Here is a 70933-nt window from a genome sequence, read left to right on the forward strand (position 1 = left end):
AATAAAGCTTCCGCGCGACAGTGTTCAGAGAACACATATTTATATTTCAAACACGATCGAATGGATCCTGTTGAACACTACAAACGTTCGACCGAGTTTCGAAACGTCCGCCAAATTCCGATAAAGGGTTGTCGAGAACCACTGGCGCGTCGAGACAGAAACGTACAGGTCAAATCTATTTGCAATACGAAACGGGATCCCGCTAAACCGGCTGAAAATTGCGGAATCAGTCGCCTGATACTATAAAGGAAACGATCCATTTGTGCAGCGCGGGCTCGCTGAATATGCCGTCAAATCGAAATGAACGTCCAGTTGGAAACGCATACGGATCTCACCCCCTGACTACGGTAGCTACGTTTATCTTCTAGGATAGGAATTTACTATGCCCATTACCATTTACTTCGTCCAATCTGCATCGTATTCCTCGCGATGGTGCAATTTACAATTTTCATAGGTAAACACGGCGATTCGTGTTACGAGCACGATAACCCTGCACCCGTTTCTTTGAGGCGTCCATTTTCTTCGAGTTACACGGTTATGTTTATAGCATACGCTCGGAGATCCTTTTTCGATGGAATCTGCCTGCGTCGTTGCATAATAACTAACCCGTAGAAGCACGAGTTGGACCTTTGCGAAGAATTCGATTTACGATATAATACAAACTATAATTTTTATCGATGAAGCAATCGATGGACAGTTTCTCTTGGAATGAAAACGTCGATCATCCCTAGTCTTCGATGAAGCCTCATCGAATCGTTTCGAGGGACGACCGTCATGAATTAGAAACTCGCCCTCCAGCTCGATTCGTCATCGGCTGGAAAGAATCCTGATGGCGCGGCCCATGAATTGAAATAATCAAGTGCAGATTTGCATACAACACGAACGCGAGGATCGGGGGGTGCTCCTCTATCAGTCCATGTGAAAGGATTCTTGATTGCGCGTTCGGCGACCATTCACGGAAGGATTCGCGCAAAACTTTCCAATCAACCGACGAATCCTTACTTCTAATCGTTACACCGTTATGCGTGGAGACGGCAAGGGTTAGACGCCAGGGGAGGGTTGTATGCTATTTGAGTTTGTGAATGTTTCGCTACAAACCCCCGAGACCAAGTTGGTTTTAAATAAGTCGCGGCTCGGCAGCTAAACGTTCATGGTTTTGGACGTTTTGCAGTGTCTGGCGGCGAAATGGGTCGTCTGGATCGTTTACGAACCGTGTTGCAGTTTGACGAGATTGCGGAGACGAAAATCAACTGGTTATTTCGCCGTCCTGAGCCAAAAAGTTGTGTCTGGTATTTCTGGCGACTTTCGTAACGATCTACCATTGAATAACTGGAACAATTTGGACAAGATAAATATAATTAGATAACCAAATACATGTAAAACTCAGCTTGAATTCGAAACAAGACCTAACAGTATCATTGACCTGTTGAAGCTAACGTCTCCGATAATTCGACACGTGTTACGGCATACGAGGCGCTGGTAGCTAGTTTATGCAGCTTCATAAATCTCCGCCATCCGCGTCTATAAAACATGCTTCGTATAGCGGGAGCCAAATCGCAAGATTTTTAACCCTTCTCGCGTATCGCCCGCCGCCGCCGCCGTTCTCCCTCGACTCTTATCTCGCGATGATTTATTTTAATTCGTTTTCCGGACAGATGCTTCTCGGTACAGGTGCACAAAGTTCCTGATAACAGCGGGGTCAGTAAGCGGGATTATCCGTTGGAACGTATAAGCACACATGGCGCGGCGTTACGTATGTTCGATGTCATTGCAGTAAAAAATGAACGAGATAATTTAAAGAAAAAATACTCTTTTGAATTTTGCAAAGTTTGAGAATCGCCGAGACAATGAATGGTCCAATAGAAAACAGAGGCGGTAGTAGTGGGGGATGAAGAGAATTTGTTACAGAAAAGTCGGAGATATTTTCATTCAGACACTCGCATAACGATAGAGTATGTAAATAGGCCTCGACAAATACACTTGGCAGACTTGCTACTCTTTCCACGGAAGACCCCCTAAACCTGACGGCACGTAAATATTTGCCGTTACATTAGCCCGGCGAAGCTAAATGCGGTATCAACTGTAATTATGTCCGTCAGCCCTGGCAGTCGGTGTTCCGCGGCTTGGAGAGCGGAACCGAGTGGAAAAATCGCGGAAAGCTAAGTAAATTCGGCATTAGACCTTGTTCAACCACTTCGAACTTCCTTACTGCGCTGTACCGTAAAGTTGAAGAATTCATCGCACGGGAATTCGATAGCTTAACTGCCGTGTGCGTGGAAAACCTGCCGTGTAACTGTAACGAAATTAATTAGAATACAACGTACAAATAAAGTAGCAATTTATCTTTCGCGAAGGCTGAGAGTCTCCCTTTATTAAAAGAATATCTTCCGTAGTTTTTTTCGCGCTCGTTGACTCTGTAAATGAATTTCTACGTCAAGAATACCAATTACGTAGTGGGTTAAGGTACCCGGACGGTTCCCGCTGGAAAAATTCCAATTCTAGAAGAGGTCTGCCAAGTGCGTTAAAATCTATCGATTTGCAAATTGTAGCCAGAGCCCATATAATGTTCGTGGTGGCATTAGAATGGTATAAAAGAGCGTCGCGACGCTATTATCTTTTACCTAAGAGACGTTTGCACAATATAACGGAGCTAAGTCCCTCGAATTGCTCGCTAAACGTTCATAGAACTGATTGCGGTGCTTTAGAAATAGGGATGCGATCCTTAATCGATTTGGCAAATTTTTGCTTCCCCTAATCAGTGGTCACGGCGCATCAAGGGCGAATCAGAAACTTACTCAGACCAGAACTCTACAAAGAACAGGTTTCAGGAGTGGAAGCCTTTAAGCAAAATGGCAGAGAGCGTCCGGTATAAATGAAATTTCAAGCGGCTGAATGCGAATAAACGAAGGCTCTGCGCCGTGGTGGATGCTCGGAGGGAAAAATCGTCCAGAAAATTGACGGTATCACGGGATGCTGTGGAGTGCGTCCGCGTTGTCCCGCCACCGGAACCGCCGCGGCGTTTTCAGCTTTCCCACGCTGACCGAGCGAACTTTTCAATTCAATTTTCAGATGGGCTACACAAAGGCTTGTTTATGAAACGTTTTGTTGGAAGGGGTGGGGACTGGCGCACCCGAAACTCCACTGGGATACCGTGCCATCATCGATGGAAGATATCAAAGTAATTGAAAAACTTTAAATTGACTCGCACGGTATCCGCGTCTGGCTGTCCTTGCGGTTACACTGAACGCCTTTCTTTTGATCGTTAACCATTTGGATGGACGATCCGGAGGTACTTTTCTCATAATGAATCTTGTCATTCGATGTGACGCTACTGTCCAATCTAAAGGAGTCAACGAGCAATCGTCAACTGCCTAGGAACATTTTCGGATAAGGAATTTTCCTCTATTGTTTCGCATTTTAGCTAGATCGACGCGGCCGCTCAACTACCCGAGGAGAAAAGTGTCTCGACGTAAATATTAATTGCGCGTAAAATTGTGTAGATAAAGTGGATCAGATTTTCCCCAGCCGGTAGAACAAATCGCCCGAGCCGGACGATTTAACGTACCGTGTAAGTGACGATGAAGTTTAAAATGGGATCTTTACGTAAGCGAAGTTTACGCGGAGCGAACGTAATAGGAGGTGGAAGTAGAAAAGTTATTGAATTGTTCATCGTGTTCATCGTGGCTCGCCAAGTTATCGATTATCCCCGGCGGCCAGAGGCAGATAAAGTTTAAACAATTCTCGGACCCACGGTGCAACGACCAAAAGTATGATGCCGTTTGATTTATCGTTATATTTGACAACAGGCATCGGGCGATAAAATTTCATGTAATGAAACATTCATGTAATGAATACAGAGGAACGCTGAAAATGTTCATATAATATTCATTCTCGAGCTAGAATATATGTAAATGATAAAATGACGACTTTTCGGTCCCGGTCAAGCTATTATCTATTTTATACGTATACTCGATCACTCGTACTCTTAAAAGGTAGCGTGCATTAGTATAGAAATCGACTCTAAAGTAATAAAACCAAAAAGTATTCTAGCGTTCGTATAAAAATTCAGAAAAATGTTAGAATTAGTAACTCCGCGATTCAGTCGCTCCGCAAACGTTTCTTTCAGTCGTAACATCTCCAAAGAGATAAACGGAAACGTGGATTTCGAATCCGCTTAAGGTCACACGTTCACGGTTTCATTTTCATCCCAAACCGTGCACTGGGATTCAAATTCGCGTCGTTCTATTTCAGTTTCCCTTTTTCATCCGTAGTTCGAGCGTTATAAACTACGGCACAATTTCGATTCGAACGCGCATCAGACGAAAGCACAAGTATCCGTGGCGGTAGCGCTAAACGACTAACAAGAGTATTTCTGGGTCAACAGGATAAAGAAAGGTGTCGCGATACGCGCGCAAACATCTATAGAATAAGAAGAAGGTAAATGGAATCCTGACTTTTTAACATTTCACGTCTGCAACGAGGGTTTACCGGTGCAAAGTGCACAGTTATATTCGTATTTACTTCTTCGACGAGTTATTCATACATTAGACTTAAACAGTAACATGTTTACCTAGATAACGTAACGAAGAATCATGGAGAAATTTAGTTTGTCGTACTAAAAATTTAATCGTGTTTCTGAAATACGATGTGTGATAAGGTCAGTCTCTGGATATCACGGAAGAAGCAGCTTGAATTTTAGCCACTCCTCGTATTATATCGGTAGTCTATCGAACGCCCCAGACCCCCGATGCCTCGTATCCCCATCGAACAAACGGCGCTCGTTTCAAGTAAAGAACAACAGCGGCGTGGCAGGGAAACGCGGAGACTGGCTAATAACCCTCTGTGTAAACAATACGATTTACGAGAGCGAGGAGCGCAACATGCGCGCCATAGCGTTGTAACAGGAGTCGGGACAACGCGGTCGAGCGATGCCGCAGATATGTACGCGTCACAATTCTATAGGCAACACATGCATTCCGCGAACGGACGTAGGCATGCATTTTGCACGACGGCAAAGGGCTCGGCTAATTGTTGCCGCAATGTTCGTAGAATACGCGTGTTCGGTGGCTTCGTTTTGCTATGTGCATTCGAGCCGACGCGACGCGACGATCCGCCACGATGCAACGGCGTGGTATGGAGAAGGGTGGTGGCACACGTGTGCGTACGATGTTACACTGTCGTATATATTACCGTGGCTATACGTTCCTTGGCGCGAATATACGTGTTAATGAATCCTTGCACGGTGAGTTAGGTTCATCTGCCAAATGGACGTGTACGCTGCCAGCGAGGGAGCCCTAATTACAGGGACGCTCGATACACGTTTGCCGTCACGACAACGATACGATTTTCCAAACTAACCGAGACCCGAATTTCGACAATTGGCTGACTTCGATCCGCGGAACACGTGGCTGCGGCCGCAGGGGCGAGGCCGTCTTATCACTGATGGGACACGCTACCCGTTTGCGAAACACACCGATAATTGCCACGAACGAATTCGCTATGGAATCAAGTCCTGGCTTTACATATCGAACAATCGTCGCGATAAATTTCTGTGATGAAACACACAAACTCCGACTATTCCTGGTAATGGAGTGATAAATTTGCGTGCGACGAATCGAGACAAAAATGCCTGTCTAATTCGTAAAAAGGCGGACCTCCGGCGTAGAAACTCTAAATCAATGCAGAGAGAATTTCTAGTCCTGAAAAATACTTTTCATTGTCCCCCTTCGTTCCGCTTTCGAGATTAACGGGACTGAATCGGACAAAACGATTTGGCCAAAGAAAAAGGCAAAAGTAATCAGAGAGAAAGAAATTAGCAAAATTGCATAGGTTGCCTTTGAAAGAGCGGGGGACGCCAATCGTCGAACCGCGAATTCTTTCGGCCTCGGTCGCAAAAACTCTCCGAATGCAACGGTTATTTAATTACACATACATTTATCGCGTTTGCTTTGTCGCTGGACTGCGTATTCAGCTGAAAATTTGTTCAATTTATAATACGTATTAATCGGTTTAATAATCGACGCTCCTCTTTATCCCATACGAGATATCTATCGACCCGTTGGAGAACTTTACTCCGGTGAATACGCAATCATTTATCGGGAAATTATTAACAATCTTTGACTGCTTGGCTACTATATTGTTAAAGCCAGTTTATTCAAAATAATTACTTTCCTATTTTCAGTTCACCTTTTATTCCGTTAAGGTCGCAATACCCCGTATTGCGCTACCCATCTACCACGAAGTAAGTGTCTCGCTTCAAAAGAATGTTTACTAATAGCGTCGAAGGACGCGAGGAACGACGATGCGAATTTTAAAAAATTAACATAACTTGTATTTCTCGTGTACCGTTTCTTTTTACGGGCATATTTCACGGAAGGATTTATAACGGCACTCATCGACGTGGATTCCGTATTATTAATTTTCACGCAGCAAAGTCAGCGTTCGCCAAAGCGAGCAACATCCACGGAAGGAATGTTAACTTTGATAAGACCGTTCCGCTGGTAATAACGGCGAATTCAACAAACATGGATTAATGCGTGCGAATTCCATTTGAACTGGGGGAGGGGGATCCTTTAACAGAGGAGGACGACTGTTCCGTGCGAAACAATTTCGGAGGGAGCTTCGCTTAGATGGAACTGCGGCGATGCCTACACGCATGGTCACGATGATAACTTGTCGGGAGCAGAGAGGAGTGGAAGAGGGAGGGAAGTCTTTGCCCGAACTATTTCAATTCGACAAACAATTCCCGATATTAGTGGAATTACCGGAGATAGAAGCGCGTGTTCCACGAAATACAGGACGACCCGCTACATCGGAGTTAGAATTATGCAGATTAAGCTCGTTCATGGTGTGTCCAAGAGCACGGAACCCCGACAAACGTCAAGCGGGCATGTTCTTCGGTGGTTGGAGAAGACGAGAGCTCTTGCCGAGGACATCGATTCTCTAACTGAGATCTACAAAGCTCTCCAAGTTTCTCGACACTGAACATTGTGTTGCGTCGTATAATATTCGAGAATCGAAGATGGAAATTGTCAATGTGCGAAGCACGAGTGGAGAATTTTGTTATTTACGACAATTACGACCTGCGAGTGACCTTAGTACAATGAAACCACTACTAAGGATTATACGTTCTTTGACAGTGACACGGAAGGTTCGCGGAGATGACACCGCAGGATACCAACATTAGCGACACGGTTGTTTGGACTCCGTTCTGGTTAAAGAATGAAGATCAGGGCTGTGGCGCGAACAACCGTCTAACAACAAGATGGATTAGGATTCGACTAGTAGTGACTGTTTGTATGGTCCGCCTCTCAAAAACGATTCTGTGCCGATCTCAAAGCCGTAATGATTAATGGAGTTAGGGAGGTGCGCGCAGTTCCGCAATACCGCGGCAACTATCGAGTCGGAATTACAGTTGAGAAACTTCGGGGTGAGTTAGGGGGACCGACGTCGGCGTCGTCTTGGTCTGGGAGATTCCCGCCCATGCCCGTCTACTTGGCTCCGCAGCCATCCGACCACGTTCCAAACTCGATTTGATTTTGATTCGACGTACACTGGAAACGCATTTAATGCATGCGCTTACGTGCGAGCTACGCGTGTATCGACTGAGAATGAACGTCTACGTCGGATTACACCTTTCCGAGAGAAGCGGATGTCTTCCCGTGCCGGATTCGTTAGCATTTAGAACGTCTTTGCTTTTTTTCGCTGATGCGTTTCGTTTCACGACTTGTTACTGTCAACGATTTGACGTAATCCTTCGTAGCTGGGATCCGGGCCACGATTAGACGTGTTCGTGCATCCGATAGTGACGCTCTATCGGTCATGTGCTGGCAGGAATTGGGTCTTAGCACGAAAGTACACTCGAGCCCAGATGATACTGTGCGACGAGTTTTTCGAAAGGGGATATAGGATGTTGTTGACGAGTCTTCCTGAACACAACATTACGGAGTACCTTGAACAACGCACAATAGGAGCAATAATATTTCGAATTAATTACTACCTACCCCGTTTATGAGCGAATTCTCAAGAGTGGTATTATATCGAGTTTCTAATGGAAAATTGGCGCGCATAGAACTTTGAATGCGGATCATCAACAGGTACCGTCGCGTTTCGTCCAGAACGACGCCAGCGGGCTTTCAAGGTGACGTAAAATTTGATCATTCCGTTTCCGCATCTGTAACTACGCGACGGAGAACAAAGAACGACATAAAGGGAACTGCACAATGCAATGCGCGCTCGTTACCTCTAACATTTAGCAAAGGCGCTCAAGATTGAACGACGAAATCTTGTTTCACGCAGAGTACCGCCAACGCGCAACGTGGCGAGGGAATTCTGGTTTGATATTACCACGGTGGAAATGAGTTCGAAGGAAATCAAAGCGATGAAAAATCGGTCCGTTAACGGAAAGCTCTGCGGCGGGATTGCGGTTTTCCCCGGTGAAACGCCCGCGTCGAATTCTGGTGTCAATTTGATCCAGTCTCGGTGAGTCTTCGAGAGAATCGCCTTTCCGCTCGTGCAAGATGAAATTCGTTTTCCGTGGTGTTCGCTTTAATTGGTTCTCGTTTCATTTGGCAATCAAGATTGGGCCAAGTTTCTCAACAACTAGGGGAAAAGTAGCTTTGCGTTGAAAACAAGGAAAATCTGTTGGTCGAAGCATAGACAAAGGGACGAACCTACCCTAGAGCGTCGTTCCTTTTATCAAGTAGCAACAACATCGTCGTGTTTCTCGCCTTCGTTGAGTGGACTTCCATTTTGTCATTAGCAACGCGAAACGTGGTTGTCTTACGTCGAAAACGAGAACCTTTAGACAGACTGCGTTAAGACGGATTCACTGTGTCGAGCTGAGGCGCTTGCTTCGAACAAGGAAAACACTCAACTTGCTGAGGTCCGATTTTAATCTACTTTTGCAGGGTGGTTGATTAGGAAATTTGCAGTGTTTGGCAGAAAGGGGTTTCATGGTTGTTAGAAAGAGTGAAGAAATTTCGTGGGGAGTGTATTGTCTGGATAAGAATTCTGCTCACTTTTACGACGTATTAAACAGAAACGCCGCTAGCATCCCGCGCATCGATCAAAATAAATATTTCCACGGAATTCCCGGCCGGTTTAAGTATGATTTAACGATAACCTTGCCTCTTTACTCTCGTGTAATTTACGAGTCTCGCTCCACGTTGCGAACTACTACGCGAAGCGTGCACCTCACTCGAGCGAGTTTCAAGTTTATTAACATTGTTCTATTATGTCGTAACCTTTATTGCGCAATTTTCTCGCAATTCATTTACCGTATACCGTTGGCGGCCGTATGCGAAATCGGCCTTGTCACGTAAAACTGCCGCGCGAAGAAGCTGATAGCGGAGATTGCCCTAACTTTTGCAATTCCACCGAAACATATCATCGTTTATTGTCGAAGCTTTCCGAGCACACGCGTGCCAGTTACGCGATAAATTGATAGATTATCTTAATACCGGTTTTTTCGCCTATGGCTCACACGTCGGTGTCGGTTAATTAGCTCGTCGAACTCGCGTTTACTTACGATTAGGTGAAACAATGTATCTCGTTTCATAGAAAGAAACGATGGGCTTAACGATTAAACTAGCGCAAAATTGGAAAAAATAAAAATAAAATTCTGAAAGTGCATTTTACACTTTTCCACTTTACGCTTTTACACTGTACACTTTTGCACCTTACACTTTACATTTTTTACATCTAAAGATCTTATTACAAGTTCGCAGCCATTAGCTTTCGGTATTATTCGTGACGAACAATCCTTCGTCGCGAATAATACCGATTACCAGGTCTCACCACCACCAGGTCTCATAATTCTAGCAAGTTTACTTCGAGATACGGTATTTTATCGTTTGCGCAGAGTACGGACAAGTTTAACGATTGTTAAATATTACGCATTTTTCGTTCGACTGCGACAGTGAAGCCTGTCGCTCGCAGTTTCAGTTATTCTGCTACTTTGTTCAAGCTTTTCTTTAATTCTCTAGTGAGCCACGTTCTCGTTTCGCGAGAGATAAAAGGGCCTGTCTGTCGGGCACACGTTGAAAATACTCGAGGAATAAAGACCTCGGCTGCATATTGGCTTAAAGTCAGCTTGGAAGCCTGCGATGAACTTAATACTTAACGAGATGAGATCATAAATCATACCGTTGTCTCTTTGCTGTTGGTTAGTACGAATACGTATCCTCTCGCAAAGTTAAACCTGTTTCGAAGCTTAACCATTCGTAACCCTTGACTCAGAAGTCATATATGTACACGTTATCTATGTTTTTTATATCCGATAATCGATACGTATGTACAAACGAATCGCCGTATGGACCGCGTAAAATATTTATTACAACGCGTTAAAAAACTTCAAATGGTACATTTAAAGCTCGATTGTGTACTTAAACAAAATTCCAATAATCAACCAAATAATCCGCCTCCCTGGTGGAAATTCTTCCTCGACGTTGCAGCTCGCTTTAAATGAACGTATGCATCAATCACCATAGCGTGCTTTTTTTCAGACGAATCAAAGGCAATCCCATAAAATGACCGCGACCAGATAGCTAAAATATAGCAACTGACTGTGTTTGCAGCCACCGCTTCCGAATTCCGGCAATAACATGCCGGTAATGGACGATCACAGGCATCCGTCTGAAATTGTTTTACAAATGAGCCAACTCAGCCAGCAATAGATCAATTCGGTCGGCAATTTGCCGGCCACTTTCCAGCCTGTCGACGGTAAAAATACACGTAGCGCGATTTATGTGTCGCGAATCGGTTTTATTTCATCGTTGCGGCTTCGTTACAGAGGACAAATCATTGCGCCCGACAATTACTTTTCTGCATCATCCCACAAACGGGATATCGGGGAGGACTAAATTCATTTTTTTGGGAATTTATTTCAAAAAAAAGGTTTAATTTTCCGAGTGATTCGACTATCCAGCCCTCGAAAATTGACGGTCTGCGAGATATCGAAACTCTATTCTACGTGCCAAACTTAACAGACGAAATTTCTCTCGGAACCGAAACTCTCTCGTCATTTCTAATTCCGCTAGCCGCGAAAGTTAAACTTCGAAGCGTCGACGGGCGAGTCGAGTCGAACATACAAGTCAAATATCGGGAATTTAATTTGAACGTTGCTGCCCTTTATTCTCGTCGATCGGGGAACTTGGGCCTCTCGAGAAGCTGGCTTCGATGAATTCATCCAAGTACCACTTTTTTCGGTAGTGCAGGGATTGCATAATTTAATTTTAATCTCAATCGACGGAAATAGTAAAACTTTTCTAGATTAAAATGTCTGTAACTAAACATTATAGCACCCAAGCGAATGTTAAAAGTATTTAGTTTATTTTCGGTGGATACGTCACTTTGTTACACTTTTTGGTAGTTTTACAGTAGGGTTTACATGTTTTCAATTGGTCGACGAACACTTTGCACATAGTATGAGGCTCCTTAACGTGCTTAAAGACAACTTCACCGTCGTACACATACTGATCGAATGGGATGCTCCAGATCATTTGCCATCCATTTCGCTCGCATATTTTCGCACAGTAACTGCAAGCAAGAAACCATTCGAGACACGTTGATCCACTGTACACGATTCAACTCACCTGCTGTTGCAGTGTATGAGGAACAAGGGGTAGCTACAATCGCGCGCCAGGAACCAGCTCTCTCCTACGAGCCTCCTAGCGATTCCCAACCCTTGGAAAGCGGTGTGGACAGCCAAACTGCTCTGTTCGAAGACTTGCCAGCTGCAGTATCGTTCCCAAACGTTGAGTTTCTGCGCTATATAGCTGTAGAACTCGACGATACGTCTGATGGGAGTCGATTCGCATATCCTCGCGAACTCGCAGAGATTCTTTGGTTCCGATGGACCTATCACACTGTTCAGAGCTGCTCCTATGATGCAGTGGTCCCGATCCTCAGCGATGATCGACAGACCCGATCGAACTTGATCGTACATCATCCGTCGCCACGATTCCGGTGCCTCGGTGCCCTTCAAGCCGATATTGTGGATTATAGGCTCACCCTTGTAGTATACCTCGCACATGAAGTCTACCACGTTCTCGTAATCGGGAGGCAAGGCCAAACGGGTGGTGTAAAATGGACTATCCTGGAAGGATGTGGAAGATTTATAGGTGGCCAGCGGTTTCTAATGGAAGTTTGTTTGGGTTTGGCCAGTGTCCTGTTTTCGAGTCGAAAATCGGGATCAACTAATTACCCGAGCAGATGGCGGGCTGTGTAATTTAGCGCTGAAAGTTGAGTGTACAGATAAACACTATGATTCATGTTTTTAGCTGGTGAGCGTTTGTTCGACGCTATCTAATTGACGTTAGTCGCATTACGAAATCTATTGTTTCTGCTGCTGAACTTGAACGACGAGATTACGATAGGTGCTCAGTTTTTATCATGCAATCAGAGACCAGTGAAAACGAAACTTGCGAAACGGTTTAACACTTGGTCGCCGATCAAGTCACGTTCAAGACACGCTCCTCAGACCATACATACACAAGGTGACCCACCAGAAATTCCGATGTGTCGCCATTTCGAGCATCTTTTTATCAACGATTTCGTCAATGATTTAACAATCAACCTCGAAAAAGATCTTGGACTTTCAATAGACCTCGACGTTCAAATTATTAAGATGACAATTAGGTGTTCTGTTTCTGGCGTAGCCTATTATAATTGAATTAATTATGTACACATTCAGACTGAAATTCAATTACGATATCTTGAAAACTGATCTGTGTATCTTGAATATTACAACGAAATGAAATTACTATGCACGGCGCGATCGAAACACTGTCGATAATATGAACTTATTTTTCAAGTTGTCAATAACTCGAATTGGAGGATATTGGAATATTGAAATTTAATATTTACGGATATTTTTAGCCCGAAGTGGGGACATTGCGTGCTACGCGTTTTATTACAGAACGATATAGACACAATTGTCACCGGCATATTTGCAATTTCATTTAGGTTATTTAAACGAGTGACATACGTATATATTTTTTAAATGTTATTGCACGTATATATAACACGTGAACGTAAATATTAACTTACGACGCATTGTGTTTTTAAATTACTCCTCGTAACACGAAAATCAGCTTTTCTATTTCCTATTTTGTGGCAACTCGTGGCGTTCACGAGACATCCGACAGTAGTGGTTATGGTTGATCTCAATCGAATCGCAGACATTTCGTTTCGTTTCGTCCCTTATCAACGAAACAACATTTTTCTTCGCAGCATTACATTTCACGATTTATTTCCAGTTTGTTGGAAAACGGTTGAAACAGATATATGTACTCTGAGAACTCCTATTCGTATGAAACAAACGTTTTAATTCGTTTATTCTATAGCTGTCTCAAACATGCGGGAGAAGAATGATAGTAGGTAGTTTTTGGATGTCCGAGTGAATATATCTGCGAATTGTATTGACAATGATTTATTTTATTACGATATTCAATTGATGTACAATACCGCGTCGGTTAACAGGAAAGAACTCTGGGCATGTGTTTCACTTGCAGATTTTAATTAATGGATAAATCAAAATAGTAATAATAATTGTGAGAATGTTTGTTGCTCTGTTAACGCATGAAATTCGACATGAATTGAAATTGAAATAAAAGTTACAGATGACACCTCGCGCATCGCAGTATGATTGAAATTATTTACAACAGAAACTATTGAGGCACGCGAAGATCAAGGAACCTCGCTGCGTCGCGTCGCCGTCGGCGGGGCGATGGGAAACGGACAAGAATAACGAGAATGCGGAGGCGTGCGTGCATTAATTACGGTCTTTTATTCTCATTTCATTCGATACACCGAAAGATTGCAATTTATCGGCGCAACAATGCCCGGCATTATTAATATCCATTAATCAGTCGGACTCCGGTTGCTGACGCGCGGAAACCAGGCGAGCATGGACGGGAATCGTTGGTCCGTCGCGTGGGATAGGAACGAGGAAAGGGAACGGAACAATACGTCCTGATGAACTGCGGGGAAAATATGGAAGTATATTCTGGATCTCGGTTTCGCGTCGGATCGATGCCACTCGAAATGAAAAATTCCGTGCCGTCGATGGAAAAGTTGCCATAAAAAAACAAGTGGATACATACACACACACACACACACACACACACACACACACACACACACATAGACGGTGCAAAATAAAACTCGCAGGAGAATTGATTTCCCTTTGACACGTTCAAGTGCGTCTCGTAACGGAGAAAAAAAGATCGGTATCGTCGGAGTTGCTGTAATTCGATTGATAGTTATAACTGTAGTTATAACTGTGATAGTTATAAAGAATTGTTATAACTGTTTCGACTTGTACTTTCCATTTATTATACAATAAAATATATACTCTACAAAGAATCCTGTACATAATACGACACTTCTATCGAAGCAAGCTAACGTGCTTTTGCCTCGACGAAGCCAAACTTTTCACCCTCGTTTTTGCCGGCTTGTTTCGCGAATCCCTGGAAGTTTTTAAAGAATCCATCGTAACCGCGACCAGCCTCGCGACCTTTGGATTCCCTCACGGCTTGGGAGTTCTTCGCTGTTTCCTCCTTGCGGTGTTCGGCTTCATCGATGCTCGAGCCCTTTTTGCCACCCTTCTTAAACGAGCCCTCCGTGGCAACGTGTTTTTCATTGTACCGGCCGTGTTTCTTGGAATGTCCACCTTGATCATCGTTATCGTAGAAGTCGTGGTCTTTCTTGTGCTCGTCCTTGTGATAAACGTTATGAAATCCAAGGGCTTTGCGGTGCACGCCATCGCGTCTATTGTTCTCGTGGACTGTTCCTGCCTTCTCTTTAGCCTGATCTTCTTTGTGATTCGAATCGTTATCTTGTTCGGTGTGTGTCTTCCTTTTTCCTTCAGACTCGTTGTACTCGGTCTTCTTCTTGTACTTTTGATCGTCACCCTTCTGCCTCTTTTCGTAAGAAATCACTCTCTGGAGTATTTCTCGACCTTCCTCAACTGGTGATTCGTTCTTCGTGGATATCTGTTGGTAGCGATATGAAACAATGTAATAAATTGGGATCCCGATTGTCTAGATTCGAGTCTTATCTTACCTGTTGAGTAGCTCTTCTCTGATCAGACTCTTTTAACGGTTTAATGCTAGGTGCATTCTTCGGGACCTTCGACTCCGCGTATTTCAGTTCCATGTGATCGACTCCAGGCGGTTTGACGCCTGTGTAGTGAGCTGGTAGCATCTCCGCATCCGGTTCCAAGGGCAGCATGACGAACTGCGTCACGCGAGGCGCCTTTATAGGGATCAGCTTCCTCTGATAGTTGGACTCTGGGGAAAACTGTTCGGAGGATGTGGCCCTGAAAGCTTGTCTTGGGTCGTTGACTACCGGGACGTTGAATCCTGAATTGGTAACGTAGACGATGGTCTGACTCGCCGAGTGCACACAAATGCAGAGGACCGTGTAAACAGCGTGCCATCCTCTCTCAGAGATTCTCATTTTCCCGATCTAGTATTTCAATCCACTTTGTCCTAATCTCAGAATTCGAGAGAGCCTTCTATCTTATTGGATCAAAATAATATAATAACATTTTCGGATTAAAGGTTTGAAGTATCAAGTTGTTAAGCACTTGATTAATCTAACCTGTAGACATGCAGAGGTAAACAACGATGCGGAACTATCTTTCCTGGCTGACAGCTTCGCGAAAACGTGTTCAGATGTACTGTAATCACGGCGCCATAAGCCCACGACTTTTATATTGTCGCGCTGGCTGGTCCAGCGGTTCGACGCGATCACCTCTCGCCCAGGACTGCATTATGGATCTGGAAGGGTAGACAGCGAGATCTATCGCTTGAATTAATGGTGAAATTTTCACGTCAACTCGACATATTGTATTACATATTCGACCATAGACGAATTGGCTGTGAAAGAGTAATAATATATTTAGAGTTTATAAAAGGTAGTCTTCTTAAAACACGCTTGGATCGAGACTAATAAAAACGAACACGAGTCATTCCCAAAAATTTGTGTTAGTATTGACGGGTGTTCGGCTTTCTGGCGAGTTACGCAAATCCCCATTCGAAAGAACACCTGACAAGTAGAACAATGTCGTCAATAACACCGCGTACTTGAATTATGGAGCTCGACCGTGGAATGCCAGGTTCCACTCTATGATCCCTTATTCATTTCGACGAATCACGTCCTCGTGTGTATATATATAAAGCAACGCTGGCGATTAATAAACACGCCAGTGTAGATTCCAATCTAACAGCGAGAAATGACACGCCCAAGCTCTCCCACACGCGAGTTTCAAGGAATTCACGTCATGTTTTCGTGGTTTGTGGTGTGCGTATTGTTTTCTTTTGGACGAAACGATGCGGCGCCGACTAGGACGGAGACTATGACCAAGATGAGCGCTATGGACCTCGAGGGCTCGTCCAGTGGATACGTGTACAACCAGCAACAGGGTCTTCCGGTCTACTACGTGCAATACACCAATCATGGAAGCGGACGTTACTATCATGCACCAGAGTCCGTGCGGTACGTTGTCGATCCTGTTGTACCTGTTGCTCACGCTGCTTCTGCTGCTCCTGCATCGTTTCTGCGCCCCTATGAATCTGCGGAAGATGTTCCGCAAACTGGCAAGCAGGTTCATCAAGAAACAGCTAATTACGGCCGCCAGCGATCACCTCATCGCTTGGATGTGCCCGTCAAAGAGCCACGCGCCCCGTACTACGTTTCCGAAAAGACTCCAGAAGAAGCGAAGGAAGCCTTTCGTCTTCGATTCCACGAAGAGGATGGTATACATAACGGTGTCGAGGTCGAGCAAGATGACGAAAATGACAGCGAGGATGAAGAGGAAGATCAAGTTGACGAGTACAACGAGGACAGCAACGACGAGGAGATTTATGATGACAACGATCGTTCAGTGGGGACGAATTTTGGTGGTGGTTACGGTGCCAAGAGTGTAGGTGGAAGTTCTTCCTCTGAAGCTAGTGGTAGTCGGAAGCATAGCGGTGAAGAGTACTCTCAGCGTGGCGAGAAAGGGCGTGAGAGTTACGAGAAGAATAAAGAGGTTAGCAAAGGCGAACACGGTGCTCATGATAGCGAAAATCAGAAGGGTAGGTTTATAATTTATTAAATTTTGTATACTCAATAATTATAATTGAATAACCGATGGGAAATTTGTAGGGTACTACAGCAGCAAAGGTGAGCGTGACAAGGGACACGTCGACGAAGCAGAGAACCATGGTTCCCACGAAGAAGCAGAGAAAGCTGAAGACGGTAGTGACTACGGACATTTCTCGTACAACAAGAAGGGGCACAAAACCAACGGTTTTCACAATGTATATCGCAAAGATGAGTACAAGAAGGAGACAGATTTCTACGATGATGACCACAAGAAAGGTCACTTTGATAAATACGAGAATTTCCACGAAGGTTACGAAGCAGTCCAAGGTGGCTTCAAGAAAGGCGGCCATCGCTCTTCGGAGAACGAGCATCAGGATCGCGGTAAGAAAGGATACTTCAACAAAGGACATCAACGGTATCAAGATCAAGGTCACGAGGCTGAAAAAGGCGAGAGATCGTACCACGCGAATCATGCGAATTATAGTGCCGAAGAAGGTTCGAAATCTGCTAAAGTACAAAAGTCTCGAAAAGATTCTGGTCGTTAATTAGTGTTACAAGTGATTGCAGTTTGATCTGTTGTTGTTTTATATTTATTGTATTCTATGCCACGGAATAAAAAAGTTTTAATAATTATATCTTTCAAATAAAATTACAATACCTTGTACTTCTGTATAGCTGAAAATTTCTTCACGAGAAGTAACAGGTTTGTTAGGAAACAAAGATACGCTTCTTTTGTTTTCTATTATTATGTAAATTAGAAGAACGTGTCACGGTAGAGTAATCGTGTTATTGCGTAAAGGCAAGTTGTAGCCGGATGCTGTTTTTTTAATCCTAACCTCAATTTCTTTTACTAAATCCATCCATCTACTACTTAACATATCGGTATTGCAATAACAATACTCCTGCGACACCATCGAGTGAGATAACTGTCCTGGAAAGCGTTACTGGCCTAATTTTTTTGTATATTCAAGTGCAACGTAGCATGTCCAGCGTAAAAACGTGAGGGTATTGAACTATTACAAGAATCACGGCTTAGAAGTCAACGACTTATCAAACGCCAGAGATATATTGCCAAATTGAAGTTTCATAATAGCGTACGAATCATATTTTCTGTCGATTCAAACTGCAAGCAAAGTCACGAAGGAAGGACAACTACACATATCCTTATCGGTAAAAATGAGTCTCAAAAATACGTTTATTTCGATTGAATACAAAGATCAACGTAGCACAACGTTCAACAGACATAACAATGAGCGTCAACAATCCTAATGCCCCTTTTTGAATCCCCACGACTTGTGGTCCTCGTGTCCGCCTTTCTTGCCGTGTTTGGAATGATGATGATGATGCTCGTCGTGTCCACCCTCGCCCTTGTGGCCCTTGTGATCGTGATGATGATGACCCTTCTCATAGTGTCCCTTCTTTCCGTAATGATCTTCGTGCTCGCCGTGCTCGTGATGTCCTTTCTTGAAGTGTCCACCCTTCTTGTGACCGTGCTCGTGATGATGACCACCGTGATCCTCGTGGTGTCCCGAGTCGTGGTGCTCGTCGAAGAACTCCTTGTCCTTTTTAAACTCGTCCAGCTTGTGGACCTCGTGGTGCCCATGGGTCTTGTGCCCTTTACCGTAGTGCCCCTCTTCGTGGAATTTGTGTCCCTTCTCGCCCTTCTCGCCCTTGTGATGCTCGCCATAATAGCCATCGTCGTGATGATGACTCTTCTTGTGGTCCTCCTCCTCCTCGAAGTGACCCTTGTGGTCGTCTTTGTCGTGATGGCCCTTCTCGCCCTTCTCGTGGTGGTGCTCGGACTTGTAGCCTTTGTCGCCTTCGAATCAATTTATTATGTTATTCGGCATGAAATTTAAGAGAGATCTTGCACAGAGACGATCTAATGCACTGGTAAAATGTTAATAATTATTTGCTCTCGACTTATCCTAATTCATCACCTTTTTCTCCGTGATGGTGGTGGTGATCGGAATGGTGCTCCTCACCGCCGCCCTTCTCGTGATGGTGGCCGCTCGCAGCCGTTTCTAGATCATCGTGACCCTTGCCGATCTCACGGCCAGCTATCAAACACTGACAGACGATATACGCGGACAACAGGCAGATCGCGAGGCGGGACATCGTGACAGCTGTGGCAGTCTACGCGAATTGGTCCAGTTGGTACCGCAACGTCCAGCTCCGGCGCTGCTTTCGGTATGATTAATCCGGTGACCACGCTGGGATTATATATCGAACGGGGAATAATCGAAATTAAGGAAGCAGCCTGCTCTTTCCTGGCCCGTCGACGTTGCGAAAGTAACGTCTCCTTAACCCGCTTAATCCCGTCGTAACGTCGATTTCAGCCGATCCAGGCGCCGTCAATCGAAACCGTTATGCAACCCCGATCGAAATGGCACGGCTGACACTGCTCTATCGGTGTGTAAACAATCGACTCTTTCTTCTAGGGGTTTTGCGCGATTGTGCGTCGTTACGTGACGATTCGTGCGACTCGATGTCGAGATATCAAGATGTAATTCTTGGATTTATTTCGGAAACTTCGTTGACCATTTTCGTTTATGTGTACAAGATCGATAAAAGCTACATAGCTTTTTAATATTCGCGTTAAAATCATCGTTTCCCGTTTGCTCACATTTTTTTTAACATGTCTTTGAATTATTCTCTGGACACGAGAAAAAGTGATCAATGTTCGCAGTGGATACATATGTCTATATATATATATCATACATATGTCTAATCGCAATAAACTCGATTTTATATCTATTTATCTTTTTTGTGGTAAACGAAAAAGTGCTTCGGCCGCAGCAATCGCTCAGCTTCGAGCTGCTTCCACTGCAAAGGATCAAATTGGTTTTTCTTGAAACGACAGTTTCCAGTCCGCTTGATATATTTTCCATCTGTTGTCTAATTGTAAGTGAAATCTAGCTCGATATCTGTAAACGTTTTTTTCTCATTCGATGAATTTCCAAAATTTTTTAGACAATGTTCTATTTGTCGACACGAATATTTAAAAATTAGTTAGCTCCGTATAAAGTTTAACACTCGTAGAATGCTACGAAGTAACGTCATCGAATCCCATTTTAGTTAATCCCAAAATACATTAATATCCGATATCCCTTACTTGTCAGAATCTTATCGAAGAGAATAGAAACTTTTGGATAGAAACAAGAGACGTCAAGGTTTAATTAAGAACGACAGCTAGAAACGTGGTTTCACAAAGTATAATCGGTGAACGGTGAGAACACTATTTCCATACTAATCGCTGCCAGTTCGTTTTGTAATATTCCTTGGACCGTACTCTATCGGTTACAAATTGATCGACTTTTTGTCAGGTGTCGATTCATCGACTGATTGTCTCTGTACTTTCTACCTGCAAAATAACGTTAACCGAGTTTACAGATAATTACAACATGAAAAACTCTTCGTTCCGGATTGAAACGAGTCTACCCTATGGTCGATATGTATGTAATATATGTATTAGGTGGATAACCCCTGAAAAAAATTCCTAGATAACGATGAGAATTTTTAGCTGTCACACTGTCAGTCAAGATTCCTGTCACACATGCTAGCGGTCGTTTCTATAAAAAAATTCATCGCAAGGATAGGTCTGTATTTCGCCGTAAACATCACTCGAGGCCAACCTTCGTAGCACCCTCCAGAGGCTGATCGCCCGTTCAACCCCTGAAACGAACGTCACCGCTCGATCAAGAGCAGTCATGGTACGATGTGGGGCAGAAGCCGTTGGACGTTTACGAAATAAGGATCCAGCGCACTAGAAGCGAGTAGCTGTTGGAAGGAACGAAAGCGATTACGTATAAAACGCTGGTTTGACGGCTGGTATATAAGCTTAGCGATAAAGCAACGTGATCATAGTCGATAGGACTCGTCGGTCGAACAAGGCACCAACATGGCGAAAAGTCTGTGGCTCTGCCTGAGTCTAGCCGCGATCTTTGCGGTTACCCTGACCACAGCCAGGGAGGCGAGGGAAAAAAGGGACCTCTTGATGGCCGCCAGCCACCATGGTCACCACCACGAAGAGGGTGGCGGTCACGAACATCATGGCCACCATCACGAGGAACACGGCGAGAAGGGTGACAAGGGCTACAAGAACTATCATCACCACGACAAGGGCGAGCACGGTCACCACGGCAAGGATCACCACGAGGGCCATCACGGCGAGCATGGTGGGCACAAGAAGGGCCATCACGACGAGCACGACGAGCACGGCGAACACCACGAGCACGAGCACGGTCATAAGGGCGAGAAGTTCGGGCACAAGAAAGGTCACAAGAAGGGCGAGAAAACTCATGGTTATCATCACAAAGCCCACAAAGACGAGTACCACAAGGAACACAAGTTCTACGATGATTTCCACAAAGGTGGACACCACGAGAAGCACGGAAATCATCATGGACACCACGAAAGCAAGGAAGGCCACCACAAGAAGGGTGGACACCATCACTCGGGACATCACGAGGATCATCATGGGAAGAAGGGTCACTACGACAAGGGACACTACGACGAGGATCACAAAGGATACCATGGAAAACATGGACACGACGACCACCACTCGCATCACGAGGACTATGGAAAAAAGGAGGAACATCATGGGGGAAAGAAGCATGGATATTCGAGCGGCGATGGACATCATGGTCGTTGAAAGATGTCACGGATATGCCGATATTTTATTACTTTTGTTGTCTCATTTGTTTTTTATCTTGTCGTTGATTAATTTTAGGCACTGCAAAGAAATTTCTCATGTCTGATATTTTCGTTTTTAACGATTAAAGTGAATGCCACAATTTTAACTTTGATCGTATTTAATGCTACCTACATCTTCCAAAAACTAAACATAACGAAGCATGAAAGAATTTTTGCCAAAGAACGTTAATAAAATTGGTGTCGCCCAATCGAATTTCAAGAAAAAGATTTTGATGGCAAAACGTTAAATCCTGTAACACGCGGCGAACGTGTTCACCGCCTTAGCCAGAAATGGAACCAACCCCTCTCCCTTCACAGACGTTTCCAGAGCATTAGCAACGTTTTGCACGTTTTTCTTAACCGCAGCTGACGAGGTACAGAAATGCCACAGGTGAAAGACATATAAAAGTTGGATCTTCGCATATCCGCATCATATTGGCTTGGCCAGCTATTACGCTTGTTGTAATATCCAGAGTTCGCCACTTACCTTGTCGAACAGAGGCCAAACTATTACCGGAAGGTCGTTCACGAACGAATTTTCTACGCTGGCTGCTTAGCGGAACTATGACTACGTAAATACTGCGAATACGTGTTATCGATTCATAAGTAAATAGAATCCATACTATCTGGCTTTGTGGTCACATACAAAAATCGTGTTGTAATAAATTCGATACAAGGTCGAACAGGACACACGTCGATAGAAATTATTTTCAACGTTTTTGTGTCGTCCATCCTCCGCAAAAGCGATGCCCACGCGATACCATACATCATGTGTACTTTACACATAACCGTGTACCTATATTATATATACTGTTCCAATCAGCAGGGGCGGAATCACCGAACCATAGATACACATTGCGCCCCCTTTGGAGGCGGGAACGCGGCCAGCGGAAAATTAAAGGAAACCGATATGTTTGCCGTACGTGGAGTTTCACCAGTCATGATACTCCTGGCGATTTTGGCGCCTAGCAGCTTCACGACGAGCATAAATTACGAGGATCTGGAAACAGAGGCTACCTCTGGTTTCCATCATTACCAGGAGGGCGGCAACGAGGATCGTCGCTCGGGTCACAAAGGTAAATACGGAGATGGCAACGACGTGGGCTACAACAGCCACCACGACTTCCAAGAAAATAGCAAAGGCCATCGCGACTTGAACCGTCACCACGAAAGCATCTTCCGAAACGATGACGAGAACGAGCATCGCGGTCACGACGATGGTTTCTACGACCAGCATCGCGAGAGCGAAGAGGGTGAAAATGGTGACTCCTTTTACAAAGAAGGTCACTATAAGAAAGGATACAACATTCACGGTCACCACGAAGTGGAGAATATCGACGAGATCAAGAAACACGAAGAATTCCACGACGAGGACTACGAATCTGACTTTGACGAGTACGATGGCGGACATTATTACGATTATATGTATGGGAACGGCGGATCTCATGGGGAAGGACGTTACGATCTTGGTAGTTACGATGGTGACTATGAGAAGAAAGGTTACCACGACAATGGGTATGGTCTCAGTGGTTATAAGGGATACAATGGAGTCGATGGTCACGAGGATTATTATCAGAACGATTATCATCAGGGGAACACGGATGCGTCCGGTGGGAGGAAGTGATGGGAGTACGGGTTAGACCATTAGTTGTTATTAAGCAGACTTGATATATGTACTAGTATTTCTTGTTTGCATTCGTGAAATGCAGTCTGGCAAAGCATGGTAGCCGATGAAAGTAAATTCAAAGCGAACGTTTGAAATATCCCACGTGATGCGAACCGATGTTTACTGTGAACTCAGAATTTAAATGCGATCGAATGATTAATACAATAAAGACGATTTCGGAGCAGAAATTTTGTAAAATATTCAATTATTCAATAATGGAGTCTTTACATTCCACTCGTCGCGGTATTAAGCTCCCGCGAAAATTATTATTATCGAAAATAGATTTTAATACGGCAGAAATTCCGTCTAAACCACCGTTGAAATTACATCGCTAGGCTACTATAAATTCCTTTACTTATTAATAAATTCTCCTACCCCATTTGTCCATCAAGTACTATTAATCGCATCGATGCATGAAACATGTCCCTAACGCAATTTACATCCCAGCAGACCGCCACGCGCCGAACCACGGTTTACCAAATTTTTAGTAAAATTATATTCGTAGAATATATTCGGCGAATTTAAATGAACTAAAACGCAAAAAACCAATGTGCGCGAATAAAATGAATATTTACACCTTCGTTGGTACGTATCGGTTATATTGAACATCCTTTTGCTGTTCGGCGGAGCTACGGAAAAAGGGAGCGAAATAATGAAAAAAAAATATACTATCCAGGTGTTTTTGCGCAGGAACGATTGAAATTCGAACGAGTCTGCATAAAATCAACAATTAAATCCGACCAATTTTCAGTTCAGGTAAACACGCTCATTGGGGCGAAATGCGTGCATACTTTCTCGCCGTTCATCAAAGCCACGAAAAAGAGGACAGAATAATAAAAACGGCGTACATGTGTTTTAGGTCGTTGGTTGAAATTAAAATGCATCATAATAAATTTTTACGTTCCGCTTAACGGGGAGGACCGGCCGTATAAGCGAGCAACCTCTCGAGTCCTTTGAAAAGAGCAGTTCCATGCATGTACAACGCACACGCGGACGAGTATTCTACTTGCGGTGAACATCCGCACGCACATTTCTCCCTTTTACCATTTTCTTCTCACACGCGTCCGCTGTTTTCTCTTTATCACGTGCATGTTCCACAACGAGCAAATGGTGAGTAGCGATGGAACTAATACCGCAACGACGACATTGGTACCCGAAAATAAATAATACGAGGGATGATATTTTAAAACAATCTACATATTTCGTTATCTCGTGTTCCAATTCTTTATTTTGTAGACATTGTTGAACCTAGAAATACTTACTAAATTAATGACACATTGTTTTTATGTTTGAAATTTCCAAATCATCGATACAATCCGATACTTGTGCATCGAATTGCTCGAATATCATCAATACGTACCGCATCAGCTTCATCGCTGGCGACAGCTCGCGCATTCAAACGCGTTCGTCGTAGCGTAGGCGCGGGTTTGATTAACGATTCCACCCTCGGCAAATGAAATTGCCGTGACCATTTGTGGGTCTATCCAGCCAGGATTCCGGTGCACCGGACACGAATTAACGAACCTTTATACGCTTCTTTCATAGGCAGAGCGAGGGGAAGGGTGGATGTTGCAGCCAGTCGCGATCACGGTTATTCTCGACCGGAGATTGCGTACAAGCGAGCGGATCTACTTGAAATTCCTTGGCGTGTGACAATTCCGACACGCCACTCCGAAACACCGTGGCCATTGTTCCATTCCGTGATGCACGTACGCGTGACTGGCTTAATTAATCTAATTGGAGTGGTCGCGCGACTGGCAAAAGAAAAGAAGGATCTCGACGTTCGCCTGTCTCTACAGAGAGTGCTGGAAGAAGCGTACACGTGCGGTGCGCCGTGTTGAAGAGGCAACGAGCATCCGTGGCTCTTTCAGCGTGGCTTTGAACGATCGTGTGATAATCCTGTCGTTCCCATTAATGAGAACACTCGAATCATTGACATCGATGCGTTTCGGCATCGATGGCGTGATAGGAACAACCAGGGAAAATTAACCGGGCTCTGACGTTTCCGAACGGGAAGCTCGTCGGCTTAGGGGGTGACGGGGGTAGATCCTCATCGCGCTTCGTTTTTGGAGAATACGATATTAATGGTTTACGAGTGGAGCACGGTTGCGTTCGGTGTTCAAGTATCGAAATACTTGTCGAGTTAGCCCAATTACCGTGGATCCACTACGGCATGAATTCACGGAAGAAAAGATAGAGCTAGGGAGGATACAATTATGTGGAGGATGTGTAATAGACATGTCCAATTTGTAAAAAAACAAGTCGTTAGATTGAAAAACCTATGAAAATGAACTATCTCCGTTTCATACATTTTTTAAACGTTTCTTGCACATACTTCGAATTTATCTTTGGGCGAATGACCAAATATGGTGTCTTCGATTTACGAGAGCAACTGAAAGGATCTAGATAATTAAATTTTCTATTCCGAATACGTCGTAGAGTGATCTAAACCTAGAAATGCTACTTATAATCGGAAGTATTCTACCCGATCAGTAATTGATCAAACTTTAATGTTTCCGTTTGCGACACACGGTTGTAGCCGTGTTCCTTGTGCAGTATTTAGCATCAAGGTTCTCGAGGAACTCGAATTAGCAAAGCTTCTTGCCCAAAGCTGCGCTACTCTGACTTATTAATTTCGCAGATATCGCGGGGACGTCGCGAATGTTTTAATGAAATCGAGTCGCGAACGAAGCTGCTAATAGAGTTTACACAGCCGCACAAGTTGAAGGCAGCGAGGACTTAGTATGCGAGGCAAGGACAATGGGGAGCGTTTAAATTAAAGGGAACGTGTAAATTTCGGCTGTGACGGACGAAAAGGCGCGTCGAGAATACGAAAATATGTATAGCACATTCTACGTTTCAACGCTGTCGCTTTGTTCTAGACGAAATTTAAAGCAGAGCTGGAAAACTTATCTGTCTTTAAGGATCGTCTGAAATAAGACATAACGCGTCACTTTAAAACACTGAAGAAGATAATGAATAAATGATGGAATTTATTTAGTCTTCAAGAAAATGCTTCTTATGCTAATCGTACGTAACGATCATTCCAAGCAACTTGCCGAGTGAACTAAATTCTAACAAAGTAGTTAGAATAACATAATTCTCAGCGATTATCATAGAAATTATTCTATTCAGAAATTCTGCCTGGAAGGGGGCGAGAATTTCCAGAATCTGCAACGTCATTGAAACATACATATCGAGAGTAAAGTAAAGAGCAGGAGCGATAGAAGTCGCTCGCTAAAGGGAATACGCGTTATTGGCTAAAAGTAAACGAGCAGCGTAGTTGCAGTTTCCCAGTGGAAATTGCACGATAAGACCGCGTAAGAAAGCCTTTGATGATATAAGCTCGATGGATTAAATGCTCGGACTCAGCTTACATTGTTTGCACGGTTGCATTCGAGTATTATTTGGAAATACAGGCTAAGAAGGAATACGCGAGTCGGCGTCGTATAATTGCATAATTGAAAACGAAATATTCGTTTAGCCACGCAATGGAACCGCGGTCGTACAGGTGATACAGGATTCGCTGGGTGGACATCGTGTATCAAATCGTCTTTTCATCTCACCTATTTGTACCTATTCAGGAGACGAGAAATCTCAGGCGATAATATCACATGGAACTGCGGATCTGAATCTTCGATTCACAGCGCTACAACGAGCTCACCCCATTGTTCACGCATTGACAGGTATTGCGTCTCATATTGTTTAGCTCTTCCACAAACTTTTTATTCAGACAGACTTGTTGAATTGCGTTAACAACAAAAAATTACAACCGCTAGCATTCATTTGATTCCACAGTTCTCGAACATTTCCATCCAGTCGCAAACACTCGGATTACATACACGTCGACAACATATTTTCGTTTGGTTCGATTAAAAGCGCATTGGTACGTTCGATTGGTACGCATGGAAATCGCGTGCGCGATTTTTTTTTGTTGCACTCGATTGCTCGTCCAATTTCGTCGAACACGTTGTTTTTTGTTCTCGTCATTACGTAGACTCTTCGAGCGAGCATCGCGCCGAGGCACGGCGCGGCGCGGCGTCGGCGTCGTGCAAATGCGAGTACGTGTTCCTGATGCGTTCCATCCGCTACCCGATGTAAATAAAACCCTCCAAGGTGTGGGATTATACGCCAGGCAGACAGGCGGATAGGTAAACAGAAAGAAACGCGATCGAAACGCCAGTGTAAACGGTACGGTTATTAATACGCGTGCGGGATCAAGGAAAATTGATAAACTGACGAGATGCGCGCGACGATTGCGGAAGGCACTTGTGCAGTAGCGTGATGCAACCTGGAATTCGCTGATAACATGTTTTGTAATCTGATACGATGATTTGGAAAAAATGAAATCGATCATTGTGTAAATTATGGATGTAAAACGTACGACTATCTAACAACGAACGCGATTAAAAACCACTTTTCCATCTTCGTAGATGTGAATTCTAAACCAACAGATAGAAAGTATACATTGCATCGTTTGCAACGTAATGGAATAATATAATTATAAACAGTCGTCCCCAGAAAATCCTCCGAGCATCTGTTATTTATCTGCAAATTGAACCGCGTTAAATCGCAGTACGCGTTTCCATCGAACAGCGCATTAATATCCGAAAATCAATTGAATCGGCAACGCGACCGATTAAACTCTATCACTGGCGTATCACTAACTTTTTCGGTACGTGATTAAAATCGTGTATGTATACGTATAATGCGTTACATCGTTCGCGCTTCTGTGGATGTTTGTTCATGTTTGTTGTGCGTGAGTCGGTTTGGAACCGCCATTGACGGCAGATATTATATTTTGAAAGAATTGCTCGCGAAATGTACTTGTACAATGTCTGGTATAATATATCGGTTCGACGATGCATTAATTTGCCTTCGCTTTGGAAAATCTTAAAACTGACAGCCGTGAAATATTTGAGACGCTAAACGCGAATGTGTGTAAATGATGCTCCGTCGGGCGGAAACCTCCTAAAAAATGTATGCATTGCTTCGGCAAAGTTGCTCGTTCGAAGAATCTCTTACAACTTCACAAAGAATAAACTTCACAATAAAAGCAGGGGGTCACGTGAAAAATGTCATACGTCGCTTTTGAAAGGTTTCGACGAAACAACTTCACACGCATTTTATTTAAAGCTAGGTTCGCCTTAGGCTTCGTCTGCGTTGATATCAGCTCAACACTTTGCGCTCCATTGACGCGGTTATCCCAACATACGTAACATGTTCCACAATACTATTCGAGTTTCGATTGTGGCAACAAAAACAGAGTTATGTACATTAGAAAATAGTAAATAAATGTTTTTTCTATTTTCAGTTTTTATTTATTTCTATATTTTCTACACGTTATAAAAGGTTGATTATTCTTTGATTGTACAATATTTTCTACTTACTTACCCTTACGGATTTATTTATACGAATAGATTCAACAGAACCTTTATATAAAAGTATCAATTTATTATCGTTTAATAGCGGAGCAATATCGATACAATTCTAATTCGCTTTAACGCGAGAAGGCACTGTCTCGACACACGGATTCACAGCGTTAAAGTATACTCGAGTCATACATAATTATAACTAATTGTAGCATCTTCAAGATAAAAGTTGATCGGGACCGTCTCACAAAAGCAAATCAGTCTTGAGCATTTATCCTTCAATTCTTGTGCCCTTTGTCGTACCCAAACTTCTTCCCAGCCTGATGATCACCCTTTTTCCCGTAAGCTTGATGATGGCTGTAATGATCGTCGTGCCCGTGTTTCCCATGATGTCCCTTGTGATGAGCATCGATGTGACCCTTGTCGTGGTGTCCTTTCTTGCCCTTGTGATCCTCGTGATAGCCAGAGTGTTGATGTCCACCCTTCTTATGCTCGCCCTCCTTCTTCTCGTGGTGCCCGTGGAAGTCACCGTGCTTCTTATGGTGGCCGCCTTTGTGGTAGTCGTCGTAGAACTTGTGCTCCTTGTGGTACTCGTCCTTGTGGAATTTGTTGTGGTAGCCCTTGGTCTTGTGGCCCTTCTTGTGACCCTTTTTCTCACCGAATTTGCCACCTTTGTGGCCCTTCTCGCCCTCGTGGTGCTCGCCGTACTTTTCGTGCTCGTCGTGATGAGCTTTCTTGTGGCCCCCGTGTTCCTCGTGGTGGCCCGCGTGGTGCTCCTTGTCGTGCTCACCCTTGTCGTTCTTATCGTGATGGTGATGACTCTTGTACCCTTTCTCGCCCTTGGCCTCGTGCTCTTCGTGGTGATCGGCGTGATGACTTTGCCCGCCGCTGGACTCGTGATGATGACCCTTGTGACCAGAAGCCGCGGGCACCAGGTCGCTTTTAGGCTCCTGATCGCTCGTACTCGAATCCGAAGTCGCCGAGGACTCGCCTTCCGCTATCTGAGCATCGCGACGAGGGCGATAAGCGTTTAGTTCTCGCGCGTGACAAGTCTGCAGCAGAAGCAGCAGACACGAAGCAACTGTGACAAGGTACGAGACTCGTCGCAGCATCTCGATCTGGTCTCGATGCGATCATCGAACTGATCACCGACCGACGCCGCGGGTGATACTTAAATATCCACGGTTCGATTATGTCCGTCACGGGGCTTCCCATCGTTTCCGCAGACTTCAACTTTCATCCGTGAGACCGCAAGCCTTCCGTCGCCATCGTTGTCGTAAGTGGGGCGGACCTGTTCACACTTTCTCGCGCTTGTAATGAAAATGATACGCTGTTTTTGGCGGGATTCGAGCAAAAAACTCGAAACTCGTTAGGTATGTCGAAAGAAATTCACATCATAGACGACGTAACAGTGCGAATCGAATTGTCGATAAACTGTCCAATATCGATTCTAATCCTATTAGTCGCGACATAAATTCGTTTCGTCTTCCCCGCGACTCGTAAATGCCACGATATTTATAACGTCATAAGCTGAAATCAATTTTATTGGAATTCTACAGGCTCTCGCGGAACATACATCACCGTTCGATGACCACCGTTCGTTTCTCGGATCGTTTCGCTAACTGCTTACCTATCCGTTCCGTTTATGCTGACCATTTTATGCGTCTTTGCAAAATCTTGGAGCAATTCAATATCTTTAAGACATTACCTTTGAAACTGTGCGCAACGCAGCAGTTATCTCGGCGCAGGAACATCTTGATCGTCGGTTATTTTACTGGGACCTAAGATAGCAAAAGTTCATCTGTAAAAAAGTTTGTACCCACGAATGACAAGAAAGATCAACTCCAATCTGTTAATTGACGATCGGTAAATTATTCAATGCTACACTGGCTAACGAATCGAGTCCAGCTCGTCCGGGACGTCGATCGTTCGGGCTCATTAGCATTCCCACCGAGTGTCCGGAAATAACCAGACAGCGATTGGGAAGGAAGGGGTGTATCCGTGAACTCGATACAAAATCATCGACCTTTCTTTCGAAGCTACTTATTCCGCGGGTCGCAGCGCCGTCCTCGAATCTCCATTGCAAATCAGGAGAGCCGAATTCGCAGTTTGAAACGGTGATCGATAGATTCGAGCTCTTTACGACCTTATTTGGCAGGCTCTTCGGCTAGAGATTGGCTCCTCCGGCGTTGGCGCTGCATAATCAAGATAAAGATTGGTTACTGCAACGGCGTTCCATCGGGCTCCTTTAGACAGGGAGAAAACTGGATACCAGAGGCTCTGCCAACTTCGATTTGGACTCGGCATCGTCGTAACGGAGATTAGATTAGGTGGCGTTCCCTTTGGACCTTCAAGATGGAGAGATTGCTTTGTAAGCAGATCCAAGGACGCCGCCGCGCCGCGCGCCGGTTCGCATCTGGCGCGGGCGTGGAGTATCCGCTCCTTCGTTTGGTAAAGAAGAGGCCACCACCGACTATTAAATTAAGCTTTCGACTGTCCCACGATAACTCGAAAACATTTCAATCAAGTGCTATAGCGATCTCGTGCTCTGGTTATTTCTTTTTTATCGTCCAATGAAACGCGATTTTATTTTCTATCCTCTGACTCGACCGCTGGTTTCATTCCGAAACGCTTTTCTATGGAATGTAGTATCTTAGGTATTGAGAATTTTGTAAACTGGTGACGATTATGAAAGTAGATAGGAAGAAACAAATTATTCTCGAATGTAACATTTGTCACACGCAAGGACAAGTTAGACCGCCAGCGCATTAAAATCTTTCCGTGAAACGCAACGGTGACCAGCGTTATCGTACCCCGACGAATCCTCTGTCGTTTCAAATTTTCATTTCCAGGGAACGAACTTTTTCTTTTTTCACGGTTCTCCGCAACGACGTCAGATTCGAATACCTCTTTTACAGATTTGCTTAATTACAGCAAGCTCCGTGTCGCTCGCCAACGTGGCGAGGCAACGCCGCGAGACGGGTTCGGGGGTGTGCAATCAGTTGATGGCAACGAACCCCGACCCTCTGTCGTCCTCTCGCCGGAACTGCTTCGCATTCAAGGCTAACGCCTCGTCAACTGGCCACGTTTCCGCTCTTTTACCTCTTCTTTCCCTCCCCGAATCATCCCTTTAGCTCTGCGAATAAAATCGACGAACAACGAAGGGCTAACCTCTTAAAACGATAATGAAATTGTTTTCTAATTTGAATCCAGTTAATTCTCCGTCGTGTGAATTATTTCTCTCCTTGGATTTATTATAGTTTTTGTATTTGTACATCCACGGAGTAACGAAGAATTTCGCCTATTTTCAGAATATCATATTATTCTCTCGTACATAATATACACCCCCGTCGTGCACCTACACCCACTGGTCTTTCAAGCTATCGGCGTACCGCTCGGTCGCAAAATGGCAACGGTAACACTTATGGGTAACGGCCCTAATTATAGTTTGCTCTGATAGTTTCGAGAACACTGGCCCATAAATTAGAGTCCCTTTGGTCATTTCGCGTGAGTTTACGATGCGTCAATTGCCACTGAGAGCGATACGACTGAACTGTTCCCCAGAGATAGGTGACTGATATTGCGCTCCTGACGCTAGAACCATGAATGTGGAAATGATCACTCTTTGATTAAAGACGTCTATCAAACTGTTAAACGTTTGTTTTTTTCTTCATAGTTTTATTCTAAAATAATACAGACGTGTATACGTTAGATAGGTAGATTCACTTACGATGATACACTCGGGAATACAATTAATTAATCGTTTGATATCCGAGAAGAACCGTCGGACAAGTTGTATGAATTTCGTATAATGGTCGGGCGACACACATCCCAGCCAAGTGTTGTTCGCGAATCCGACGAATGTCGTATCAAACGAGAGGCCTCGATGACAGCGGAAATCATCCTTTGTCACGCGCAGCGTTTAACAATAATTATCTAGAGCAATTAACGAACCGATTCCATGTCCGTGGGCGTCACGAAAGTTTCCTCGTTATAAATAATTGCAAAATTTACCACGAATTTCCGCGTTCGGGGCGTCAAGCGCTGCACGTCCGCCGCAACTAGTCTGATGCGATGGTCGCGTGACTGAGCGTACTTTTTAACAAACACCCCCGGCGAGTTCTTCGTCGGTCGAGCAGGCCTACGCTAACGACGTCCCAGGGCTCTGCAACTACGTCCAATCCAAGACGAGCTGACAGGATTTTAGCGCTACCGTTAGGTGTGTCTGTTGGGGGAGCAGTTTGGTCTACAACTTTCATGGAGTGGACTTTTTTTTAGTGTAATTACTTCAAGTTCTAGGTACAGATGGGGAACATTGTTGCCTATGAAACATGAGAGTAATAATGACACTGATATTATGGTATTGAAACAACTGGCAGAAAAGAATTAAGTTAGGCAGCTTTCTGATTGTCGGTACCTGAGGTGTTGCAACACAATTTTTACTTTATTCGTTATGCAATCGCATGGAAATCAATATTTCGTTTTTAATAGCTGAAGCTTTCGGAACAGACAGTTTTTCGGGCTTGCAAATATCAGAATCGTACAGCTTGGTTATTAGTTACAATGACGTTCGAAACGAAACCAGGGCTCATGTTTCGAGAACAATTCCAACATCAAAATTGACATTTGATCCTCTCCAATTAAACTTACGTGACGGACGTGGAAATAGACATACTACATACTTTTTGCGAAAAAAATCGACTACCCGTCATCTCTTTTTCCTTCATCGTTCCAGTTCTTAAATGACGTAACAAGAACATGTTTTCCGATTAATTTTTTGCGCGCGCTGACCGCCTACTATCTACTGGGATTAAATTAATTACCACGCGTCGACCATGGATAGACAATGCTAATTTAACGAGCTACGATAGACGGTAGATTCGGATAATTAATTGCAATTTTGATCGATTCATCGACGCGATACACTTGTAGAATATCATTGATTTCCGCAACAACAACGAGCTACCTTTAAGCAGCATTTAAATTGCACACCGCATTCGTTGTGTAATAAATGCGTTGTATATTTGTAACGATTGATGTAACGGTTGGCCGTCCATGGGTGAACGACCGTGACAACACACCAATCACAATTCCATTAAAAGACATAAACAATCGACATTATTATTATTAACGATTGTTCTCGTGACTGTTCATTTTTAACGGATTTATCTTTAATTGTGTCGGTTGCATCGAGACAAAAATATGCGGCGATCTAATAAAAGTTGTACTCGATATTAACGCTAACTTCAGTTGGTCGGTTTATACGATTACATTTTTACCGAAACATTACTCGACATCGAACATGAACGTAGAAAACTTTCCTCGACACCCTACGCGGAGACTGTTTGAGTAAAATGGCTGACAATTCGAGGCCAATCCAGCCGGCAAGGATTAATAGTAATGGTTTCCCTGGTTTCCATGTTCGTCGCCGTAGTTCCTCGAGTAGGAGCTGTGGGTTTCGTAAGAACCGTCGTTTCCTTCTCCATCCGCATAGCTTTCACCATGACCGTAACTCGAGGATTCTGGTCCATGATCCGTATAGTGAGCATAGCTGCCGTGATCACTGGCTTCGACTTGTTCATTGCCCTGATCGTCATGGTCCCCCTCGTCAGCTGTGTAGCGAGTATCGACGATGGTACCTGGGACAAATTTATAATTCTATTCCTAAACGAGCATAAAACATCGCCTTACGGTAATCGGCTTAAGCCTGTCGAATATTTTTACAGTAATCAATGTACGTACAAAAGTTATTAACAGGATATCGTTTAACTGAAAAATAATTAGTAGAATGGCCGGATATGCCGTTAAAATTAATACGGAACGAGCACGTAAGTAAATGCGTTCGGTTAATATCATTATCCTGACGTTGCAGTTTTATTGTCGATCGATGGCAAAGTTTGCCGAGGTAAACACGCGATGGGTGTAGATTGATTAGAAAGTTAAAAGCGAAAGAAATAAAAGTTAAAAGGCATCAACGTGGTTGGTCTTCGGACAATAACCAATAACCGAGCAAAATAATGCAAGTTAATTCACTGGTAACCAAGATTGAAAAAACGACGAAATATTTCCGTAGAATTAAAATGGAAGGAGCCAATCGAAACTCGAATAACATTTTCTCTCGTAGAAAGAATAATTGCAATTGGTCGCGAGTTTTCGTCCAGTCGAGCCAAAAGCTCCGATACGCTTGGGTGAATTAAAATCGCACAAAGTCAAGATTAAAAGATACGCCAAAATGTTTTCGTTCAATCTACATAAAAGGATCCCGCTGAAACTTGATTAAAATTATCTTTCATACCAAGGAAAAATGCAATCGGCCACGATCCTCATCCAGCCACACACGGATACCGTCAAGTTACGTTCAATTAAAAATTCATGTTTGCCGAGTTCGCAAATTAGCTAGGAACGGCGTTTCTTGGGTTCCCTTGTTCGCGATGGTTGCCGTGCAATTACGTACTTTACATTGTACAATTTCGCTCTACCTGCACCCTCGTGATCACCGCTTTTCCTGGAACGAGAGCCAGCATCGTCGTGGTGGCTACTTTTCTTGTCGCCATGCTCTCCGCCGTAGGCAGCGTACTTCTCGAATGCGTACTTGTCGCCATCCTGCTTGTGGAAAGTGTCGAGGATCTTATAGCCGTGATTGCCCTTGTTGTAGGTTGCCGTCATGTAACCCTTCTCGCCCTCGGCGTCGCTGCCGTACGTCTTATAGTATCCTCCCTCGTCTGATTTCCCTAAAACCACCGTGATATTCGTCCTCGTTATCGCTTATGACACCGCCAACCCTCGCGAATACTCCAGACAGAGAGAGGCTTAAGGCTCTCACCTAATCCTTTTCGCGAACTGTCTTGCCAGTCGTTTTCACACTCTCTACTTTGCTGGAAGAATTATATCGCAGTGAAAATAGCGTTGTAGAAATTTCAGGGATTACCTTTCAAAAAGGAGATACTGTTTTCTTAGAAAACAGGATTCTCAAACAAGTAACGTTCAAAAAGTACACTTTCCGACTTTTCGAATCCAGCTCGATGAACATTTGTAAGATTCATCGGACATTGGTATTATTAGCGAATCTTTAGTTTATTTGCATTTAATTTTCTCGATGGAAAAACCAAAAGAGAGGACCGTTTCTCTAAATTGAATAATAGGAAACGTATTCAATCGAATAAACGTTGCCCAGAATCAAATTCATTCCGCGTTGACAATCAAAAACATTCTCATGTTAGCTGCATCGTTATTGATATTACTGGGAGCGAAATGTATTATCAGGGAAATCTTATCATCGCGCAACGCATCAAAATTTATACGATCATCGGAAAGCCATTCTCGTTGTTTATTTTATTGTTTTCCGAACGTAAATAAACCGCCAAGTTAATCAGTTAATGGGAATCCAGTAATTACTTAAACAGAATCGATTATTATACGTATAGCTTTGGAACTTGCACGCGCATATTTCGAAATTCAGGGATTATTTGAATCGTAAATTATATGCTGTTTACGATTACGGTAAACTTGGAACAATTTTTACTGGAAGGTAGAAATGAAGTTTCTCGGAATTCTTATTTTACCAACACAGCCAATTAGTACCAGTTCTCGACAAAGAGACATAAACAACTTACCAGAGACATTTTTCACGTGCTTTTTGGGAGCACGATCCTTTCCTGGCGCGTTTCCTGCGCCAAGGAGATCCTCGACTTCCGTAGCAATGGTAAAAGTTAATGGTGCCGCTTCTCGAACGTCCCGACGAATCGACTCGACGCTGACGACGCCGACGTCATCGATAGCCGCAGTCCAACCGCGACACGCGAAAATAGTAAGCAGGAGAGGTCCTCGCCACATATCGTCGACGATCCGGATTCACCGATATCGGTATCGATCGTTTGTGTGCTAATCACGAGCAAAGGCAGCTTTATTCGCCTCCTCCCACTCAACTCTGTCTACGAATTTTCTTCGCGGCAGAAGGGATACCGATGCAAATCACGGAGACTGAACAAATTTCGCAACAACTTGGAGCTGTCGAGTTATTGAGATGTCACGATCGCTTCTGGAATTAGGGCAGTCAGAAGTAGCAAAATCGAGGTTGTCTTAGGATTCGGTTGCGACGATGAAACTGATATTAGACCCGTGGGACAGGGGTGTTTAAATTGGACGATTCACTAGAATTTTTTAAACCAAAAACCTGTGTCTTTCGGATATCGATAACAGAACTTTCTCTCGTCGTGAAATTGCTTTCTACCCAACTCGAGCAACTCGACGCAAGGTTTCGTTCTTACGGCGAAAAGATTTAAGCACAAAAACAAGAAACTCTTGGAAACTAGGATGGACGCGTGCCGCACGAGTGATTTCACACTTTCCATGACTGCGGGAATAAAGAGATCGATCGGTACACAATCGAGTGACATAACGGCATCGAGATCGTTGCTCCGCGCGAAAGCGTTCCCATTTTTTCGTCCCAGCGATTGACGCAGAATCGACATTTCTTACACGAGCGATCGTTTTTCGGTTGTTCATTATTTCACATCTGTTACAGAGACGTTTCAGTCATTCGATTGTAACGCGAATCGTTAGAAGCATCGCGAATGACCGTTCCTAGGGACGTTTTTGTCAGATCGATTCCGGGACTGTTGGAAATTGTGTAAGCGAAACGAACATAAGACGCGGTTACGTGAACTCTGTAATCGCGTATATACAGTGATTCTAGAAATTTGGAATTTGTCCTTTCTGAGCGAAGATAGAAATAGGAAAGAGCTGAAAGCTTTTTTCATTTACAAACATTCGATACACGTGTGAATTTAGGCAATATTTTAAAGAACAGCTTTCGAAAGTTGCTGAAAAATGTTTTTTTTATCATTGTACAGTAATACACATACCTTGCCCTTCTTTTTAACTGTCAAGTTCTGAAATACTTTGAGGCGCAGTTATTAAGAATTTTTTGCTTCGAATAGCATGCGTGACGAAGACCGTCTTCGTCGCGAATAAAATGTCGTCGCAGAGAATGCCGTTCATAGGACGAGAGAATTTCAGCCATCCACCCAGCCACGGGCATAATTCTTCTGGTCTATTTCAAGCAAAAATAAAAAAGAAAGACGAAGAAGAAGATGAAGAACGAGAAGGAGAAGAGGAATGGAAGCGTCAGAAGCGTCGACATAATCGAGCTTAAAACCGCGCGAACCGGTCGCCGCAAGCCGACGCTAAGCGCCCTAGATGCTTGCCACGCCAGCTTCCATCGTGATAATCCGGTAATTTGAAAATCTTGGATGAAATGTAACTCTCTGAAACGATTCGCCATCTTGTCCTCTGTCCGAATCCTCGTTCCTTCGACTTTTGTTGCAACGCGATTCGAATTAATGAAAGCGGTCGTGTCAGAATCAAAGGAAGAATGAATATTAACCTAATTAATCTGGGATCCTGATTTAATAAATGCGAGAAACTGGGGTTTGGCGAATCTCAGAGGCCTTAAGCGTTTCGAGAAATTCTGTGAATTTTGCTCGTGTGAAAGTCTGGACTTGGACGACTTTAATTTACTTACTTATTACGATCGTTGAAGTGGTGATTATCGCAAAATGATATATCGCCCTACGAAAAACACCTATAAACGCTGCGAGGCCAAAAGAAAATGTAAAGCGCAATGTTTTCTGAGGAGAAGCTCCCTTTAACGAGTTTCCATCAATCTCGCGAAAGACAAGAAAACTGTTCGAAAGATAAATATAAATAAAAGCGCAGTTCCCTCATCAGCCGACATTATCGATATACTGGACAGCATTGCAAAACGAGCTGCAAGTTCTTGTGAAAGTTTATCCCGAAGGCCGTTCTTTATTTTTCCTTGGCCTACCCCTCGGAAATCCGTTAAAGGACACCCATTAATCAGCCTGTTCTTTTGCCCGTGTCAAGCCCTCGGTTTCCTATAGCTTGCCGACGGGGGGCGTCAAAAACTGAGGAGACACCCTCGTTGCCTTTGTGAACTACAATATAATAATGTCTTAGTTACGGTGTACAACAAGGATTACACGTATAAAATTGGCGAACGAAGGACGAAGATTTGCATGGGTTACGGGTTTCATTAAAGAATTGGACTGAGCCCCAAATGTATACAGCCGTTGCAAACAACTAAACTGCATTTTAAACTTGCTGCAATTTAGCCAGTGATCGTATTAATTCTCGTAACGGGCTTTCGAGAAAGATCAGTGGAAGGCAAAAGCAGGCGGCATAAAGAGCGGCAAAAATTGCATGTGCGAAGGGAAATAGGAGAGATAAGTCCGCGGGAATGCGTTTCGAGGGAAAACAGAGCGCGGCAATTTTCACGAGCAACGGCGCTCTTTATTAAAACCGCCAAGTCCGTTTCGGTGTAATGAAATTAAAAGTAAACATTGCTCCGCGATTTATCCCGAAGCCCGGTCCTCCCGTTCCCGTGTTTCCGTGCTGGAAACTCGGTAGATCCAACCGAACGGAAAAATGCGTTGATCGAGCTCGAGTGTACACGTACACACGCGCCTAGGCACGGATGTCGACGCACCAGCCGGGAAAACGACAGCCATTCTTCCTAAATAACGCTAGCCAACCCCGCTGGATATACATATTTCTCGCAAGTGGATTCGCAACCCTGACATGATGTCGCGTACCGTATCGAACATCTGTATGTATAACGACACGCGGAACGTCGATACTCGAGGCGCCGAATACATTAGGACGTCTGTCCCTGCCAACATTCCAACAGCTATCGATTACATACGTCAAATCTCTGTACGTACTTGGAATATTTCGCACCCCATGCGATTTACCAGTCACCTACCCGTGGCTTTCTCCAAGGAAGTACTCGACTTACTAGAATTACCGATGTATTCCGAGTTGATTCATTCTTATATTGTCACTGTAGTTTCAAATAGGTTTTCAGTTTATCATTAGGTAAATCAGTTTAAATCATAAAACATCTAACGGCGTTAGCTGTACAGATTTCGAAAAGTACATCTCAATGCTTGGCTTGCAGTAATAGCGTGCAATTCGAATTTATCGACTCATTGGAAGTAGCTCCGCGCACGAACGGTAACGATTGAATTATGAAATTGAACGATTCCTGGACACTCGACGGTAACAATTTTATCGGTTCACGGCTCGCTATATTTGGCGTCATCGAGGAGATAATACAGAACGGTGGAACACGTTTCGTCCCTTTTGCGAGAAATTGAGGAAATAAATCGCGTAAGGAAATCAGGAGATACAGAAGTTCGATTCCACTCGAATGACCTCATTTCTGGCAAGGATTCCAAAGATTTTATCGTTAAACTTGCCCCCCTCTCTGTCTCATGACGTACATCGATAATACCAGCCATCGAGTATAGCTGTAAAATGTGCGAACATCCACCTTTTTCGCTTGGTAAGTGATTTGTATCACTTCTCGATTACCAAGTCATTCGTATCGCTTTCTGCTTAGCAAGCGATTCGTGCACTTTTTTCAATTACTCGGCGACTTTTATTTTCTTCTGATTATTAAGCGACTGTGGTGAAACGATTGCTGCGTTGTCTCTTTTGATTAAATTTCCGAACACTTAGAGAATCCATCTACAGACACGAAAAGATCAAATTTTATAGCGACATATGCATTCTTTTCGGAAACCAATCGCCGAACCAACACTTCAGTTCCGAGTAACTTTTTCCTCCCACAGCTTTCAAGAATATCAAGTAAACAATCAAAGAACTCTTTTCGAAAACCCACCAATCAAGCATATTGTCGTGTCTGCCCCAACGGCGAAGGCCAATATAATAAAAGACAGCGGAAACTGATTCAATCTAGCGTATCCCTCGAGAATCATCTCGTTTCTCTTCGATCATGTTGTCGTGGACTGTATACGACTCTGTTCCTCCTCGATATCCGACATTCCTCCCTGCGTCATTTTCCGAAATCTGCTCGACTCTCGCTACAGACGGGAAAGATAGTAAACTTCTTTGTCGGAGATTCCGCAATGGGGTAGTTCCTCGCGATGGAATGGTGCACACCAGCCTCTCGAATATTTTTACACTATTTGTGACATACAAATATAGCGTAACATCCAAGTGGACGTTCTCGTCGGCCGCCGTTGATATTCGATGAAATTTTCCTCCTAACGAGGTGTCAGGAGATATCTGGCACTGATTCGATTTCACGGAGAACTCTTCTCGTTCTTTGGTAAAATTCAATTTCGTCTTGAATCTCAGAACCTGTCGCGGAACAAGTTAGACTGCATTTGAACCGGGACGGGCAACTAATTAAACGCCCCTCTGAGATTTGCATTCCTCCGATCAGCTGAACATCCTTTCAATTTTTCCTCCAAGTAAATTCCAGGGAAGCGTTCCAGCGAAATTCTTTCCGAGACTTCCCTTGGACATAATCTTGCTGGAAACTGTCGAACGAATCCGATTCCAAAGCATTTTCTTAGAATTTTGGCATGAGACGTAGACGAGGAATTTTTTGATAGCGTTTGTCTTTCCGATTTAACGTAAACACTGTTGATATGTTTATTCAGAAGCCTAATTAACCAAACCTAGAAACCTAAACCACCTTACGTTCGCAATCGCTGGCAAAAATCGAGGTGAAAATTCTCCAGTGGGAGTAATCGTAACGAGCAAGGAAGACGAAACAGCCAGAAGAAGAAGAAGAAGATGGCTCCTGCAGGCTGGTAAGTCGGAGGTGGATGGATTCTGTCGGGATTCAAGCTGATGCCATTCATCTTCGTCTCTTGAGTGAGCAACGAGCTAGCCTTGGCTCTCCGCTGCTACGGGACACGCTCCTCTATCATGTTCACCAATACTTTGATCCCTTCGCTGTTTCACCCTGTTTCTTGTGTACGGATGCATGCCCCGTTTCGACTTATTTTATCCCTCAACCCCCGCCGGCGTACCTACAGTCTTTCCCGTTCGACGCTGCTGCCTCTTTATCAGCCGTTTTTGCCCGTGAAACTTTTATTTGATCAATGACGAGGCGTAAACTTTTTGGCGTTCCTCTGCGCTGATAATTGAGTTGCGTACTTCGCCACAGCTCCGTGCCGCGTCTAGGAAATTGAGGGATTAATATTTCAACCGAAGATGTTTCGTAAATTTTGTAACGCAATGTACCAGGGGTGGCCTCGGCGGGGTTCATTTGGACACGGTATCTTATTTCTTGCGCGGCTCGTTACGGTTACGGTTTAGCGTGTTTAAGAAGGTACCGTCGAAATGACCAACAAAACATAAACAAAACGATGAACGTGACTTTATGAAAGAGGATTCACGTGAATTTCTCTGTACATCGAGATTGATGTGAAAATGTATATCACATCTAAAAAATCACTGAAATATCAAATTTACAATAAAATAATTTAGCGATTCGAGTGTTTACCATTCTTTCAAGTAGATCTATTTCCACTTTCCACTTTTACAACAAAATTAAATACTGTATGTTTTCTGCCAGTCGCTTCGTCGACTGAAGAAAGACACGTACCGATGAGCTGAATCAATTGTAGCCCAAGACCGTTGGCACCGTCGTACTTTTCTTCCGACGCAAACGAGATTCTTTTCCATGGGAATCCCATTAATCACGCGCGTCTACGCTGAAGTGATACATTCCAGCGGGTTGGATTGGTTCGAATGGTTCGCGAGGAGTTTTCACTCGATCTCATTTGCCGGCGCAGCCAAGCATAACCCACGACTCTAAACACTTTTCCAACCCGATCTCAACTCCTCGGGATCTAACTTCTCGGGGCTTCCTCGATGTTACACCTCGCTACTACTCCTTAGACAGTTTTCGGGTCTCGTTCCCTTTTCCTCTCCCATTTCACTCCTCTTCCTTCTTACGTTTCCTAACCTGATAACCCCCGTGCCATCGATTTTCCTTTCGTTAATCCGCTCGTCACTCCATGGAGCCGTCTCTATCGGTGGTTCCCGAGGCGATCTCTGCAATGCGACTTCGTTCTTAGCCACCAGGGCTCCAAACTGTCGCTATGAGTTTCTTACGACGCTCGACATAATGATTTTTTTCGTCCGTGTACTGATACCAATTTTAAGAACCGCTAGGGATGAACTAAACCCCCCTAACTGGCACAAAGTAACAGCATTTCTCTCTGTATTGTATTTATTTAAAAGTATTCGCGTCAGACGCAGAAATTGAAACAGCCTCGTACGTGTCGGAGCGTGATGGGCACGCGACGCCGACGCCGACGCCGACACCGACAGCTCGGCGTGTGCATGGGATTCGTGGGAACCCTTTATCCAGCGCTGTTTCTCTCACCCGCTTTTTCACGAAAGCGTGCGCCGAATTGAAAGGTACACGGGCAGAACGCGTGGTAATGGAGAAGTCGAATTATCGCACAGCTCCGCTGCAAATGGCTTTCCAATCCGTATGGTGGGGCAGACGCGCCGATTTCCCGCGCAATTTTAAGCGGCAAATGAATTCGAAAAGGCTGCGCTCTGGAATAGCATTCCGCTCGAAACGACGGAATTCTTTCTGATGTGAAAGCTGCTCGAGCTCTCTCTTCGTCTCTTTTTAGAATATTCCCCCTTTCGACGAGGCCATTTCACTCGCGGCGTGAAATTAAATTTCCCGTTCGTTCGACGATATTAGCGTCCGCCAAAAATCGATTGCCAACAGCGGAGTTTGCGTGTTGGGCAAATGCAACGAATTCCGACACTGGCTCATTTGACCTTTGCGTATGTTTTAGTGACATCAACAACTTGATAACGTGGACCCTTTTGGACCACTCGCTATTATTTGAATTCATTTTGATTGGATGCGATGCGAGAAAAACGTTGAATCGTCTGATTCATTGATAACTTTAACGACTTATTTTCGACAATTGCGACATTTTCGTAAGACAAAGTCGTAAATCGGTGGTTAACAGATTTCATTGTCAGATCAACCGCAGTCCCACGTGACAAAGATAATCCATCGTGTATTGGAACCGATTACAATTTCTGACGAACACAGCGGCGATGATTTACGAAAATTGTTGATTTTGTGGCGTTTTGTACGGAACTGCTACCGTTTACTCGAGCAAGCGCTCCTGGTGTTCGATAAACGCGGTGGAAGAGGTACGACGAGCAGGAGAAACTCGATTGAATTGAGCTCCGAGGCGAGGTGTAATTATACGAATGTAACGCGGCGATGTAGTGTCGCGTCTTTACGAGTTTTATCGCCGCGAAATGTAATTGACTGTCGATAAACGATCGCGGCAAATTGCTGTTGACATTTCACGATTTGTCCGAAGAAAAATGTTTTACAATTTTTAGTGAGGAACGATTAGTAACATTAGTATTGAGTGAAAACTAATTGGTATATCGGAATGTCAAGATTAGGCTGGCGAAGGCGGTTCATAGTGTGCATGTTTTACTATACCGATAAACTGTCGCGAAAGAAACTTCTCGACGAGCAACAAAAGGATAAAGAAGACTGGGAGACAACAAAAGCAGCGTCTGCTGCACAAAAAGAAGCGCAGGCCGATGTTAGACACGGAAACCTGCGCTTCGTTGCAGTCTGCCAATGTCGAGGATTTTCCTCGACTTTAGGTACGCTTTCGTTGAGTTCCAGGCTGTTTTCCATTTTTTCCTTTCCAGTTTATTAAACCTGGTATCTATCCTTCCGATAAAAGATACATCTCAAGATTTAAACGTCCGATACAACATTTCTATTACGACTTTATATTGCAATTTCTAGCTTCGTTCTGCCACGATATTTGGGTATTCATAAAACACTGCGTTTCTAGAGCAAAAAAAAAAAAAAAAAGGAATAGCGTACGGAATGAAAGTTATTTCTTGTTTATTCGCATGAGTAGTATATTTATTCCCTCGTTCCTATGCGCTCTGTAGTGCCGGAAAATACGAGAACCGTGGGCCAGCGTTAAGCCAAAGCATTATGACCACGAGCTGTATCCTTGACAGCTTAACCACTTTGCGAACACAGGAGAAAGAAAAGAAGCTAGAGGCTACGCTTGCTGCTACGCAATCGTTGCAGCGGCGCGCGCTTTACTTCGTGTGCTCGCAGAGAGTTGTGTTCTATCTCGGTTTATGCAGCCTTTCAATGAAGAAGAAGAGTATCGTGCTTAGACAGGTGGAGATCTCGCTTCACTGGGGCAACAGAAATTCCACCATCGTCGGACAGCCACGGGCTTTTTCAAAGAATCCTTCAGTTCCCTTTTCAAACTTCCTTCTCCCTTGTTTCTTGCGAGAAATGAATCCACTCGTGCAAGATTTTTTTTAAAGAGCTATTTATTCTACATTCGAATTAATATCTGAGACTAGACTCGATGCCAATCAGCATAAAATTTACTCAAAGCTTTGTGGTTAACGTTAACGAGAATGTTCATTATTGAATACAGTAATTCTATATCAAAGCCTCGGTGCAAGTATCGGACGTGGCAAATGGGTGTTGTTTGTATCGAAGATTCGAGCTTGATAATTAACAATTAATTATAATAGCTTATATTCGTTCGATAGGGAGTTATTTGTAACTGAACGACCGAAATTCGAACGAATCTCGTTCGAATACGATACATGTTTTATTGTTCTTCATTAAAATATATTGCTATTATTATAGTATGCGTTGGCAAATTTGGTATTAGCTCGATGTTAATTGAAATCAATTTTCTCGCTTGGCTAACGGGAAGCGTCATCGACGAGTTAAATGGAAATCCTGGAAAATTTGTTAAGACGTATCTAGGCTAATGAGTGTTCGACTTGCATTTACGTTCTAGATATACTATTGAAAATGAATTATAGCTGTGCAAAAGTTAACGCGATAGACGATTTTTTTGTCGATGCATTTTAAAGGATGCTGGACATCGATATTCGCAAGGCAGCACAGCTTTGATGCCAAGGTAGTCAACGATCGATAGATAAGTTACGGGCAAACGGAAATCCTGGCGAATACACGGACCATCGAACGGATTCCGGGATCAGCGCATTGAAATTCAGTGGCAACGCAACTGGCCAGAGAAGCTGAGGAAGTCGTAAGGTCGCAATGAGGAAGTTCTTTCTCTCTATCGCTGGCCAGTCGAAAAAGGTCCACGGGGGGTACCTGAACCGTTTGAATCTTCGTGAGGCAAGCCGTAGAATAAGTGGACGACGAACCTGGCGGACAGGACGCGGTGGCGATGGGTCGAGAAAGGATATCGGCTCGCCTCCTCACCCGCTGAGAACTTCTCGATGCAGTTTACTCGTATATACTCGGACGAAACTGCGCCCGAGGAAAGTCCAAAAGGTACCAGAGACTTCTATTTGATGGTGGCACCGCGGAGCGTGGCATGCAAACTTGTACGCCTTGGCAAAAGCTTTCGCAGTGTTATCGATAGAACGTCGGATCTTGGTAGGTTCTCTCGTAAATACTTAGGTGCCTGGTGGGGCCGGTAGGATATTCGAGACACGGCCAAGAGAATTCGATATCCTCAGTTCGTTCATCCGAAACCGTAAGACAAATTCTCAGCGTGCAAGGTGAGCAGGTCGAGACCTGTATCGGTAAGATAGATACGAGATCTTTGATCTCCGCTTCCAAAGATAGATAATATTTACAGCGGCCTAACCAAAAAGAAGAATAAGTCGTAGCGTCGATAGTTTGATTAGAGCAAGATCGATATTCGTTTCTGGAAATGTTTTAATCAACAACGGAACGCTGTGCGATTGCCAAGATACGTCAGATGTCGCGACGCGATGGCCCATTCGTTCCGAACGTTTCAATTTTACTCCATTTACGCAAAAGGATTGCGCTCGAAATGAATCCCTTCGACGCGAATGCCAGACATCCGCGTTCTTTGAGAAATGGCCTTTATCGTCTCCCGGGAGAACAAATCGTTCGTGTATTAGTGGAAAATGATCCAACTGCTCCGCTGCTCGGGAAACGTAGATTACTTCGACTGGAAAAATGATCGTTCTTAATCGTGATCACTCGATAAAATTCGATTTGAGCACTCGGTTTACAAACTGAACTATAGCAGCAGCGATAACAATGGAAAATTCCTTCTCGACCAAGCATCCAACGAAGCACGCGAGTACACTTCGGGCTCGTAAGAAAGCAACGATCGTTGTTCATGGGCCATCTTCTCGCAGTTACACTCGGGTTAGTTAGCAGCTACTGGTCCAGGTATTATCAGCGAACCGGGCACACTAGAACGTCTAAGTTAACATTAAAGAAGCCCAGCGGAAGCGTCGACTTCGTTAAAGCTTGTCGGGCGTTTTACGTTGCTTTTGTCCTGGTAATAGAGTATTAAGCAGGTGAGATCTGATAAGGGCACTCCTGCAAACAGTGTTCCGCGCTGCTAGTGAAGTCTGATTTCAGTGTCGTCGGAGACCCTTGGACGTTCACGGTTCACAGCCGTTTCATGCGAAGAATGAGAGCTTAAAGAGAAGACGGCCTTAATTTAAACGAGATCTTGTCGCGTGACATTATTGATGTGCCTCGCGGAGGAAGTAGCGCCGAAATACAATACTTAGCATTTCGTTCGCATTCCCCCGCGAAGCGACGGAAACTTTCCGAGGTAACATCATCCCGGGAACTTCTTCTTTGTACGAATGGCACTCCAAGTCTCGCCAACTTGCTTATTTCATGCGGGCGGTAGGCCTCTTCTGGTTGTATGTACCTGCAACACTTTTCTATGGGGTTTCTTCAACCTCTTCGCAATTGTTGTCTTGTAGGAAGTTTTCGGTTGCATCGGTTAGAAAGATCGTTGACTTCTTCGGGTCACGCAGCTGGTACACTTGGTACCTTTTCGTTGTGGGATCTTTTCGAAAGTGTATATTCTGATGTTTCGTAGAATACAAAATCTAAAATATTTCTCGATTCCTAGGAGTCGCAAGTAGATAAACTCCTTAAAGTATACTTGGGCACGAGTCAACAAGAGACGACAGTAAAGGTATCGAAACAATGATCGTTACGCTCAGTCCCGCGAAGGCAAGAAATGATTTTGAGTGGAAGGGCGTCATTAAGGATCATCCAAGTAACGAGGACGTTCTGGTATCGCGGAAGAAGTTGGGGGACGAGGGTCAACGGATGTCAAGAGGGGCTCGAGAGTGCAGAGCAGACTTTCGGTGAGACGGAGACTCGATTTAAATGAGATCTTATCCGTGCCGCTATCGATCATGCGGCCAACAGCATACTTTAGAAATGTTCGTGATTTCCTTGCTGTTCCCGGTTTCGATTAGGGGAACGAACTTTTCCTACGACCGATACAAGTTCCCCGTCGGTTTAACTACTTTCATAGTTTATAAACGTGTGGTCCACCGCGATGCTCTGCAATTAAATTTCCCACAACTCTTGTTGTTCCGACCCTGAGGAATTTTCTAGTTTCGAACCCCGTATCGGTGTCGAGATTTTAAAGGGGGAAGAAATTCTGACGCGCTTCGATGGAATTTCCGCGGAATTTTGGATCTAGTATCCTCGTACAACCGCGAACAAGAAGTTGAATCGAAAACTCAACTTTTTTGAAGATTCTTCAACGTACAGAAGGGTGGACGTAATCAAACAATAACAAATCGTATAAATAAGCAAAAAGTGGAGAAATTCCTGTCAGGTAGGCAAAAAAAAGCATTTCAATCTCTCAAGAAAAGTTTCAACGTGGACGACTATTCGTTATTACGATCCCACCAATCCGTCCCCGGTATTTAAATAAAGTGTCGCCGGCGTAGCGCCGACGTGACTTTACGATTGGACGGGCGAGGGCATTCTTGATGCCTTGGAAAAGAGGGCAGCGTTAGAATACGAGATAAGAATGCTTAACTCCGGAGAAACAAAGCGAAAAAGAAAGAAAGAAGCACGGAAAACGATACCGAGAAGTCGGAGTATCAGGGGGTAGAATGGAGAAAATAGGAAAAAGGGACTGAAATGGCACTATCGCAAAGAGACAGCTAGAGAAAGCGAAGTAGAACGAAAAGAAAAGGTTCCTGGCGTGGAAACAAGAGGGTGAAAAGAAGATTATTAAGATAAAAAATGAGGGAAAGAAGAAAGTGGACCTAATTAAAATCATTAAAAATGTATGGGAGCAAGGTACGCATCAAACAAGGAAACAGGCTTGTAAGAGGTTTCATCTGTAACAGGTACAGGATCAGACATCCGGACCAGGCTATCCATATGACTCGTTTCTCTGGTGGCGAGAACGTGAGACAACGCCACACGCTTATCGACCGTTCAATATCCCAAAGTAGAAAAGGGAGGCAAATAGCTTGGTTCAGAAATGTCTGAAGTGGTCTCAGCCTCGGTTACTTTTCTCTAAATTGTACCATCGATCACGTGGCTGACAAGTAAGTGGCAGTACTTATCGAATGTAAACCAATATTTAAACCAATCGAAACGAGCTTGGAATGATGGAGCAAGAACTTTGGCGAGCGCAGACCACAGTTATCTATCTACGATCTTTGACCTTAATCTTCGCCTAAAGCGCTACTATCAGAGGAGCCGGCACTGACTCGGAGAAACGCCTAGCCTTCTCTTCCCTAACCAAATCACAAAATTAGCGTTTAGAAGACTTATTTAAGCTCCATTTTCTCTCGCCTCAATTTTCCTGTCAGAGTCTAATCCTGCTGGAGCATTATTCCACGAAAAATATGTCTCTGGGAGGTTCTGGATACAGGTGAACAAGCGCCAAGGGGGGATGTCGTCGTGACAAAGAGTGGAACAACGTTGCGACGCAAAGAGAGCTCTGGACGGTATCGTGGACAGAGCGCAGGTGCGCGTGTCGGATAACTATAGCCATGTCGCATTGATAACACAGGCACGCGCGAACGTGTAGTTATACCTGGCCCGATCGCATAGCGGCCAGGGTATGTACAATTACACAGGATTTTCAGGGTGAGGTGGGAGGGTTCGCAGGAAGGAAGAGGACGGACGTCTATTCGCGTTGACCGCTGAATGAAATACTCGCAGCGTATGGGACAACCGGTAGTTGGTCGAGCGTGATGGAATCGGTAGGTCGACAGATAGCTGCGGTGATGACGTCGTGTGTCGATGCGCCACCGGGTAGCATTCGTTCAATTGTCCATTGATTGCCTTCGCTTACTATTTACACCGGTACAATTACCCAATAGCGGTTGTGAAACATGAAATCGAATCGAGTTTGCGGATGTCTCCACCAACTGGAGGAGAGGGTCAGTCTCACGCGAAGTTGATTTCTAGGGAAGTCGGACCGCAGTATTATATACAATAATTGAGGTTAGCGTAGCAGTCTCGTAGTTATCACCAGAGAGCTATTCGTTTGGTTACCTTTCCGAAACTCTCGATTCGCCATCGAGTTCTAACAAGGCTGCTGGAAAAAATAAACATAACTATGAAACAATGATGAGGCTATCCTTGCTAACAGCATCGACGCGGTTATCTAAAGTCGAAGGTGGATTGTCCGAAAATGCATAGTCGTATACTAAAGCCATGCCTTCCAGTGTTCCAGTTCCAACCTTCGAGGACTCGTGTCTTTCGAGAGGACGAGGATCTGCCTTGCTCATCCGAACGGAAATTGGCCACATCTGTGCCGTGCTCGTTACTGTTACGGTCGAATTCGTAGCCCAGCAACTGTTATCGGCAACTCCGAACCCCGAGCCTCTAATTGAACCGTGGAAAACTGCATTGGAAACCGCTCCATTATTTCCTAACGATGCTCTGGAATTGGAAATATAACAATCATATCGTTATTTCTACGCGCTTCGGCAATATTTTATGACTATTCTAAGGCACTGCAATTTTAAACTATATCGTCTCGTTCGCGTTGATTAATGGAACCGAAGGATCTATAGTTCAGAGCCGGAGCGGGTCGTCCAAATGGAACCTTCGTACCTTCTGTTTGAGATAAGTTGACATAAAAAAGTGATCCAGAATGAAGTTAAGTTATACGACAAAGATTATCTTCCCGTGACCTCACTTTCTTCGTAACTGCCACGGTGCAGCTGCACGCTGCAATTGTAACCTTTTTTAATGAAACTGCATACCTTCCTCAAGTAACCGCTGCACGAGACACTTCAAATTTTTTAATAAGGTACGCGGTATTCTTTTATGGCCTTCTATAAAGGAGAGAATGTACTCGTGTTCATTTGTTCCAGTTCAAGAGTTAAAACAAGGAACTAAAGTAAACCATTTCGTTGTAAATAACGACTAACTTAAGAATTAATATAATTTTATTTTTTGACACTTTGAAATTGACCTCATAATCAACTGCGTATTCAAAATTATTATTATTATTATTATTAGTCGCGAACGCTAACGGCCACGCTACCCCCGTATAGGTTCTCCGTTTCAATGACCACGTGTTCAACCATTTTTGCTCGTACACATTCAGCGATGCAATTAATCATCGGCATTGTATCATCCGCGGCAATGGTGCTCCAGCTGGGCATTATCCAGGCACGTGCACGTGCAACGAAAACGCGAACAACAGCCTGCTGGTTGCAAATAATATTCGGCTGTCGATACGTCCGTGGTATTTGTCCAAGGTCGTGGAAATTGCCGCCAACTGGAACCACGTGCAAATGCCTATGCAAACGAAGGCCAAAACATTCGTTTTAATAGTTTTATAAAACTATTTATTTTTCACGAGTTTCAATAGTGGAAACATTTTACGTGTAAACAAATGTTCAATGGAAAGTATGATAATAGAGAACTTCAAATATCTTCCATTATCGAGATTCGAACCTGGATGAGGTTGCGAGCAAATAACATTGTTTTCGTGTCAATCGTTTAAAATTAAATTACCCTCGTTGAAATATTAGTGAAGTTAACGGTATCTTAGTGTCAGCTTTCGCAAAATTCCCTAGTTATAGGTCGCAAATATGATTAATCAATTACAAGATTTAGCAACGCGAGACGTCGCGCAAACATACCAAGTCTGTTGACACTCTGAAGACGTTTCGCTTGTCATACAGTTTACAATTTAAATTTTTATTTGAGTATAAATGACTACGATTACAAATATATTTTTCGTTTTAATTGTTAGAGCCATGGAATACTACATTCTGAATAATAAAATCCTTTGTGTGTCAGAGTACTATCGAAGAAGAAAGTTCTGCTGCATCGTAATTGAGGAAATGAGATCTCGGTAATAATTCAAGGTACGCGAGCAAATAGGTCCGCTCAGTGGATACGCGGCGCGTTTGTTCACTGAAATATTGAACAGATTTCGTTCTAATGTCGAATACACAGAAGGTCATGTACTATTTATGCCATAATTACCCAATCGTTAGCGCGTTGCCAACGCGAGAAAACTACCTCCCGATATTCCATCCGTCGTTGATCAATGGACTGTTTCTGGTAATGAATTTCCCGTGTTCCATATGCCCTGACAGAGAGAAATAATGTTCGAACTGTATATTCGGTTGTAATCGAAAAGTGACACGGAGGGATCAACGTTCTAATGGCGGACATGTATGGAAAAATGTGCAACTCACTGCAAATCGATATGAAAGAATGCTAAACGGATACGATATTGGTAAGTTTAAATATAATGTTACTTGTACATATTTACTTGTATAGATCGCGAGGACACATTAGATTAAACAATATTTTTTAATCAATTTTCCCTTAAGAAGGTCTTATTATCATAGTATATCTATAAAGGGGATTCTGCAATTCCAAGTACACTCTATCGTTGTATTAGAATGTTAATCTTCGACTTAACAGTAGAGCGACTAAGAGATCTTTGAAATAAAGTACATAGTTAAACAGCTTCGAAGTTAATAAGCGAGCCTCTTCGAGTGATTGCTCGGTTAAGCACAGAATATTAATAACTTTACTTCTTCGATGAAACCTCTCGAAACATCCCTCCGATTGGAATGCGATGAATGAAGTTTCCCTGATCCGCTTCACTTCATTCTTTCATTTAGGAAATGATCGTTCCACTAAGTGTTTAAGATCTCAATCGATAAATGAAGCTTTCATCTTATCTTAGCTTAAACTGGATGGACATCGCAAATGTGTCTCCTTCGTATTCTCGCTAAAAAAAAGGTCCTATGGTGTTCGAATTGTAGTTGGCCGATCATCGGAGTCGTCGCGTCGCGTAGCGTCGAGGCAATCAAACGTTCGAATGCAACAAACTTCGGCGCGCGGTGCCATCTCTAGTTTCGCATGCACGTCTTTCACATTTGCGACACGAATGGCGCCCACCATTTGTACCTCGACGCTAATGCGCTACGTCCCGGTAATTGCAATATTTCAGCATTACGTTTTAATACGTCCATATATTCCCATACGAGCGACTGTTGTTTTTCGCAGAAAGCTGGCCGCCTCGTCCCGTCGTTCCCGTGGAACAATATTTCACCGTGGTGAACCGAACGCTTCACGTGTTTTGACACGCGTCCCGACACGGCCGACAACGCTTGGCCTCAGAGTTTTATCGTTGATCAAATCTCGTTAATGAGGCGAGGATAAAGCGACGATAGGTGTTTGATGACGTGATCGCATGTCCGGCCGAGTCGTTAATCTAACGATTGCCGATGAACGTCCACGATAGAATTTCTTTTTGTGAACTACCCAACCCCTTCGCCCATCTCCTGTTTTATCGATAATGAATGCGATTTAAATGTAATTTATAACGCGTGCATCGATCGAACGCTGAATTTTCATTATATCGGAAAAGCGTTGACTCATTCCACGCTATTTCAACGTTCAGTCCAGGAAGGGGGATGATAATGAACCACGCTGCTCCGTCAATCTGATTGATTATAGCGGTAGTTGGCCAAAAATGTTGTACGGGTGAATTTGGGGTGATGCATCTAGCGTTGTTCGAATTTTTTGAACATTTTGCTGGAGAATTATTTTGTCTCCGTTTTTCGTCCACGATTCGCTTTATTGTACATCGCGTACGTTTAAATTACATGTGTGCATTATCAGTGTAATCTGTAATATCGAGTGGCATGACGGAACGTTACAGTCGTCGATGCTGGACAATATCGATCAACCAATTAAAAGTGCCGGACGGATAGTCGGAACGCGATCATTATTTCCATTATTTTCCCTGCCTGACAGGTATTATATCTGGAGGTATGGTCAGAGGCAAGCGTAATTGTTAACGAAACAACGCATAATTCAGGCTGAACGTCCGGCTAGGAGCAAAACGTACATATATGTAAACACCCGCGGCGCATACTATGCTTTGAATAATTTGTGAGCCAAACAGTTCGTTACGAGGCACTCATTTCCCTCGCGCGATATTATGAAAATGTAAATTCGTTCAATTTTCGTTCATCGAACGAAAAGTTGGTGACATTTGCATACTGCGATCGTGTACGGAGGCGGCTCTAGTATCTCACCTCTCGTAACTTTCAGAGCTTCTCTTTTCACCTGAGTTTATTATATTTCGTGTTCTACGAGCCTAGAATCGTGCGGTTCGTATTACGCCATCTAGATTGCGTTTTACACGGGCATAAATAACCCAATTGAGCCACACATTCGGAACAGAGCACGCCGAGTCCCACGAGTCTTCCTTAATTTGGAACTATTAGGAAGCAAAATGCAGCTGCTAAACTGTCTAGTATCAGTCTACAATAACAATTAAAGCGACAATATTCTCGGACGAATTCGACGAATATTTCTCGCTGAAACGTACGGGCACACCTCGGGAAGTTAGACTATTAATAGGGGCATCAGAGTAATTAGCCAATTAATACATCCATCCCGGCGTGGTATGTATAAGCGATGGCTATGATGTGATATTAATGATCCGTGAATCTCCATTTATAACGATACGGTTTAACGGCGATTCCTCATCCCTCGAGCTTGGATCAGGTTCAATCTTCGGCGAATGTGCGAATTTACCAGATCACCTTCACGCCGACGCGACGGGCCAGCAATATATTTCGCACGTGGGTCGAATCGAGAGGAAATTTCCAGAATGTAAATTCGATTTCGTATTTCAAGGGTGTGGATCAATAGATGCCCTACATACGCCGACTATCGTTATTGTCTTCCAGCGAACAGAACTCGTATTACCGAGTATCTGATCTGCTAGTAAGTTCTCGTGTTACCAATTGCGCTTCTACCCCACGCGATTTATCCCAATCAATAGCCCGTCGAGTTAAGCGAGACTCTGATGGCAGGATAATGCTTTTCGGCTAATACACCGATGGAAGGAGCATGTTTGAGTTAGAAAAAGTTAATGTACGTCCGATAATTTGAAAGATTTCTAAATACCTAGATCCATCGATACCATTTAATTTTCGTAAAGAATCAATTAAGGCGTAGAGAAATATTAATACAGAGAGCCTGTTACAGCAAAAGCTCTCCAACAACGGTGACAGCTATTTTTTTCATAGCTCTCGTATGCTTTCACGTCCAACAATTCTGTACTAGACGGTCACCTCGATAAATAAACCACGAAATTTTCACACCTCCGATATATCTGACCTCGCGCGCGCTGCCCACAATTTTGATTCTTGAAGAACCGAATTGTCAGGGGGGGATAAAATTCAAAACGCGTTGACAGCTTTTTCAATGGACGAATTATTGCGCGCCACGGTGAACAAAAAATTCAATACTAGAGAAAGGGTTGCCAGATTGAAATCGAGCACGAACGGTCCGTATATCACGGTTTCGATTTTCAAAACATACCGCAAGGTCAGAACAAAAAACCATTTCAAACGGGAAGCGTGACCGTGCCCATTATATTCTCTGAAAAGCTTCCGAGGGGGAGGGGATGAACGTATAGGAATTTTGGCGGGTCGAGGGATCGTTCAACGTTTGTGTTCCTTCGCCACGACCTTTGTCAACGACGACCGAAACGGGTTATCGGTGATTGGTTGTGCCGTCTGAAAGCATATACGAGAGATCAAAAACGCGGCGATGTCGATTCGTGACAATACAGTCGTTAAACAAACTGCCGCATCCCCAAACAATTTTTCGCTGGATAACGACGTCAGCTATCGTTCGAATAGCGGTTATGGACAGGATTTAGAGCCACGTAAAAAATACACCGACCGATACGATGCGCCATTCGCTTGTCAATGGGGCGTGAGCACCGAATCCAATGCTCGCCACGCGGATATTTGTGTAAACGATTGCCACATCTGTATTCCAGCAGCTTTCGTTCTTCAACTAACGAATCGCATGACTTATTAACCCTCCATTCACCGGTAGTCGGACGATGGTTGAAGATAAAGTCGGACGAGGCACAGTTTTGAATCGGTTCTAGCACGAAACGTGTCACTTTTTATATCCCATTTTCAGGAAACCGTGTCTAACGATGCGTTTATCAGATGCACGACGTTTCATTATACGACTGGAATTCTCCGAACGCGTTGAACTAGATTCTCGACCGAATTATTCAAAATACCGTCCCGTTTCTCGTCGATCTACATTTTAATTTCCTGATAGTCGTCGAATATAGAAGAGGGAAAATAGGTATCGGTCAAAACTTGTCCTCTTTTCTCACCGAATTTCTGTATTCCTTAATAATTTGTGTACATATGTTTGTCTATGTTTAACTTTAAATTCCGTGAGTGGTTCTTCGTCACCTGTCATCGTTCGCTAATTTATGAACAAAGCTTCTCACGATCGTCCTTTATTTATTTTTCCCTTCTTCGTCTCCCATTCTTACGAGGGTGTCGTCATGTGTGAGATTTTATTGCAGCAAAATATCCGGCTCACGTAACGATTCAGCATGCACCGAGACGTGGTTGGACTTGAAAACGAAGCCACCCTCTCGGGAAAACGCTGTCGTACACGGTTAACCCTCTTTGCGACTTTTGGGAAATAGCGAAACGGGGGGCCACGAAAAATTCTTTTAAGGGAGAAACTGACGAACGTCTAAAATAATGTAGAAGTATAAATAATTGTGTAAGGATTTATTTTGATTATACTGAGCACTTTAAACGTGAAAAACAAATGGACAATAAAGAAGCGAGGCATAAATGTTATCAGTGTTCAGAGAGATTAAAAGTACTACTTCAAAATCGGTTGGAGTGTTTACGGTACGTTACTTTTTGCTCGTGTCACCAGACCTGCAAAAACTTTTTAACATGCCGATCTATCATGATCGGTCTCACACGTTGCCACGTAAGCGTGCAACTACGGGTCATCGACGCTTTTGTCTCTAGATTTCCCGATTTCTCTTATCAATCACGGTTGAGATCGATCGTGACGTATCCTGTTGCGATGGAGCGCGAAAATTCTTCTTCACTTTTTGCTCAGATTTACCCCTTCAGATTCTATGCGTGCCGCTGCCGACTAGTCGTTCATCAAACAAGTAATATAAAAAATGGAACATGAACATTCTAGAGCACTGTATTAAACAATTCAAGTAAACAGAACTTATATAGAAATTAATATTACATTGTATCCAAAATTCATTTATGGAAGGTTTAGTATACTATTGGAGGGTTAAACGTGTTCCTAGTTGAAAGAAATCAGCTCTAGACTTTGACTCTGGAGATTAGGAATACGAGCGTTTTAATTGCGGACTAAAACTCGAATAGCCCGTTTGCGAAATTCTCTGGATGTTAAACTTTTTGAAATACAAACGAAGGTGAAACGACACTGCAGGATTCGGAGGATAGCACCTCTAGACGTGAGTCAGGTTTAAATGGTTATGCAGGACTCGCAGATGAAATTTCAGAGAATATTTGCCTTAAAAAAAAAAAAAAAAACAAAAAAAAAACAAGGTTTTCAAGCCGCGCGAAAACAATTTGAGCGTTTTCAGAATACACGAGCGATTGTACAGAAAACACGGTGAAATGGGTAGTCGAGGAAAGTTAAGTAAACCCGTATGCATTTCAGTATGGTTATGGTGACTGGCTTATCACAACTGGCGAAGCGTTGCGGTTTATCGTGGATCGTGTATGCATTGTGGATATAGACTTGTATAGTTATTTCAGATACTACACTCGAACACGTACATTTTATCGTATAATCGTACCACCTGCTACCATTAATCGTCGCTTGTCCTCGACACCCTTTCCAAACTTACCAACTGCCGCCATTGAATTCAATAACTATTAAGCGATAATTCAATTTCTGCACGCCCTGATAGTGGAGATGGAGTTTATATCCCATCGTCTATCCCCTCTATTCATCACACATAACACTATATAAACATAATTATTCTGCATTTTTGAGTTAGTTTTACCATACATAGTATTGGTTAAACCTTACCTTTCAATTATCTAACAATTATTCTTCTATCTATCTTTTATCGGGTTTTTATCGATGTAACGTTTAAATAGACCCATTGAATCTGAGAGAAATTGACGTTGCAATTAAGTCTCTTTGCTACCTTGAAAATTGTATTAAATTGGTTTGAAGTTTGAAAGGTTTAACATGGTCGAGCGTTGGTCTCACAAACCAGCGGTAGCGCCGTATGAACACTCGTCCAGGCGCAATAAAAGAAACTAATTGGTGAAAAGTCTCTATCAAAATATGAGTTCAGAGGCTACTAAGAACATAAGAGTGCGCCGCACCCAGTACTTTTAATGAGGATGAAAACGACAAGATACCGAATAATTTTTCCACATGAAACAGAAAGACCGTGTTGGCGCAACTTTTGACGTGGAATGAAGTTTTAAGGATGAGCCATGCTGTTTCTGCTTTCATTCGACTCTTTCATTTTATTTCTGTCTTTTCTTCGTTCTTCACTTTTTTCCGCTCTAGATGTCATCCCAGTTTGAGCAGACAGCTCTCCGCGCGTACATACAAAAAAAGTCCGGAACTTTTAATTACGCTCGAAGCAGAAAGTAATGTCTCGCGCTGAAACGCGCAGATGAGCAGTAAACATTAAAGTACTCGTTTACGTATTTTTGATCCTGAAAAGCTGACGAATCGTACGCATTTAATAATGCTTAAAACGCTTAGCATTTTAAATGTATCATTAATCCTAGGAGAAAGGCGTTACGTGCTCATCCGAAATTTCCTTTCACCCTTTCGTTTCGTCGACTCCGGAGAGGGCCGTAACATTATCAGGAGAAGGATCTCGTGAAAGTATTTCCGGCCGGTTGGTGTCAAAGACGTGCGGAAACTCGAGGCGCCGCGTTACATACCTAAGTAGCTGTCGCGAAGACACTTTGGTAAAACACCTTGTTCGCGTTAAGAGGCTGTTCAGTATGCGAGAAGAGCTTCGAACGGATTAACTTAGCTCTGTCGAGTCGACGCGACGCGACGTGGCGGGTGTTGGTTTGATGTTGACACAGCTCGCGTGCCATGTGACCCTACCGAAGTGATTTCGATGAGATCGAATACGTGGCGATATCGATGGACGGGTCGGATCGGTATCTGCGAAAAATTGTCACGCTACTAGTCACGTTTCGCGATGTATCCATAGTATTGTGCGTTTCACGTATTTACAAGCAACGAAACTAATTCGTATTATTCGTTAACGTTAACAATTTCGGAGAACAATTGTAAACTTCGATCAGGGTCGTCAAGGTCTCCAAACACGCTAACACATCCCGTAGTAGATACGCTTGTTACGATCTTGGTCTTATTCGAAAGTTGTAACCGATACCGTGCACGGAGAATGGCGATCTATCGCCGGAAGTGGAATTGTTCGAAGATTCGTGTTTATACCGAAGCGCATATTCCCTTGATGAACCTTGGCCCCCGGTTACGTTTGCCGCCTCGGATCGTAAATCTTACATAACATGGCGGTAGTTATCAAGGAACGTGTCTGTATGCAAACGGAATTGCACAAAATGGAAGCGCAGCTTGTAACTTGATTCCTCGATACGAAGCACGCGAGTACTTCGTACGGACAGGTACAATAATTCAACCAATATCGAGTAAGGTTATAAGTGAGGCGGCACGAGGAAAAGTGCTTATATTTCCCGTTTCGATGCCGTGGAACGATAGTCTGCTCAATCGTTCATTTTAATGATACCGAAAGAGAAATTTGACCTTTCCAGTTACGAGCCCCAGCAATTTAGAATACTTAGCTTCAACGGAAATATTTATTGCCTCAAAGACGTCGCGGTGTAATTTCCACTACTTTCTTCCTGAAGCTTAATAAATTGCTCGAGACAATAGGGGTTCTTTTCGTAGAGCGTTCATAAAATTGTGAATCGAGGCATGGTTACGTTTATAGTTAAGTCCTCCCTTTAGACCTCAACCATCGCGATTTAATTGTTCCATTTACGAAACGTTATAAACTAAATTCTGACGAATTTTCATGTATATCTGGAATTTGTAATCAGTAGTACCGCCTCTGCCTGGTTACTGGTTAAAAATTTGTGCCAACTAAATTGGTTCGAGTTGAATTGAATATCAGAGGAAATATTTCACATTTAACGTAACGTGATACAGAAAAAGAGAGAAATCTTCGTCTGGAACTGTGTCGCTTAAGAAAAATGCAGCTACATTTCAGAGAAATAAGTGAATAATTGAGAACGACAGGAAAGTTATAAATTGATTACATTCCTTCCATTTTCTTGCATTAGTTCGTACTCGTTATGCTCCTGGGATACCTACGCCGCCGTTGCAACGAGAAACAGAACGAATCGTATTATTCGTATTTTTCCTTAGATAGTACTAGTCTATCGTTAGTTTATTATATCTTATAAATAGCTGTGTAGATAATTTCATCGGCATTACCTCCTCGATCTCAACGGCCACGATTTTCATAATACCTCGCGACCCAGAAAAATTTTGCCAAGCTTTAGAACCATCAATCTGACAAGCAACGTAGTTCCCACCGTCGCTCCAAGCCTTTCAAGCTTTTGCGTTGCGTCATCAGGACGAAAAAGCGAAGCAAAAAGCTGCGCGTTATAATTTTGCACAATTTTATTTTTAAAACTCCCCTAACGACTCGTGTAGAAAACATTTTCAACCATGAATTACAAGAATGCCGCAACACTCGCAGGAGCAGAGGTAAATAGTGCAGTCGCGCCAAGAAGGACGCAAGAACGTAGAGTAGGGGTGGTTCGATGGTGGGACGGGTACGTTTAGCTTATATTTGAATTCCCTCGAGGTGGATTCTTCGGGTAACGCCGAAGCAAATTTCCCTCTCGACTGGCGCACTTGCTCGCACGTCGCGACGCCTGTATTCTCTTTTCCTGGAAAGGAGAAATTCGACGGTAACGGCATCGGCGTCGTCGTCCCAGCGCGAAAAGCTGCCTTGTTTGACGTTGCTCCCGTCCTTGAGAAATGGCGACGCCATTTAGAATGATTGATAAGAGACGCATGCACGAGTAATCGAAGACTTTGGAAGTCACATCCATCTTGGGTATTTCTAATTCTTGAAACTTGGAGTCTTCTCGCATATCTCTAGGTACTCTGGACCTCTAGGGTCTCAGGTGATTAGAAATCCCACAACGCTTGCATATTCGAGTCTACTAGTCCTTTGATTCTGAAATCCATCATCGAGAAAGTTAGCGTGATCCAGGCTTTGACACGTCCTAATTAAAGTGTTAGGCAAGTGGGAACTAGCTTTACTACACCCGATCTGACACGTAACACCGTCTGAGGACTCCCTTTGTCTTCGATGGCTGGGTTGGCGATATAGTTCCCCTATTCAGAAATTTCATCCACCGTAGCAACGACACTAGGTGCCTGAGATAATTCTTCACGTCTGATCTTGTCTCGCGTGACTTCGTCTCAGGTTTATTCGTCCCTGGCTTCCATCGCAAATGCTTCTAAATTGTTGTCGAATGCCATTCGTCTCGCTCGTTATTTGGTCACCTCTGTCACGTTCCTGTGGTCGTTACGTTGTTAGTTGAGGTGACAGTCCTGGAGAACTACAGCATGGCGCGAGACGATATAACCTCTCGATGCGACCCTAAGGTAAATAGAATTCTTCCCACCGACAATGAGATTTTGGCGGGCGGCCATCTGGCCGCGGCGAACTTTTATTTCGGACGCGAAAGTTTAAATGGCGGGCTCGGTGCCACCGCTGCCCCAGAGATTGACGCCGTTCCTGTGCTTAAAAGCACACACCCGGAAGTAAAAGTGTACTCGTTCGCCGATGTAGAACTCCCGGTTGGTCGATCGTAAATCACAGATTGCTGACTTCCGTTATATGTACGCGACGCCGGCGCCGTTTCCCATGGGGACCGTAATAAACTTCCTCCGCCAGTAATGGCTGAAATTTTTATAGCGACCCAGTAACAATTAGACTGGCTGCTATCGATTCTCAGTCGACTAAACTGTCTTTTGCGCAGGTATGGTTCTCCATTGCCTCGTTCAAAGGTGGATCCTTCCTGATATTCACCTGATCACCGAGCTATCACTCTGTATCCAGTATCAAGTACCTAACTATCACGACTGGACTCAGAGTTTACGGCAGTTAGAGAGGCAACACTGTATCTTGGGACTTGTCAAACCATCAAGCTAAATTAGGACCCTCCACGGCCATGACTCTTACGTCCCTCGGGACTAGTTAGGTACTTTGAGAACCTCAGAGCCCCGCTAGACTTAGGTTGTTTATAGTAGGTTTCATGGATCTGGTGTAGTTTGTAACGAGCCATAGTAAGCTGGCAATATTCGTCACAGAGTCCTATTCAGCTGTCTTCTACATGTTTCTTCGCGTTCTACCGAGTTTAAACGACTAGTGCCATGCTTACCAAGTCAAGATTTTATCTTCGTAAGTTCTACTTAAATACATGGTTTTAGCTTTTATCATCCAAAGCGTCCAACTTTCCCTGATTATCTTCTTCGATCGTCGATAACTGAATCTCTTGGATTCAATATTGACTTTCGTAGCGTGTAAACTGTCCGTGGTTTGTGTTGAAGGAGTTTCCCAATTGGTTTTAGCTAATCCGCTTCGAATTCTTCTAACACCCACGGTTCCAGGAAGCTCGAACCAAATCGCTTTAATCGATCGGTCCTTCGAAGCGTGTCCAACGTCGCGACCCATCGTTCGTTTTCATTGCGCCGTGGATTGTGAGCGAGCAACGCGTTATCCTTCTCTTACCTAATCCAGTTTCTTAATCGAGTACCTCGTTTCTTAATCTTTCGCTACGTCTTAAGATTCCGCGTCGGCCACGTTTCGAGACAAAGGTTCACGTCCGAGCAAAAAGACGACGAAACAGCTCGCGAGAAGAGGAATGGAAGCAAGGATGTGTAAAAACGAGGACGTTGAAGGGTTGTAGACAAAAGATAAACAGATATTGGAGAGGAATGGTCGAGCGAAGAAACGGTAATCCAGGCGGAGAAAAGTGGGTTGCGAAAGGAAAAATTACGAGAGCGAGAGTAAAATGGTGGCCGACGAAGCGTGAAAGACAGAAACAAAGGGATAAAAGAAGAAAGGAAGCGACTATAGAAGAAGGGGTGGACCGAAGGTGTGAAGAATCCGAGTGGCTATTAAGTGAACGGAGACAGAATGAGAGGTCATTAATGGCGAAGAAGAGAGAGAACCGACAGAAGGGGACGCGAAATGGGAGAGGAAAAGTGGAAAAGAAGTTAGCAGGGCACGGAGGTGAGTCGGGAGCACGGGCACTTACATAATATATCGAGGGGAGCTTGACTCCGACGGCACAAACTACTTGGTAACTACTTAGACAGGAGTCTGACGAAACTCTCGGCAGACTACTTATAAACTTATTTCGTGGCACGTCTTTAAAATGATATACCTAAGACAGCCGAGGTAGCTCGGCAAGGGAGAACACAGCCTACGAACGAGCTATTCAAGACGCGCGATCCACCGTACCGATTCTCTATCTCATCTACCCTCCTTCGTCTCCATTTCCTCGCGATAAATTAGTTTTTTATGGTTGGACGATCCGCAAGGACGCGCCACTCGACGGAATAATAACTTCCTTCGGTCGTCCTTCGTCCGAGCGCGGTCTTCGTTCCTATCCCCACCTTTCCTCTGGGAACTTGCGATATTTTACAATTAGTCACGGCCCGCGTTTCTATCGGGGCAGATGCGACGGTATTTATCTGGAAATATTCGAGGCAAGTGCTCGGAACTTGACGTCAACCTGGGGTGGTAAGTAACTTTGTAACAAAGTCGCCTCTGTACAGAGACTCGGGAATCTCAATCTGTACTGTTGGGAATCTCAAAATATGAGAAATTGTGAAGTGGGAAGTGGGTTCTCTATTCGAGTTGGTAATTCGAAAGGCACTTTCCTTTTGCAGTTACAATGTTGAGAGACGCGATTACGTAATGCAAATGGCTTGGTAAAAATGGCAAATAAAATGTCGTTTCAACGCAACGTCGGTTCTTGAGCGGGATAATACCGGGATAAATCACAAACAGGAAATGCTTGTTGCCGCGTGGTTGACACGCCGATCGGGCCGGAAATCGATATACACCGTGACAGAGGAGACATTGCAATGTCGGATAGCGTGGCTGGGATTTCTCGGTGCTCGACATTCCTCGCATAGGATCCGTCGCCGCCACGTGTATCATGGCCAATCCGCCTTTCGCGTATGAAGAGTTTAACGTGGTTTGCGCGCGTATCCTCGAATGAATATGGATGAAATATGCATTACGCCGCCATTCTTCATCCGAGCGGCTTAGACCGCCAAAGGTTTCGCCTCTACTCCCGTTCTCGTCGCGGCAACAATTTCGTATTCATTGCTCGTGGCCGTCGCGTCGCGTCGATCAGCTCGAAAAGGATCTTTCCGCTCCTGACAGCGCTTCATCCCGGCGCGTAACGACTACGTCTACAACTTTGATGCAGCCGCAATGCACAAAGCGGGCCTGGATGTTGGTTAATTAGATTGGCCGCAATCCCCCTGTGTCGCTAACGTTGCTGATATTGATTAACGACGAACCCGGAAGAAACTCTGGTTGGGTCGCTGAAAAATATCCTCGAAGGATCGTCTTTCGTCCTGTTGCCGAGGAAACTGTAAGAAAGTTCCGTGGAATCGTTCGTCCGTGGGCTTGAAAAAAATTGATCGATACTTGTGGCGGCTGCTTTGAACTTGTAATGAAATTAAGTTTCTTCTCTGAACTTTCTTGCCTGAAAAAGTTCCTAGGACTTTGTGTACACACGGGACGGTCAGCTGGAAAGGTGTAGGACGGACCCTTTTAGGGCATGCTGTAACATGCAAGGTACGCTGAATTTCGAATTACCTTCCAGCGTATAAAAAAGTATTTTCGAGTAAAGATATTTCAAATAATTTCTTTCCAAAAAACGTTGCACGAGTTTTCGGAGAAGATTTTCGGCAACATATTCGGAATCAACGCTCTCGTCCCTTCTTATATGCCGTTGGCCTTGTAGATTGCGTGTTTGAAAATCAATGAAAATAGTTTCAAGCGCAGTTGGCTAAATTTCAAAGAGAAGCTCTTTTTGTGAGAAGGAAGAAGAATGAAAAAGGGAACGAAGAAAATGGGAAAGAGCGGGAAAGGGAAATATGATGGCTAATAACGCGAGGTGAGGAATGAAAAGCAGAGCAGCAAAATTGCCCACTCACGGGTCGAAGCGAAAAAGGTACAACAATGGTTGGACTACATTATACAGAGAACTGAAATACCTCCAGAAATTTAATTTAACGCTTCGTTGTAAAATTATTCAGAAAATACTTGGCTGCGCCGAAGAAATGCGCATTTGAAGTGGTAAAAATAGAAAATAGCTTCAAGAATATGGACGGTACAACTAAAATTGGCTCATTCGTCGACGCCCACGTGCTTCTAATCCAGTAAAGGGGTCGTCGCCGTGGAATACAGAAACGTACTCTCGAGATTGATCAGAACCGATAAGTCTCATTTGAATGAAAATTGCCGGCGTTTTTAAAATTTCATCGACGAGCAAGGGGTTCCTTGGAGCAAGAATGTTGCATTCTCGTCAAGCCACGTGGCTTCGCGTAGCCATTGTGGTTTTTTCCTGTTCTCGTAACGGACGAACATCGCCGCTCCGCGAGCCTTGTAATTTACCCGAAAGTCTAAATAATGCAAAGTTTTAATGACTCCGCTATTCACGACGATGGAGCTCCTTCGCCTCTCGCGGCCCTGCTCGAAGCTATTATGGCGCTTAGTTGGTACGACGCAGAGCGTTCGTCTTGAAATGATACAATGACCACTTTCGGTGCCACCAGCTCCCTGACGAAATAATTACTTTGCTTACCTCTCTCGAAGCATCGACAGTGATGATTTTATAAATATTAACCTTTACTGCCGAAACCATCAAGCGTTTTCGTGTAGTCAGCCAACACGAGATTTTTCCCGACGTCATAATCGAAATTGCATCGAGGTGGCCAGTTATAGCTGCCTGTATTCCTCTGTCAATATTGAATTTCCATCCGTTTAGCGTAACGCGTTTCCTTGTTTCCCATGTCCCTCTTTCTGCCTCGGTTCCGAAAGGCGACGTCGATGCGCACCCAGGAAGAGGATCAAGGCTCGACGCGTTGGCTGTTATCCAGCCAAGGATTTCGCGACGAGTCTGGTCACGTGACACCAGCGAAATTCTATCTCGAGCGTCACGAGTATCGAAAAACATTGCCCGTTGGTCGTTAGACGACACGTTCCGTCGTTTCTGCCGGATGGGGGTGCGCGTCGATCCTTTGCGACGCTGACGCCAGGAAACGACGGAGAACGTCCACGCCGCAGGATAAAAGCCTTTAAATATTTAGCTGGAATGAGAAAAAAAAAATGGTCGCTTGTACGGGTAAACGCAGTCGAGTACCGAGGTCGAAGCGTGGGTCTCCAGAAGAAATCGGCAGGGGTCACGGATCTCAAGCATCCGCATGCATTATACATGTGCTCTGGCATCCATTGGCTTTGGACAGCCTATTCCACGCGAGCTATACCGTGGCTGGACGATAGCCCTTGCCGGATTCGCCACTCGACCGATAATGCTTCCAATATTCGTTCTTCCACTAACCGATCTACCGACTTCAAAATTGCGAGAGAGGCACTCTTAGAGGTGATCTCTGTGATCGCTCTGACCTCGCCCAAAACTAGGCGAATCCGAGCGAATTTTTTAACATGGAACCGATAATGTCGAAGGAGTTTGTTTTACGCAAAATATCAACAAACAAAACCCTTTGTAACAATCTCTCGTTTCCATAATTGTAAACAACCCTCCTAACAACGAACCCGCGAAAACAATAAAGTGAATACGTGGAACAGAAAACACCGACAACGGTAACGTTAGGACAGCGCGCAGTTAGCAACGGCTCGTTACGACTGCAGGGGAATTCCATTAAAGTTAATAATGCATAATCCCCGTGTTTCTCGCGGTCCGACCAGATTATATCGACGTTCGTCGTCGTCGCTCGGGAAATGAAAATCGCGGACTCATGCAAAATGTAGTGATTTTCGAAAACGCGGGAATGTCGCACAGATTATCCGCGCGCCCTGCCCGCCACTGGGATCCGTTTATTGCGTGTAATAATACACGGCGTCGGCGCGGGGATTAATAATGAACGTCGACGGTGTTGCACGTAGGCACGACGATTATCGCGTTTTACAATGGAAATCGCTCGCGAAGTGTCCGTGTAATGGCAAACATCGGATCCGATTTAATGAAGCGTTGATACTCGATCAAAGGGACGCTCTCGGCGCAGTTAAGCGACTCGAAAATGCATTTGGTCGATACATTTTCTCGTTTCGTGCCTACTATAAATGTTAAATCAATCATTTGATTTCAAACTGTTTGCCACCAAAAATGATGTAGCGTTTTCCTCTTTTAAGTCTCCTTTTCTGTGCTCGACATCGAATTAATTGCTAAATATTCGTTTCGCTGGGTCTTTGATTAGTTTACGGAGAAGTACTATATTATTCCGATATCAATTCCCAGAGATGCGCAATATTTGTGTGTAAATTAATACTTCAAAAGATAATTCAGAGCGAATATTTTGCTCTGATGTTGGCAACATACGATAGCAGCACAAAAGGAAATAATATGGCTTGCCGTGAATCTGAATAATATTACAGAAGATAAAATGCATGCTCAGTTTTTGCTGTCTAACGGGGAAGCTTTCATTCTTCCTGAGGTTTTACAGTAAACTGCGCACAATGAAGTTACTGACCTGTAATTTTGCCTATTGGGAAAAGTCATAGACGAGATTAGCGTCTTTTGACCAGGACCAGATTTAAATTACTGATGAAAATAAACGATCCATGGAATAGTAAAGATATCATATATAGTTAGTCACTCTTTGTTACATGTACTGTAAACCCATGATACACAGATGATGTTAGATGCTAGCTTTCGACCAAAACTTCCAAAGAGGAATTATTGTACGAAGCAACTTATTTTCGAACAGAAGTTATGCTGGTAAAGTCATTCAAGGAAAGCTTCATTTTAAGACCTAGTATTACTTTTACAGTTGGGAAACGTCCGTCATCGTATCGTACTAAAGGTCCTTTTAATTTAGACGAACGGCTAAAAAAGGATTTCAGATAACCTCGACATTTATCATTCTAATTTCTTCTCGTATAATTTTGTTACTCGAGACAGGCACTTGCACTATGCGTTTCTCATTCTTATCACGAAACCGTAACGGATAACGTTTAATTGGCATATTCATGCATGAACTTTAAATTAAAATACATCCTACGTCTCCTAGTTTCCACTGAGCGAGACTGAGCTAGCTTGGTTCCTGAATTAAACCCGTAATTTTGTCTGTTAATGGGATTTACATCCACAGAGGTCGGTGAGGATTTTCGCTCGCGAAATGAGAGCGGAGGTACTTGATACCGTTATAAATTATTCCGATATTTTTCACCGCCACTCGTCGCGGCAAAAACTCGTCGGTCGGAGCCTTCTGATGCTGGTAGCTACTCGATGTCAAAATCATGCTTGTTTCTATCGTAATAGAGGTATGTATGTCGTTTCATCGCATTTGCAACAGAGCAGACTGACGCGCAAAGAGAAACATAAATACCCGGAAAAAAGTAGAGAACAATAAAATACTCGCTCGCAAATCCAGATCCCATCCGACCCATCGCAAAAGTTCTCGCTGCTCCTGTCGCGCTGCTGTAACTTCCTAAACGCTCCGAAGTTTCTTTCGCGGGCCGCAAGTAATAGCGACGCATTTATGCTGCGCATTTTACAGAGGCTAGAACGAACGATAAAGCTTCAAGTGGGTCGGCTCCTCCGGTTTCGGGTCGGTCAACCGTAATATTCCTTTTATTTTCTTTTCATTTTGCTCCGTCTAGCGGCAACTGCCGCCGCTACTGGCTCAGGAAAAAGTAATATCGTTTGGGTAGGAAAGCCTGCCTGGAAGCCATGCGGTGTACAGGGTCGCGTGAAAATTCGATAAAACAAACTCGCCGTGCAACTCCACGAAGGATGGATCTTGGACAAGTTATCGTTCAGACGGTGGCTGTGGCAGCCATCGAAGTTTCGCGACGTGAAATCGCCGTGGGAACGTTCCGAACTGATCGAAACCGGAAAGCGTGTCAAGTTCTCGCGACAGATTTTCTCCCGAGACTCGTCGGAAAATGTTTGGATGGACCGGTAGCACGACTCCGAGATCGACAAAAAACCATCAGCGATCCGAGTGAACGCGGGAATATATAATAATATTGACTCGGTCACGGGGCGACGCACGGGATGTATGCGCTCAACTTTCGAAACTGCCGGCTCGCAGGACGCATGAATTTTATAAATCTGCAAGATATCGTGGAATTCTTTCCTTTCTTATCCTGAGATGTTAAACGGCCGGAAAATACGATGTTTATTGGATGTATTCGGTGCTGCATTGGGAATTGTAAACGTAACGTATCGAGAAAAGCTATCGACGATGTTACATGGGGTTTGCAGTGTGATCTTGATCTTCCGACGACTGAAAACAACACAATTATATAGATTTTGTTTACGGAGAAAGTGTTCACTAACATTTTTCTTTCTTGTTCTTGAGATAGTCAATTAGATGACACCGTGGGATATCGGACATCGTTTGTAAACACTTAACCTGCTTAAAGTAAGCCGCGCCAGCTCAGTTTCGAATGAGAGTTGTTCAAATATTACCAGCTACTATAACCCAGAAACAAGCTTGGATGGGAGGAGTGTTTGTATAAACTTTCATTGTTATTGTTGTATGCCGAATTCGTTTCTGGAACACTAGCGGAACTAATTTGTAGAATACTTGAAACTTTCGTCGTGATATGAAAATTCTAGGAGTTTGTATTTGAAATAAATTAAGAAACTAGAATGAACAGGTAATAGCTGTCTCGTCTGTTTGAGAGAGGGAGCGTGGATCTACATATTTGCTCGATGGAATCAGAGATGGCGCAACGAATAGGAAGGAAAGTAATTTTCCAGTGGCCTTGAACAGCCAATTACTTTTGGTCAGCTCATCCGAAATTAAAAACGTACACGTTCGTTCAACCAGTTTGAAACGCCTAGAAAATTGAGTACGATGACTGATTTCTTTTACGATCAGTGAGCACGTTAAATGCACCGCATGTCGTTGACTGGAAACAAGTGCAATATTTTTCACGGCGCAATTAACCCAGACTTTTCATGCAAATCGGATTATTCGCGAACCGAAAGTATTCCTACGGATATACTCGGAACGAAAGAGTCCTTAATGCGAGAATACATATTCATGTTGTGATCATCGCTGAAGTGGATCGCAGAACTAATTACAACTTGATAGAGATGCGGTCGCGATAAGACTAGAACCTAGATGAAACTTTTGACGAATTCTGTATTCATGGCATTAATAATTCATGGGATGCTCCACGTCCATCGAGAAGGGTGCGAATAAACACCTTCGAGCAATGATAAAATTAAACTCTTGTAAAAAGGTGTGGAATTACCAATAAAACTTTAATTACTTTCATCTCGTCTAGGCAAGAATTATAGCGTTCATTTTCTTGATATTCGGTTACTTTACGTTAATTTCTAATCGAGCGATTAAAGTTAGGTTTCATTCTCATAATAAGGGCTCAAGGATAGTTATCTCATTGCCATTGCGCCATTCAAACGCAAAGCAAATTAATTATGTAGGTATCGTGTCGCGCGGATATTTTTTTAACGTCTAAAAGTTTTCAACAGTTTGTCATCACCGCAATCAACAATCTGTTTGCACGCAGCACTGAATCCAGTCGTGTGTGTTCACCAGATTGCGGACAGCTACTTATATTGATTGTATTTATGTATATACGCGCAAGTTACACAGAGTCGAAAGCGCGACGAACGTCCTCCCGGTGTATCGCTTTTCTTCTACGGACGCGTACACAGGTGTACGCTACACGTGTACCCGTGCACGAGAGTTCTATCAACTACGTGACGACGGTACAAACATAATCTTCATGAAAGGTAACGACAAACTTTGGCAAACGCGTAACCCGCTTTGAGGGAATCGGAATTCGTGTAATAGGGAAACTGT

The 70933-nt window shown here is 43.9% G+C and overlaps 8 protein-coding genes across 8 annotated transcripts; 3 read left to right on the forward strand and 5 right to left on the reverse strand.

The window, feature by feature from the left end:
• Window positions 1-11322: 11322 nt before the first annotated feature.
• LOC128885560 (uncharacterized) lies at window positions 11323-13185 on the reverse strand. Its single transcript, XM_054139659.1, has 3 exons — window positions 13051-13185; window positions 11595-12097; window positions 11323-11538 (listed from the first exon to the last, which is right to left on the reverse strand). Exons 1-3 carry the CDS (start codon window positions 13183-13185, stop codon window positions 11325-11327), a joined length of 852 nt encoding a protein of 283 aa, XP_053995634.1. The 3' UTR covers window positions 11323-11324.
• Window positions 13186-14328: 1143 nt separating this feature from the next.
• On the reverse strand, window positions 14329-15686 carry LOC128885313 (uncharacterized). The gene is made up of 3 exons (XM_054139300.1): window positions 15607-15686; window positions 15067-15520; window positions 14329-14996 (listed from the first exon to the last, which is right to left on the reverse strand). The coding sequence occupies exons 2-3, from the start codon at window positions 15460-15462 to the stop codon at window positions 14403-14405; spliced, it is 990 nt and encodes a 329-aa protein (XP_053995275.1). The 5' UTR covers window positions 15463-15520; window positions 15607-15686; the 3' UTR covers window positions 14329-14402.
• A 500-nt stretch (window positions 15687-16186) lies between these two features.
• LOC128885308 (uncharacterized protein DDB_G0283697-like) lies at window positions 16187-17727 on the forward strand. Its single transcript, XM_054139288.1, has 2 exons — window positions 16187-17084; window positions 17155-17727. Exons 1-2 carry the CDS (start codon window positions 16241-16243, stop codon window positions 17637-17639), a joined length of 1329 nt encoding a protein of 442 aa, XP_053995263.1. The 5' UTR covers window positions 16187-16240; the 3' UTR covers window positions 17640-17727.
• Window positions 17728-18282: 555 nt separating this feature from the next.
• LOC128885321 (histidine-rich glycoprotein-like) lies at window positions 18283-19509 on the reverse strand. The gene is made up of 2 exons (XM_054139308.1): window positions 19035-19509; window positions 18283-18913 (listed from the first exon to the last, which is right to left on the reverse strand). Exons 1-2 carry the CDS (start codon window positions 19210-19212, stop codon window positions 18360-18362), a joined length of 732 nt encoding a protein of 243 aa, XP_053995283.1. The 5' UTR covers window positions 19213-19509; the 3' UTR covers window positions 18283-18359.
• A 1467-nt stretch (window positions 19510-20976) lies between these two features.
• On the forward strand, window positions 20977-21816 carry LOC128885318 (histidine-rich glycoprotein-like). Its single transcript, XM_054139306.1, has one exon. The coding sequence runs from the start codon at window positions 20996-20998 to the stop codon at window positions 21746-21748; it is 753 nt and encodes a 250-aa protein (XP_053995281.1). The 5' UTR covers window positions 20977-20995; the 3' UTR covers window positions 21749-21816.
• A 913-nt stretch (window positions 21817-22729) lies between these two features.
• On the forward strand, window positions 22730-23413 carry LOC128885561 (histidine-rich glycoprotein-like). The gene has a single exon (XM_054139660.1). The coding sequence runs from the start codon at window positions 22730-22732 to the stop codon at window positions 23411-23413; it is 684 nt and encodes a 227-aa protein (XP_053995635.1).
• A 5410-nt stretch (window positions 23414-28823) lies between these two features.
• Window positions 28824-29944, reverse strand: LOC128885316 (histidine-rich glycoprotein-like). The gene has a single exon (XM_054139304.1). It carries the CDS (start codon window positions 29937-29939, stop codon window positions 29106-29108), a length of 834 nt encoding a protein of 277 aa, XP_053995279.1. The 5' UTR covers window positions 29940-29944; the 3' UTR covers window positions 28824-29105.
• A 3931-nt stretch (window positions 29945-33875) lies between these two features.
• Window positions 33876-36715, reverse strand: LOC128885322 (uncharacterized). The gene is made up of 3 exons (XM_054139309.1): window positions 36441-36715; window positions 35307-35558; window positions 33876-34466 (listed from the first exon to the last, which is right to left on the reverse strand). Exons 1-3 carry the CDS (start codon window positions 36658-36660, stop codon window positions 34219-34221), a joined length of 720 nt encoding a protein of 239 aa, XP_053995284.1. The 5' UTR covers window positions 36661-36715; the 3' UTR covers window positions 33876-34218.
• Between the last annotated feature and the right edge of the window lie 34218 nt (window positions 36716-70933).

This window comes from Hylaeus anthracinus, unplaced genomic scaffold (assembly GCF_026225885.1).
Source record: "Hylaeus anthracinus isolate JK02 unplaced genomic scaffold, UHH_iyHylAnth1.0_haploid 11981, whole genome shotgun sequence".
Classification (NCBI taxonomy): domain Eukaryota; kingdom Metazoa; phylum Arthropoda; class Insecta; order Hymenoptera; family Colletidae; genus Hylaeus; species Hylaeus anthracinus.

Bases quoted from the DNA above. Each gene is read 5' to 3' on its own strand.
- LOC128885560 (XM_054139659.1), bottom strand. From the start codon at position 13,185: ATGTCTGCGATTCGATTGAGATCAACCATAACCACTACTGTCGGATGT. The intron at 12,098-13,050 runs GTAAGTTAATAT...ACATCCTTCCAG, and splicing joins ATTTAAAAACACAATGCGTC to GATAGTCCATTTTACACCAC. The intron at 11,539-11,594 runs GTGAGTTGAATC...TCTTGCTTGCAG, and splicing joins CTCATACACTGCAACAGCAG to TTACTGTGCGAAAATATGCG.
- LOC128885313 (XM_054139300.1), bottom strand. From the start codon at position 15,462: ATGAGAATCTCTGAGAGAGGATGGCACGCTGTTTACACGGTCCTCTGC. The intron at 14,997-15,066 runs GTAAGATAAGAC...CGCTACCAACAG, and splicing joins AGAGAAGAGCTACTCAACAG to ATATCCACGAAGAACGAATC.
- LOC128885308 (XM_054139288.1), top strand. From the start codon at position 16,241: ATGACACGCCCAAGCTCTCCCACACGCGAGTTTCAAGGAATTCACGTC. The intron at 17,085-17,154 runs GTAGGTTTATAA...GGAAATTTGTAG, and splicing joins TGATAGCGAAAATCAGAAGG to GGTACTACAGCAGCAAAGGT.
- LOC128885321 (XM_054139308.1), bottom strand. From the start codon at position 19,212: ATGTCCCGCCTCGCGATCTGCCTGTTGTCCGCGTATATCGTCTGTCAG. The intron at 18,914-19,034 runs GTGATGAATTAG...ATTGATTCGAAG, and splicing joins CCACCATCACGGAGAAAAAG to GCGACAAAGGCTACAAGTCC.
- LOC128885318 (XM_054139306.1), top strand. From the start codon at position 20,996: ATGGCGAAAAGTCTGTGGCTCTGCCTGAGTCTAGCCGCGATCTTTGCG.
- LOC128885561 (XM_054139660.1), top strand. From the start codon at position 22,730: ATGATACTCCTGGCGATTTTGGCGCCTAGCAGCTTCACGACGAGCATA.
- LOC128885316 (XM_054139304.1), bottom strand. From the start codon at position 29,939: ATGCTGCGACGAGTCTCGTACCTTGTCACAGTTGCTTCGTGTCTGCTG.
- LOC128885322 (XM_054139309.1), bottom strand. From the start codon at position 36,660: ATGTGGCGAGGACCTCTCCTGCTTACTATTTTCGCGTGTCGCGGTTGG. The intron at 35,559-36,440 runs GTAAGTTGTTTA...CGGTGGTTTTAG, and splicing joins GCACGTGAAAAATGTCTCTG to GGAAATCAGACGAGGGAGGA. The intron at 34,467-35,306 runs GTAGAGCGAAAT...AATTTGTCCCAG, and splicing joins CGGTGATCACGAGGGTGCAG to GTACCATCGTCGATACTCGC.